At 41.8% G+C, this 72,089-nt stretch overlaps 2 protein-coding genes across 4 annotated transcripts in view; both read right to left on the bottom strand.

The window, feature by feature from the left end:
* Positions 1–7,262: 7,262 nt before the first annotated feature.
* Positions 7,263–45,496, bottom strand: ALDH18A1 (aldehyde dehydrogenase 18 family member A1). 2 transcript variants are annotated; one of them, XM_021699458.1, is made up of 18 exons: positions 45,315–45,496; positions 42,117–42,232; positions 34,816–35,030; positions 32,030–32,179; positions 31,837–31,941; positions 28,087–28,245; positions 27,583–27,673; positions 23,844–23,968; positions 22,856–23,000; positions 22,153–22,226; positions 20,986–21,079; positions 18,293–18,513; positions 16,093–16,230; positions 14,153–14,348; positions 13,926–14,047; positions 11,852–12,038; positions 10,740–10,835; positions 7,263–8,275 (listed from the first exon to the last, which is right to left on the bottom strand). In XM_021699458.1, the coding sequence occupies exons 2-18, from the start codon at positions 42,202–42,204 to the stop codon at positions 8,094–8,096; spliced, it is 2,388 nt and encodes a 795-aa protein (XP_021555133.1). In that variant the 5' UTR covers positions 42,205–42,232; positions 45,315–45,496; the 3' UTR covers positions 7,263–8,093. The 2 variants fall into 2 exon arrangements, with proteins under 2 accessions (XP_021555133.1, XP_044772496.1); XM_044916561.1 differs by having other exon boundaries at positions 28,093–28,245; positions 45,315–45,425.
* A 6,050-nt stretch (positions 45,497–51,546) lies between these two features.
* TCTN3 (tectonic family member 3) overlaps positions 51,547–72,089 on the bottom strand; it is a 25,937-nt gene continuing 5,394 nt past the window's right edge. The window contains exons 9-14 of one of the 2 annotated variants that reach the window (XM_044916562.1): positions 71,751–71,876; positions 70,588–70,695; positions 70,053–70,147; positions 69,636–69,789; positions 66,613–66,750; positions 51,547–52,439 (exon numbers count right to left, since the gene is read on the bottom strand). In XM_044916562.1, coding sequence (XP_044772497.1) covers positions 52,203–52,439; positions 66,613–66,750; positions 69,636–69,789; positions 70,053–70,147; positions 70,588–70,695; positions 71,751–71,876 — 858 coding nt within the window. In that variant the 3' untranslated portion in view covers positions 51,547–52,202. The remainder of the gene's footprint in view (positions 52,440–66,612; positions 66,751–69,635; positions 69,790–70,052; positions 70,148–70,587; positions 70,696–71,750; positions 71,877–72,089) is intronic. The other variant, XM_044916563.1, reaches the window with a different exon arrangement.

Below are 72,089 nucleotides of genomic sequence, written 5' to 3' on the forward strand. Positions count from 1 at the left end.
GATCTCAGGGTTGTGAGTTCAAGCCCCACATTGGGCTCAATGCTGGGTGTGTAGCCTACTTTAAAACAACAACAAGATTTTTTAATGGCTAACTGCTTTCAAATAGTTTGCTGTAAAGAGATCCATGATTAAAATATTATTAACTAGGATTCAATGGATTCAGTTTGATTTCACACTGAATACTGCAGAGGATGTTGATAATAATATGGAGTCACAGACTGGACAGAGAGGATCAGGAGCAGATGTGGAAATGATTCTTCCCCAGCAGGACAACTGAGGCTGCACAGCGGCCCATGAACAGGAAGTGAGAGAGAAGCCATGGTGGATGTGAGCACCCAGGTGAGGGTGTGTGAGTGGGGAGCAGATCCTAGAAACCCATGACCCTAATCATTGGAGTTATTAATAATTTGCTATTATGCTATTCCCTATGCTGTTATGGCCTAAAATCTATAGTCTAAGTGCCACCTTTATATTCATATTTCCTTCCAGTCTATTTTCTAAGCATGATTTGCTTTGTTTTGTTTTTTTACATTGGTGAAATCTATAGTATGAACATTTTTTGTTACCTGCTGGTTTTTTTCACTTCTACAAACAGTCCCCAAGACTGATTCATAAAAATTTAGGATAGAGGAAAAGGAACTGTGTATCAATAGGAAAAGACAATTTATCCATTTACTAGTTAGGGTCTTAGTTACACCAATTTCCACTCAAATCAACATGATTTGGAAATCTGCAAGGAAAATGGTCCACTTACAAATAATTTTCAGGAGGAGATAGACATCTACACATTATGGAGACGGCTGATGCCTCCTTTTCCTCACAGGCAACTAGGGGGAGGGAAAAGGGGTAAGTAAAGGCATGTCAGGGAAAGTCAGAGAAGCATCCACACCTGCTCGTTATATCAAGTGTCTAGAGACTCTCTAAATAATTCAGGTGCAGCCGGCTCCCTCCAGGGGCAAGTGCTGAGGAGAGTTTCCAGACAAGCATCTCCTCTTGCAAAACTGGAGCAGACCTAGGATCTGATTACTTGAAAAGGGGTCCAGTTAGTAGCTATGGCAAGCTCCTTCTTCAGTCTTACAACTTACCTTGGGTTAAGGTACAAGAAGCTTCTAGGGAAATGCTACTGCTACAGCCCACTGTGGTGGGGAAGAGCTCCGAAGCCCAGGTGTCTAGGTTCTAATCTAGGTTCTACTACTTCCTGTGTGACCTTGGGCAATTTACTCAACCTTTCTTAACCTCAGTTTCTGTACCTGTAAACTGGGGATAACAAGTGCCTCTTTAGATTGCTGTGACATCACATGCAAGGCTCCTACTATAGTGCCCGATATATAGGAGCTATCTCCTCAGTGTCCCCAACCACATTTCCTAGGAAGAGATGTTTGTACTTGAAATAAAAGAGCAATGTCCAGAAATAAGAGAAAGATATTCCTTAGAACAAAATAAATATAACAGCTAACAGTTGTTGAAGGTTTCCACAGGCTGGACATTGTGCTTTACATATAATCTCACAAAACCCATTATCAAAGTTCTGAGAAGTTAAGACACTTACCCCAGGGCAAACAGCTAGAAGATGGCGGAATCAAGGTCCAAACCCTGTCCTGTCTCTCGTCTAAAAAAAGCCTGCGTTCTTACCCTCTAGGTAAGTTGGTTTCTGAAAGTCATTTTACTGTTCCAGCCCTTGTCTCCAGGTCAAAAGCCTGAGGGTGGCCGGGAGGTATAGGGCAGACCTCCTTAGGTCCGTGGGGCCAGACTGCCCTCTAGTGTTATAGGAATCTTAGGGCCAGATGGAATAAAGAGAGAGTTGCTTTTCTTTGGAGGTGGGAGTGAACCCGCCTCCCTTCCATCCTGGAGTGCGGCTGTCTAGTTTAGTGCCTTCCTATTGGCCAAAGGGTTCTCCTAGGAATGGGGGTCAAAAAGGTGGTAAAGATTGGGAGTTAAGGAGAACTATCTTGGGACAGAGCGGCAATTCTCCAGGTTAAGCTTCAAACCACTGGGTAGAGGGAATGTCTCTTATTCTCAGCATATGGCACATAATAGGTTCTCAGTGAGCACTGAACCAAGTTTTAAATCTCACTCTCACTAAAGAGGGAGTTCAGTCAGTAAGAGCGGTTATAAAGTTATTCATTGATTTTTGCCAGAAGCACCAGCAGAAAAGAGACTGTAACATGTAACCCACCATCCATTCCAACAGACTCCAAGAGCATGTTCATGTTCAAGACTACGTGAGAATGACGACACTCCTCGGTTGTTTAGAAATATGTTGAGGTCAGCAAAGATGTGTGATCGTTTTAGGCTGCCACCCTCACGCCAAGTCCCTAATGGCCCAAGGGTCTCAGAGAAGCACTCCTCTCCCCTGCCCCCTGCCACATCCATAACTCTGCCAAAGTGGTCTGTTTCACCAGGTGGTCAGCGAGTACCTGTAGGCATTGCTCCTAGCTGGGCCACTGGGGAATATAAAGATGGACATACCAGGAGGGGCCCTATTGCTAATTGTGGCTAATGCTGATGGAGCTCCTTCCCTGAGCTGGGTGTTCACTCCCTTACCTGAATCTCTCCCGACAGGTAGGTGTTAGTCGTCTACTTTTTCCAAATACGGACATTGAGGCCCATTTTGGTAAAAGTAAGTCTGTTAAGTTCACACAATTTATAGACAGCGATGCAGGCCAGTATGACTCTCAGATGCAAGCTCTTTCCAATACGGCACTGGCTAATCCTTTGGAATAACTGTTACTGTGACAGTTGCCTTTTTCTAAAATTCAAGAACCTCCAAGAGAATTAGCCCCATGGAGCCATCAGTTTACAAACAGATGGCTTTTTTTACACTTTGGTGGACTAGCTTTCTCCAGCCTAATTTCCTGCAGATCCTCAGTCTGTCCCCTCTGCCTAGGGCAACTCTAACTTCCCACCTCCTCTCCAGAGGTGCCCGGGAGGTTTGCCTTTTCTCCATCTCCTACAGAGCAATTCGGCTTTCCCACAGCCTACCCCCAAACCCAACTTACAAAACCTATCAATGAGCTCAAGAGAACAAGGGGGTTTCTAGAAAAAGCTAGTCTTTAGAGGGGGTTTAGGGTAATCGTGGCAAACAGTGCTAGCAGCTTACCCAATGTTTATCATTTTTCCTTCCTTGTGAAAAGGATCCTGATTTTTGTTCAGGGAGGAGTGTGCCCAGCGGTGAAGGTGTATTTCTCAACGTCCCTTATAGCTGGAGTTGTCCACGTGGCTGCACGAAACGGCTCCTCCATAGAAGCCATGTTGTGCAGGTGAATGGATCCCCCTCCCATCTCCGTGAATCAGAATAATTTTCTTCCCCTACCCAATTTCTCTTCTCCCTTACCAATAGACTCCTTCTTAGAGCTACAATATGCCCAGATAAAAAAGTCACATGCCCCAGATTCCTTGTAGAAGTGAGGAGGGGCGTCACGAGCCAGTTCTGGACGAGCAGTTGGATGGGCCTTCCCAAAAGTCGCGTGGACAAGGCAGCTGACACGTACTCCTTTGCCTGTGGTTCTGGAACCTGGTCCTGACGGTAGGGAGATCACTATCACAGGGATGAGGGCCTTACCCTAGGATGGGAGAGCAGAAACCAAAAGGAGCCCAACTGCCTGATGACATCATGGAGCCTTGGCCTCAGCCCTGGGAAGCCTACCTCCAGACCTCTTCTTACCAGACACAAAAATGAACTTCTATCATGTTCAAGCCCTAGCTGTTTGCATTTCCTGGGACAATGCAACTCAATTTCTACATTTACTACAGTGATTGATTCAGGCCAGTTTAATAAGAGTGGAGCATAGAAGTTCTGTCTGATGGTAGTTTTATCTGACACCCTCCCATCATCCAACCCACAACGTGGACAGCTTTGCTGCCAGTGGACCTCTAGAACCATCATGCTCAAAGTGTGGTTTTTGGATTGGCGGCGGCAGCTGGAAATTTATTAGAAATGCAAATTCTCAGCCCCTATCCCCGACCTACTGAATCAGCAATCTATTCTAATAACCCTGCCGGTGATTCTAAGATTCTCAAGTTTGGAAACCACTGATTTATAGAGATCTGCAGAGAAAGGGAGCCAAGCCCCCATCAAATCATGTCTGAACTACGCATCTGGATTTCCTCAGTTATGTAACCCGATAAATACCCTTTCTTTTGTTAGACTATTTTGAGCTGAGTGTTCTGTGACTTGTACCTGATAACACTCCCCAGTTGCAGCCTCATGGTCACTATCCTTACAGGGCACAAAATGCTACCCAGAAATACTCTGTTCCGCGTACATTTGAGAGGCAGAAGTGAGGAGTAATCACGTCAACAACTGCTTCAAGTCAAAAAAGAGACTTGATTAGACGTAAAGCCTTAGCCAGATGAGATTGCCAGAGGATTCATCTAAATATGCCAACTCTTTGCATTCGCTGGGAGGTTGAGAAATGAATTTCTAGTTCAGAAGTGCACAGACACCGCACGTATTCTGTGCTGTTCTGCAGAGCTCATGTTAGTTAAGTATCTGGAGACCCAAAGTCTTGCTTTGCTCCCACCCTCTACGTAGAGCAGGCCTGCTCCCCTCAGCCAAACTAGGACCACCTCTTCTTTCAGGCAGAGCGTGATGCTCACCTGGGTCCACCTTCTCTTTCCCAGACCTCAAATAAGGTCTCTACTGCTCACTCCCTTTTCAGTAGCAGCTGCCCACACGCTCTAAGTGCTGAAATGTTTGATCTCAGGCTCAGTGCTCTGCAGAGGGCAAAGCTGGGCTTCTGGTGACCAGATGAAGCTGGGATGGGAAAATCTGGCTTCTGAAAACTGCCTCATGAATAACAGGAGAAAACTGTTTTCTTGTGGAGTACGGAAACAAGCACACAGCTGGGCACCTGAAAAATCACAGCAAATGACCCTCCCGCCCCTACAGAGTCCTTGCCATGTGCCCATGCCGTGCCAAGCATTTATGTTACCACTTAGGACGGAGATATTAATGTTCCCAGGAGGAAACTGAGGCTCCCAGAACCTAAGTAACTTGCCCAAAGTCACTTGTTTAGTAAGTGGCAGAGCAGACAATTGAACACAGGTATGTTATCCAGAGTCTTCTATGATGGAGGGGATAGAACTCAACCAAATTCAAACTAGCTTAAGCAAAAAAGGAAAACAATGGAGTCCAGCCTACCAGTCCAGTTCAGGCACTGATGGAGCCAGGCGGGCAAAGTCTCTATATATCCCCTGGCTCCCTTTCCTCTGTGCTGGATACTTCTATGTGGAAAGAGGAGGACAGTTTGTCTCTCCTAATAACTGCAGTAAAAATTTAGTTCTACTAGTGTGCCATTTGGCCAAGTTTAAATCATCGTATGCCCAGCCTTGAAGCAGTCACAGTAAGCAGGGAAACAGAGCACTCTGACTTATCAGAGCCGAGTCATGTGACTACCACTAAAAATAGTGCGGTAGGGGGGTGATCAGCATAACCTACCCTGAATCACAGAGACTGGGATTACTTGCAAAACACAGGAGAGATGGTTCCACAACATTAGGGATATAGAGCAAATAACACCTATTATAATCTAGTCCTTGGCTGCCCACCTTTCTTTCCATACAAATACTTTTTTTTGGAATTTATTTATTTGAGAACAAGAGAGAGAGAGAGCAAGGGAGCGCAGCGCACAAGCAGAGAGAGAGGCAGAGGGAGACGGAGAAGCAGGCTCCCCACTGAGCAGGAAGCCAGGATGTGGGGCTCGAGATCCCACGACCTGAGCTCAAGGCAGACACTTAACCAACTGAGCCACCCAGGGGCCCCCATATGAATACTTTTCTAAATGGCCCCAGAACGTATGTATATACTGTATCACTGACATACTTTTGGCTGTAACAGAAAACCTAAACTCAAGTAAACTTGGCTTGAAGAACGTTTGTTGTCTTACATATCCCAGAGAGCTTTTTTTCCCCCTTGGTGGGGGAGGTGGGAGCTTCTGGATTGGCTGGTTCAACAGTCTGTTGTCCAGAGTTGGTAGCTAGGAAAAGGGCAGGACCACAGGAGGGATTTCAGAATAAAAAGCCCCCTTCCTACGGGACAAACCAGTAAGTACTGAAGACTGCCTGGGTGGGGATACTTACAAGGCAATGGCTGCCTTCTGACCCTCCTTTGGGGATCTCTTCACTTGTGGTGGAAAAATAAAGAATGCCAATGGCCCTACAGTCCTCTGTAGAAAAGGACTAAACCTGAGGTTGCTACAGGGGAATGGCCTTGTGGGATGAGTGAGCTTTAGCTGTGTTTTCCAGCCCAAACCCCACTCCCATCCCCTGCCCCAAGAAGGGTGGCTCCCGTGGGATTCTACCACAATCAGCTGTCTGGGATGTAACACCTTCCTGTTTACCCACATGAACTTCTGCCCTGCACTGGTGTGTTCGCTGCTCCACAGACTTGTTTCATCCCCACCTCTGGACTTCTGCCTGGGCCAGTCCCCTGCCCGAATGCTCGGCCCACTCCTTACTCCTGTGACTCATCGTGCTCAGGGCCCGGATCCAGGCCTGCCTCCTCAGCCGAGTCTTCCCCAAGGGCCCCGGCCTTCTTGGGTCACTTTCTATTTTCGACTCCAGGGGGTATTTGTTGTCTGCTTGGGAGCTGATTGTGGTATTTGCCATACAGCTTCCGGCAGGACTTTGTTTATTGCCTTTTCAGGCAAGCTATGCCAGAATTCCCCATTCTGAGGGCAGGGCGGGCAGGGTGGCTTGCCGGACCATGTAAGGCTCTGGATGAGAGGGAGAGTTGGGAGCCGGCCTGAGAACATGTTCCACACGACACCATGATTCTTGTGCTCATAAAACATCCTCAGAGGATAAGCAGCAGCATGTCAGTGAGCGCTTCTCTCTTTGCAAGGGCCCCCACGAGACAAGAAAGCTTTCAACTGCAGACTGTTGGGCACCAGGGACCCTAAAACAGGAGTTGGAGGGAGGGTCTTCCGAAGTGAACTAAGGATATCGGGACTGGGGCCACGGCCGTCCGAGTGGCGGCTCACTCATGCTGTCCATACCCGCCGACCTCACTCCGTCACCATGCTCTCAGTCGTTACGTTCCTGGGGCCCAATCTCCTGTTTTCCTCTCCTCTCGGTCTGGGTCCGTCCCGTGGCATCTGCCTGTGCTGCCTCCACGGACACACACGGCAGACAGATGCTCTCCCCAACCAGCTTTCCGGGAAGAGCCAGTGTGTCAAAGCGGGTGTGCGGGCCACAGGGAGGGCGGAGGAAGAAGAGGGCCAGGGCAAGCGAGGGTGCGGACTTTAACCATGCACACAGGCTTTTCATAAGAACTTTATTTCTCAAAAAGGGGGAAGAATCCAAAGTATTAAAATAACCCTCTAATTTTTGTTTTGGAAGAAAAGGGTAGGATGACAAAATAATTTATATAAAAATTTCAAGCATAATTGCTGTAGACACTTCATCCTGGGACTCGCAGCTCCAGGTTCCAACTGCATCCCGGGTCATGCTGAATCTTCTGGGTCTGGAGAGGCACGAGCATCTGAAATGCTGCTTTATCTTTACTCCACAATAAATATAAAAGGTCAATCTTCCCAGTGGGAATGATTCAGTCCATTTTTGTGACTGTTTCTGATGAGAAGGCTAAAAAGAAGAGCTGCCCCTCTTCTAAATTCCAAACCTTTCCTTTTTGAAGATGAGTGTGAGCAAAAAGAGATGAAATGTGGAAAGACAGATTAGGTGTGATGGGCCCTAGTGCCAACCAAACGTCAGGGGAGACGTTACCTCACTGAGGTGATAAAAAGGTAAAAGCGTCCATGATTTTCCCATTGGCTTTTTTGTGGGGAAGCTGCACCTTTCTGTTTCTATCATGAGGGGAACTGGACTGTGTGAAGCGAAGTCCCTAACTGCAGCAATTAAGCAAAGTCCCCGTTCATAGCGATTATTTTCTAACTATGAAAGAGAAGCATGAACTGGAATATGCACATTAGCCAAGACTGGTGTAGCCCAATGGAGCCCAGAAGCATCTCGGTGCACTTCCCAACAGGCAGGCCCTTCCAGAAGTGGGAGATGAGACCTGGCTCCTCCCCTGAGATTCTTAAATTTAACTGTGAAGCCCTCTTGAATCTTTCCCTGCTCTTCCTGGAATGCTTTCAGTTGGTATTTCTCTGAGGCACCGGGAGGTTCTCGTGAAGATATTTTAAACTTCCATGCTCTGAGAAATCTGAGACCACGTGGTCCTGCCCTCGCAGCAGCCACTTCGTAGTGAGCAGTCCCTCAAGTCCTACCGGGCCCCGTGCGTGGATCCTCGATGTGCTGATGCCCACTTCGGCTCCTGAGGAAAAGCATGGATGAGGATGCGGGTTTTCCCAGCCCTGCTTCCTGTCCACCCACCAGACCCACAGCTCTTCCTTCTCCCCACGTGGCACCCTCTCGTCCTGCCCACTCCTGCTCCATCCTCCCCAGATCAGCTTGGGTTCCACGGTCCCCGTCAATATGTCCTCCGGTCGCTATGAATCATGACAAGCTCCCTTCTTCTAATGAAACACAATGTGTGGGCTCTCCTCTGCACCCTTATCCCAAATGCATTTTGATAATGCTAGGAGTGCTGGCTGATATCTGCTTAGTGTCTAGACTGTGTATCCTAACTTGACATTCAGGCATTTTTTTGAGGTATACAACAATGTCTAGTATTGAGGTTCATCTCCTCAAACATTCTCTAAGTCCCAGAATGGAAGGGCTGGGACATGTTCTCAGTATCCTCCAGAATTCTTAGCACAGAGGCACTCACTAGACAGTTACTGAATACATGAAAAGGGGTCAGTTCATTTTCCTTCCCTCTTGCTCTAAGCCTAGACTTGGGGCATTAGGGGTTTTCCTGGGTCTGTCTGGATGTTCTGCATGGTATATAGTGGAGGCAGGGTTCCCCCTGTCTGTCACAACTTTACTGAGCGTGTACTATGTAAGAGGCACCACGCTGGGCCCTGGGGAGGCAGTGGTGTATAACCTATGCAAGGCCGTGTTTTCTTGGACCGCATACTTCTGTGGGCAAGGCAGTCAAAGAACAGTCCGGCAAATAATTTCATGTGGTGATGGGAGTGCAGGGAAGGGTGCTGGGACAGACTGCGTGCGTCGGGGGGACACCCCACTGGTAGAGTGGTTAGGGAGAGCCTCCCTGAGGAAGGGCCTTTCCTCTGAACCCCGAGCAATGACAAGGATCCGGCCAGCGGAGGGGCAGGTGGAGGGACGCTGCAGGCAGAGACCAGCAGGGCAGAGGCCCAAGTGGGGCCATGCTGGGTAGTAGTGGTTGGCAAGGGGAGTGTGACCACCAGATTCTAATTCTGGTTCGATAGCATAGGGACCACATGACTTTGGGCACATGGCCAAACCATCTCCCAGGCTTCAGTTCATGTGGAAAATGAGAAAAGAACAGAACCCATCATGTAGAACTAAGTGAGACAATGCATGTGATACACTTAGCACAGTGCTGGGAATATGTAAGTGCTCAATAAACACCATCTGTCACTGTTATTAATGCACTTGATAGGAATTTAACTCAGCCAGAGTTTGAGCATTTGCCCTGAGCACATGATGCAAAGACAATGGAGTGGTCTTTTGCTCTTCCCCCATCCTGGACTTTTGCTTGAAAGCTAGGTAACTCAGCCCTTAAAAGTACGCTATTTCTTCTTCAACAACATGAAAGACAAAAATCAATGCAAGGGATGTGACAATTAAATCAAAACCCCAACATAACAAACAGGTAACCAACAGTAAAGAGTCTAATGACTAAGAATAACTGAGTAAAATTCTCTTTAACAACCTTTACTAATTCAGTGAGAACTATTCTCTAGGCAGATCTATTCAAAAGTTCAGAGTTTTAAAATGTCTTAAGTGGTTGAAAGAATTCTCAGATGTGTCATAAATACCTATTGGTGCTCTTTATAATGGTACCCCTGAAAACGAGGGACTGTCTGAAAAATCTCCACACTGGGGAATAGAGATTTTCTTTCTTTCTTTCCTTTTTTTTTTTTTTAAGATTTTACTTTTAAGTAAGCTCTACACCCAACATGGGGCTCAAACTGACAACCCTGAGATCAAGAGTTGTATGCTCCACCTGAGCTAGCCAGGTGCCCCTGGAGATTGTATTTCTAATGATGGAAGGGGAGAAGGGAGGTCTTTCTTTTTTTTTAAGGGTGCTTTTCTGAAGCTTTTTATTTCAAAGGTGTGCTTTAGATATAAACCTTGCACCTCTGGGCTTACCTGTTTGTTTTTGATGCTGCCTATTTAAGCCCAGCATACATATTAAAACCTTCTTTTGTCCTGTCCTCATGGGGAATCCCTCCTCTCAGGCAACCTGGCTTTCTCTTTGAAGAAGTGAGTCTGCAACAGCTCCCGAGGGACCTCAGCACGCACGCCTGTCACGACCTGTGCAGTAGACATGCTGTGCTCTGCCCGTCCTGTAGTGGGAGCAACCCAGGCTCTGGCCCTGTGTAAGTGTGGGTCTGAGAGACAGCTGGGGGGCTTTGGGCAAATTACTTCACTTCTCTGAATCTCAAAGATCTATGGAAAAACAACAACAAGCACCTACCTTAATACACAAAATGCTTAGAGCGCAGGACTTCTCCCGGCCCAAGGTTGCTCTGAGGATTCTCTCTCATCAACTACCCTCCCACAACTCTTCTCTTTTATCTTAATCAAGCATGTAACTTCATGTGTCTCCTCCACCCTCACCATGCTCCTTGGACCACACAGTGATTCACAAAGGGACCTCCTTTTCTCCTGACCAGAATCTTTCTTACCCAGTCCGAAGCGGTAGCCATCAGAGAAGCGGGTGCTAGCGTTCCAGAACACACAGGCACTATCTACGTGCTGGAGAAAGAACTCTGCTGTTTTCTCTGCAGCATAAAGAGAAGACACTGAGTTAGGGCGACCCAGGGAAAATATCCCTCCTTCTAGTCACACACTGGTGGCTGACCAGGGCTGAGCCCAGGCCCCTGAAGAGCTTCCCTACACATTAAACATGCAGACTTGTGAAAAATCTGAAGAGGAAGAAGGCTAACCAGCTTCCTCAGTCCCTGTTATGGAAAGAGTAGTTGCCTGGGAAAGACTGGGTTGGAATCCAAATCTCCCCCTGTAGACATACCCTTGATGCTGCAATGGCCTGACTATATTCTCTCTTTATAAGGCTCTAGAACCAGAATGCCGAAGTCTGAATTCCAATTCCATACCCACTAGCTAGGTGACCTTGGGCAGGTTTATGAACCTCTCTGTGCCTGAGCAAAATGGGGACTGACATTACCTAGCTCACAGGGTTGTGTGGAGGATAAAAAGACTTGACATCCATAGAGCACTCACCCCAGAGCCTAGCACACGTAAGTGCTCAGTAAACGTTAGCTATTATTATTGGTGGTGTTGTGATTCCCCAATAAACCGTCTGCAGGTCCCTGGAGGGGCCATGCTGGCTGCCTGTCCTGCTGGGCCTCCAGTGCCTGACAGCTCGGTGGTTTCTCGGTACGTGTCTGTGCGGTGAATAAATGTGTGTGGAGAGCTGCTTCTGCCCTCAACCTCCTGAGCCTGGGTTTCCTCAGCTGTAAATGGGTTTATTCCAATAGCCTGGAGGGACTGTTGTCCGGATTAAATGGTAATCCCTGTGGCACAGAGTGAGTCATCTCCAGAGTGTAGCTAACCATCTCTTCCCTGCCTCCTCCCCCAGGGCCGCAGTGACAGTACAATGAGGCAGCAGATGGGAGAGCACTCAGTGAACCCACAAACACAACTGATGCCAGGCATTACCATTAGCCCATTCGGACAATGTTTTCCTGCAGCCAGAGGGGCTGAGAGGAGCAGGACCCCATGGAGACCAGGGTGGAAAAGGGCAGGTGCCGTAGGCCTGAGGCACGTGCGCACTGACCATTTTCCGTGACGATGACATCTGTGTGCGAGCTGCCATACTTATGGATGTGGTCGATGGCCTCCTGGACGCTGTCCACCACTTCAATGCACAATTCCAGGTCCCCATACTCAGTTCGTAGGGACTTCACTTCAGAGGGGCTGAAGGTCAGGTAGGAGGCGAACTTGGGGCCTGCGTGAATTTTCACCTGGAACAGAGGAAGTCGAGCGGTGACAATATAAACCTGGCAGCAGGAAGCCAGCTCGCACTTCTTCCTCTAGGACCAAACAGCCGGATGAGCCTGAAGGTGAGGAGCCTGTGGCTGCTGCGGCACGGACGATTAAACCAGCCCTGCCTTCCTTTCAGAAGCAGCCCACGACCCTCCAGGATGCTCCGCTTTTGAAAACACCGACTGGCCACTTGCCGGCCAGGGGCCCTCAGTAAAACTTGAGCAGGGATTTAAGCAGGAAGCCTCTGAATGTTAAGAATGTGCAAGGCATTTAACAGGCTATCGACATAAGCCCTTGACTGCTGGCATCTTGCTGAAATGAACACTTGACTACATAAATCCCATCCCCTGCAGAGGGGACCCAGACATGGACTCACATGGAAAGGGGGAGATGGCTCATATATATTTCTACTCCCTTCCCTCCAGAGAAGTCCTAGGTGTGCTTCAGAGGAAAAGAGTATTTAGCTGGTAGCCACCTCAACCTGCGGTTACCTGTCAGACTTCCAACTTTTGTCAGTCAGGCCCCACCTCGAGGCTCAGCTCAGCAACAGACTCTGGGGCTAATCGTGTTCCTGGCTGGAGGAATTGAAGTTATAACAAGCAGTGTTTGTCCTGTTCTTGTTGTTCCCGAGGCCCTTTTACCTGGGACCCCGCTTCCTCCAGGCCTGGGGTCCAACCATGCTCCTCAGGGACAGGAAACCCATCCCTGAGCCCTGCTCTGGGCAAGTCACCCTGCTGATTTACTTCCTGCAACACAAAAGTGTTACATGAAGTGCACATATTGACTGATTTTGATTTAAAGAATTTCAAGGCAATCTTGATAATAACTAAGGATATCATGGGTTTGTCTGAATCAGGACTGGGAGGTTTATTCCTGGCTGCTAAAGGAAAATTTTCCTCCTGTCTAGTCCAGTCCAGTGTGGTGTTTGGCATACATAGGTGGCCCATCAAATAGGCCAACAGTGCCAAGGAAGGCCCTAAACATGAGTGATCATGTGAGCGAACTCCATTTTAATTTGTGGGGTGCATTTTCATTTTCAAAACAATCCTTTCAGGTTCTCATTGGGACCGTGCCCACCCATCTGTAAGCTGAACGGAGCCTTCCTTTCCAGCTAAAGGATGAAAGCAAAAAGATACACACAGGATCAAAGCAACCAAGGCCAGCAGTCACTTTCTCTAAATGCTGTGCTTGTTTATGTAATTATGAAAGGGTGCCATGACATCAGATGTTAAAGTTTACAATGTGTTCTGCCAGAAAACTTAAGATTGTCCATTTTTGCCTGGAGAGCCTCTATTCTTTTGCAATTAGTAATTTAAGATGGAACATACATTTGTCTGAAACTTACCGGCACTGGTTTTTACAACCTCAACAAAATGGTAATAAAATAATCCAGAGAAAACATTATACAAATTGTTGACTCCCAAATATCATTGTATGAAGTACATTAATACTGGTAATTGAAGACACTGGTGGAGGGGTGGACACATATAAATCTCTGTTTGAAAACATTTCTGCACAATTTTTTCAAATCAAATCCAAACAGGAATGTGTGTTCAGAAACAAACTTTAAACTATGCTGCCTGAATAAGAGGTTCCCAGAAACAGGACTGCCACGTCTTATCTTTGACCTCTCTTAGCACTTACCACATTCTACTTTGTAATACAGCTGAGTATGTGACAAGGCAGGGATGTGACTTACTCTCCGTGTACTTAGCACAGAACTCTGTACACAGTAAATGCTCAAAAATACTGCTTCTTAAATTGCCTTAAATGGTATGGCACTTGCTCCTGGTCTAATCCCACAGGCTTCTAAATCTCAAAATGGAAGACAGGAAGTGACATAGGAGTCCTGGAACTTGTCATACCTGTTCCACTCTCAGCATGTCAATGATCTGGTCAAATAATGGAGTTCTCAGCAGATCTCGGTGGATTAACAGAGTCTCCAAAGCATTACAGGCAGCTGGATATTCACATTTAGAGTCTCGGACTGAAAGAAGGAAGACAAAGAACTGTTTCTAGTAACATGCTCCTGAGCCACACGGGATCTGATAAATATCTTGCCTGCACACAGCAGGGGCCCCATCTGGCTCACCCAGTCTGGTGACTTTATCGACGCTGGCCTCTGAATCCACATACATGTGGCAGATCCCCTCACTGTGCCCCATCACTGGGATTCCCTTAGCAGCTTTCTGGATGTCTCTGACCAGCTGGGAAGAGCCACGTGGAATGATCAGATCTATCATTTTGTCTAGGCGACAAAGATCTTCCACTTCTTCTCTGGTATTCACCTGAAGAGGTACAGAATAAAAACAAAAATAACATCTGACCTCACAAAATACAAAGTAGCAGCACCTGCAAGTGCTACTGACCACTTCTACCCTGGGATGAAACACTTGTGTCAGGACACTAGGGTGATGGCCTTTTTCCCTCCTCTTGATTTTTAATTTCACCCATATGGTCACGTTACTTAAAAAAGAAATACAAATACATATGTACGAGAATTTTCATAGCAACTTTATTCTGTGTAGCCCCGAACCAGAAACAACCCAAAAGTTGGCCAACAGAAGAAAGGATGAAGTGTAGCATATACATATAAATGGAATATCACATGGTTATAAAAAAGAGAAAACAACGGCTGGAGGTAAGTAACATCAACGGATGACCTTCACAGACATAAAGATGAACAAAAAACATACAACACAAAAGAGTGGGGGTACCTGGTGGCTCAGTCGGTTAAGCACCTACCTTCAGCTCAAGTCATGATCTCAGGGATCGAGGCCCTGCATCGGGCTCCCTGCTCAGCAGGGAACCTGCTTCTCCCTCTTCCTCTGCCCCTCCCCCCCCTGCTGTCTATTTCTCTAATAAATAAATAATTAAAAAAACCCTAACAACACAAACGAGTGTATTTTGTATGATTCCATTTATAATGAAGTTCAAGAATAAGCCAAACAGATTGAATGTGAAAGAAGTAAAGAAGTGGCTATGAGGAAGCATACTGATTAGGAAGGGCACAGGGACCTTCTGGGGTGCTGCAAACGTTCTACAGCTGGATATGGCTGGTGGTTACGTATGTGTGCACGTGGATCCATGGAAAAAGTCATAGAGTTGTTCACAAAAGATCTGCATACTTTACTGTACGGATGTGATACAGCAGTAGGAAGAGGGCTGGAAGGAGACCTATCTAATTAAGCTAGGATGTGGTAGAGCTGGGATTTGAATCCCTAAAATTTGTGCCCTTTCCACCCCTAACGTTGCCATAAGAAAAAACCCAATTCTTGTCAGTGAGCATATAATGCAGTGGGTTTATACACACTGTCCCAGCAGCCAGCAGAATCCTGCCATGTTGGAGTAAGTGGGCCTCAATGCAAAAAGAGAAGGCTCTGGAGTTAGCTGAGGTTCAAATCTATACTCTACCACAGAGTGTGGGATTTTAGGTGAGTGACTTTTAGCACTGAGCCTGTTTTTCCCCTAATACTAATGGTATCTTCCCGCTATGGTTGTTTTGAGGACTGAATGAGGCAATAGATGGAAGCTGCCTTGCCTACAGCAGGTGCTCAGTAACCTCTGGCTATTACGGTCTAGTTTAATGACTCCACTTGCTGGTTGAGGAGAGTGAGACGATTGAGCACAATAACAATAGTGATAATAGCATGACCTCATACTCACATGCTGCATAATGGCTTCATGTGTTTCATCTGCCTTGCCCTAAATCACTCTGCCAGTGAGCAGAGCCCTGACCTCATACTCTAGGTGGGTATGCCCCAAGAATGAAGAGCTAACAGGCATTCTTGTAAATCACAGTGCCAGGACACAGCTGTATGCGAGCGGCCTTCCCAAGCCAGTGAAGGCCCACCTGGGCAAAGGAAGCCTCTGGCATCATCCAATGTCAGCAGGTGCACAGGACCTGCCGCTCTTCCAGTCAAGCTTGCTTGTACAAGTGCCTTGGACTTAGGTGACCTAAGCTTTGCTTCAAACACCTGAACACCTGACCTGGCGTTCTGGGCCTGATGTGGCTCATTCCCAAGGACCTACCAGCTGTATGGCCTCTTTGACTCCATGGATTGATAGGGCCTCTTGGGCCAAAAGGTGAAGAATCCGATTGCTGTGTGTGGCCTCCTTCCCTCCTTTGAGTAGCAAGCCGTTACCACTTGCAATAGCCAAGGCTGCCACCTGCAGATCAAAGAGGGGAGCAGTTAGCCAAAGGGAAAAAGCAATCACTGGAACAGTTAGCACTCACTGAGCACGCCTCCTGTGCCAAGCACTGTGCTCATCACTTATAAGGCCTAATCCGTTTAATCCTCCAACACTCCAGTGAATTAAATACTTGTTTCATCCCCTGCTTTGCAGATAAGGACACTGAAGCCCAGAGAAGTTGGTGACTCCCCAAAGACACATAGCTTATAATTGGCAGGGCTAGAAGCCTTGACTCCAGAGCCAAAGCACCCGATCTCAGGAACTAAACTGTATGGCTTGCTCAGCACCATTAGCAAAGTAACCTAAGTGGCCGGCGTCACATGGCCCTGTCCCCACTCTGGCCATGGTGGAGGACAGGCAGATCGGCTGCCTCTGGCTGAAGCTGGGTGGCATCTCCAACTGTAAAATGTACACCTACTCTGGCCCTGTAACTGTTCTGAGAGTTCTAAATGCCTGGTGCTGAGAACCTGGAGAAGACCAGAGCTCCTGCCAGCCCCCAGACAAGCTGTGGCAGAGACTGCTGGGAAAGGAGCACAAACAGGGCGCATAAGATGAGCATGGGAGTCTGACACGCCCTAAAACCAGCTTGTTCATCAAGGACTCCCATACCACCGAGATACTCCAGTGAAAAGCAGGCCACCCAGGAGGAGGGTTAGCTATCCTCTTAGAGCAAAGAGCTAATGACTTGATCATCCAAGGCCTGAAGCTTAACTTTCTGAATGTTTTTGGGATGAATAAAAATCTTCCCATTTTTATAATGTAATAAAAGAAACTACTAAAAACCTTGCCTGAACATGTTAATCTCGATTAGTTCTTAATCCTTTTTTGTTCTTGTTGCTCATGGACCCCTTATAAAATTAATGTAAACCTTCTCTATTTAAATGCACTAGCACACCAGGCTGCATACAACTTTTAGAATACATGGATTCTGTGATGCTAGCCAGAGATAAGATCCCAGGGGAGGAACCTCAGCTGTAGTTGGCTAAAGAAGAATCTTTCTCCATGTGAAGTATCAGCTAGTATGGATGAAAAGGAGCAGAGAAATGTCATGGACCCATTCCTACTAGCACATTAGGGTTCTACAGTTTCCACTGGAGTATCTCTGCAAACAGGAGTGTGGGCAATGGGGACAGTGTGCCAGCACCAGGCAGGGCCTGAGGACAGACCCCGATGGTATGGGAGTCCTTGATGAACAAGCTGGTTTTCGGTTACGTCAGGGAGTATTCACCAGAAAGCATGTCAGACTCCCATGCTCACCCTGTGCCCTACAGTAAAGAGGTGCTGGTTTTTTGTCTGTTGTTTTTAAGTAGAACTTCGGAGACTTTGAGGCTAGTGCAAAGAAAGAGCTGGTATCATCCTGCTGGTCAGTATGGTGGGAAAATGGTCCCAGATTTCTGCAAGAGTGGGTAACCAATGGGGCAACCCTCTAATGCCACCTTGTAAATCAAGGCATGGCTGCTTCAAAAAATCTTTTAACACATGGTTTCTCAGTATCAGACAGTGATATGTCAAATTCCTTAAAGAGGGTTGCATTCTAGTTTCCATGAACTACTGAAAGTTCTTTTTCCTGATTTACCTACAGGAGACCATCTGTGACACTAACAATAAAGGGTCTTTTTCATATAGGCAAAACCGGCTACTAGATGAATTACCTTGCAGGAAGTTAGAAGTGGTCAGAGAACAAAGTGCCCCAGTGAGCTAAGACATGGAAAAGTGCTCCTGCATTGTGCTATGTAAGTTTCATCTAGGCTCCAGTCCCAGCTCCACTCTTTACAAGTGATAGGAATAGTAACTTCTATAAGCTTCAGTTTCTTCAACTGTAAAATGTACATATGAATACCTACTTTGGAATCACTGGAAGAATCAGTAACATAAATGACTTTAAGAACAACCTGAAAAGTCTCAAAAATTATCTTTGGGGGAGGAAAAAAGGTAAGACTTTCTCACCAAAAAAAGAGAAAAAAGGAAACTTTCTTTGGGAGACTTATGTCGAATCCTGAAAACATACTCTTCTCCTACCCCAATGGCAGGCACATACCTGGGGCAGACAGTCAGGACGGGACTCAAAGATGACCAGCAGGACTCCAATCGGGACAGTCACTTGTTCTAGTTCCAAGTTTTTGGCAATTCGGGTTCGGCGCAAAACACGCCCCACGCTATCCTGTGAGGAGGCTGCAATCTGTCGCAGACCGATGGCCAGGCTGTTCAATTTGGATGTGGAGAGGTTCAGGCGTTTCAGCAGAGGGCCTGCAAGTCTCCCTGAAGAGGTGTGAAGAACACAAGATAAAGGAGCAGCTCTGGGCAGGCTGCAGCTGCTTTACTAAATATGCGGCACTGTGTTAGGAACAGACATGAACTTAGGGGGTCTCGAGAAGACAACGACATGCCACTTATACAGCTTCTCTAGGGGGCTTTTGGTAGGGTAGCTCATCATGTAAAGGCACGTACAACAATACCCATTGTGCCGGCAATTTCAGTCCCGAAATCTGTCATGTGCACAAGCAAACTTGCACGTAATGAGGATACTTGTCACAGCATTTTTACAATAGAATCAAATTCAACTTAAAAATTTAGACGATGAGCTACAATGCAGTTATTACAAATAATAGATCTATACATACTGATATGGAAAGCTGTCCAGGATATAGTTTGTGAAAAGGGCAAAACTACAAAAAAACATGCATGGTAAGATCCTGTTTATCAAATTTTGCATATATGCATGTGCACACGGAGATATCTGCTGATGATCTCTATCTTTCTGCACTATTTTAATTTTTTGTAATGACTTATTTTTATAATCAGAAGCAATAAAGATGTTTTCTTTTGAAATAAAAACTTAAATAGAATTACTATAATTTCACATATGGCATATTCTTTAAATTTAAATACAACCATTCGCATGGTGTGATTCTCTCTACACACACACACACACACACACACACACACACATATTCCTAATACACATGCATACACACCAGGAAAATCACCTGGAAACACATACCACAAATCATTACTATCGTTAATGTTGAGTTGAGATGATAAAAAATCTCCCCCCCTTTTTTTCCTTCCCTTTCTTTTTTATAGTCACATCCACCAAGGTAAAATAATAAAAAGTTTTCTACTTAGGAGGGAAGGAACCAATATTATATTAAGAAAAAAAGTTGTATCATCATTTTACCAATTACATCAATCCATTTTCTTCACTTTTCCCTATGTGTTAACAAGTTTTAAACACAGTGTATTAAATGTTGCATTCCAATTTTCCATCTCACAATGCATGTATGTTTTCCATGTTGCCAAAATTGTTGTAATTACTGCTAAATACTCCACTGAGCTAACATAGCTTAATGCACTTAACCAAACCTATGTATTAAACACTGAGGTTTGCAGTCTTCAGGGTGATAAATAACCCTACTCCAAGAATCTTTGCATACAGAGCAGTTTTCTCTTCTTGAAATAGTTTCTTAGGATACATTTCCTGAAATGGACTTACCTAGTCAAAGGGGACCACCATGCTCATGTATACCCAGGACTTTTTTCTTAAGCCACTGTGTGTCCTTATGAATTTCCAGAGAGACATAACTGGGATCAAAAGTCAGAGGTCTGCCAACAACTAGCTGTCTGACCTTTAGCAAAAGCTTTAACCTTAGTGGATCTTAATTCTTTTACTTTTAAACAACTGGGTAAGATTATCATCAAAGATTTCTTCCATTTCTGAAAATCTATTTTATGACTTTCCAATATGGCAAAAATTCAAAAGACCAGATGTATACTCTAAAGGAAGTTCCAAAGCAATAGCTACAAAATATTTTAAGAAATCAAAGTAATGTTGATGAACCTTCAAGGTTTCTTTGAAGGGAACACCACTAATCTGGATGTTTAATTTAAGGCACATTTATTCAAGAGAAAAGGAAATTCAAAACCCCATAAAATCATCCCCCAATTTTAGGGTGGAGATACAGAGAATTAGGAAGGAGAGAAAGACTGAGGGCTGACTTGACTCTCTACATATTTAGCTATCTGCAATGTGAGTTCGGCCGTATCACTCACTCTACCATCTGCACCTTAGGGCATTTATGGATGGCATCTGTTGCTAACTCTGGGCAGCCTATGCACTGATTAATTAACTACGAGATATGCTATCTTTCATCACAGGCCCCACAAACTACTTCCACAACAATTTTATATGCACAGTCCATATGGGTTTGAATCCTGGATCTGTCACTGGCCATATGGTTTTAGGCATATGACAACTTGTTTGTGCTTCAGTTTCCTCCTCTATAAAATAGGGATAATAAATAGTAACTAACTCAAAGGTCCCATGCTATAAAGATAAAATGATATCCTGTCTGTAAAGCCTTTAGCACAATGCCTGGCAACATGGAAAGGCCTCAGTAAGTGTTAGCTGCTATTAGTGGAATGTCTAAAGTGAAGCGGTCCTCAGTCTTTCTTTTTTGTCCTGAAACTGCCATAGAATACATGGCTCATGACCTTGGGTACAGAAAAAGCCCTTTGGAGGGTATCTGGGAAAGGAGCTGGAGATGGTATGTATAAACTGAAAAAGCCCAATGAATGCTAGCAAGCAACTCTTAATAAAAATGATGTATGATGTATAATTTCTTCTATAACAATCTTGTCTTTCAGCAGACTATAAGAACTATTAGTAAAACAAAGAACAAAAACCAAAACGAAATCCTCCATAACATTGACTCCGAATCACTTGGTCTTTACCCTCTGCCTCCTCCAAGTCTTTTTTGTTGGCTAACAGGATCTCATCACGTTGGTCCGTCAACAGATCAGCCAGATGATGGATAATCTCTGCTCTCTAGGAAGAAAGGTAAAACATTAAACAAACAAGCAAACACATTAATCCAAGAAGAACGCACAGCATATTTTTAAACCTACTCCTCTGAATGAGCCAGGCCTTGCTCCTAAATTCAAGGTCACCATTGACTGAAATCTCCTTACCTCCTATCATTCATTCTCCACCTCGGCTCTCCTCATTTTTCCCTTCCTCTCTCACTACTAATCTTCCTGATGAATGACAGACACAATCTGTTCCCAAGAAAGGGGCCAGCATTTTGAATCAGCATGATATATCCATCTCCGCATACTCAAATCACTGGCTGTATAGTTTATTTCCCAGGTAAGTTTTCTTTTACACAATTGTTTATTTAACGAATTCCGCCAAAGAGAGAAAACCCAGTCCTGGATGCCTGAAGAGACCCCAATCCTTACCCACCTAGATTAAGAAGTGTGGCAAATGAGTGTGATTACTGAAGGAGCAGAAGGAAGTGGTTTAAGAGACCAGCTAAGCTCTTCCTTTGCTTCCCTTTCTCTACTTGTAGTTATTTTAAATTCTCTTCTCAGGCCAAAGTGCTCCCTTGAAGAACCTAAATACACTCACAAATCCATCCTTAACAACACAAGCCTTGAGAAGCCAATCCCCAGCTTCCACCTGACTGCCTTGCATTTCCAGACTCATCGTGTCTGCCAATTCACTGTGGGCAGGACCCTGACTAGAGGGCAGGCTCCTGAGCTTGCATCTAATAGGTAAGTTAGGTGATTCAGATGGGTTAGGACAAGCAGTTTTTCTCCATTTCCATGCCCGGGATGTGGCAGGATTAGGGAGCCTCCTTGGTCTCATCATTTCCATGATGTTTTTGATCAAAACATCATAGTGATGAAAAGCAACCTTAGGCCTCAGGCTACAAAAGACAAAAGGGAAAATAAAATTTGGAAAAAGAACAAAGGCAGAACAAATCTGAATCACACCTGTAACTAGAATAACTCTGTGGGGCCATGAGGAACGAAAGGGGAGACAGGCTTGACTGTGCACTAAACCTTACAGAACGACTCACTCTGAAAACCAACAAAACTATTAGCTAGGGTTATTACCTGCTCAGGTTCCAAAGTGGCCAACATCCTTCCTCCTGATCGAGCCATTTCTCCCTGCTGCTCAACGGTAGGACCTGTAAGAATATTTACAAACATCAGATCATGGACAGCTACCCCAGCATGTGCACAGAACAAATGCTCAGTATCTTGGTATGCTTGTTTCCCAGAGAATCACTTGGACCAATAAAATGGCAAAAGAATATACTACATTAACTCAGGCATAAATATAAGAAACGTCTATATTTCTAAAGAGGACAACATAATTTACATCTTGTAGAGTTCTTTCAATTCCACTTTGGTTTATATTCTCTAATGTGTTTGCGTTTCTGAATGTAAATTATATGGCAATTCTCTTTTTGTGAACAATTGAGAGTACATATCATATCTTATGCACCTTTGCATCTCTAGGCATCCAGCATGGGCCTAGCAAATGTTTCTGAAGAAAATGGATGCTTATATTCTTTAAATTAGTGGTTTTAGAGAAAACAGGAAGCCTAGTTGGGCAGGTTAGCTAAATTTTACAGAAGCAAAGCAAAATCCAATTTTACAAAGAGTGTTTGAAACAATACCAGAATTCAGGATATCAACACATTGATTTTGTGATCTCTATTCCTAGAGATGAGCTCAGTCTTCAGTCTCATCTAGGCCATGGGGTGGCCACCTATCATCCACAGACCATGGGACTCTATGAAGAACTACTTACCTGCAGGCTTTACTTCGGAAAAGAAGGTGCCAACTTTCTTTCCCTCCACAATGTCTGTGATGACATGCCCAGACACCTTTGGGTGGGTTCCGTTGGCAATAACCACAGAAGTCCCACCTTGCAAAGCCCAGAGGGCCGCTTTCACCTAATAGGAGAGGTTAGATTCAGACCTTTGCAGGGTCTAGTCATCCACACTTTGAAGTTGCAAAAACAGAGAATACAATGTAATATTGAGCAATCAAATGTTTCCAACAGCTCAGAAGCTCTGAAAACACACTCAGCCCGTGCCCTCTTTCCAGCCCAACTTCAGCGTGTGCTGCCTAACAATGAGCCAATCTGCCCTTTGTGCTCAGTATTCTAAGACTCTCTAGTACTGGGACTCATAACTTCTACATTTGACTTACTGTACCTCAACTTAGTGTCCAGTCTGGTGTTTGGTCTGACCAGAGTCTGATCCTGAGTTCTTTTAGCCTTTGCTTGCATATCTCTTTTGTATGTCTCTGCCATTGCCACATGATGCTGTATCTTAAGGGTATCACTTCTTAGAATAATGAGAGGGAAGAATTTCTCAAAGATTTCATAAGAAATACTGGAGCTGGGGCACCTGGCTGCCTCAGTCAGTGGAGTGTGCAACTCTTGATCTCAGGGTTGTGAGTTTAAGCCCCATGTTAGGTGTAGAGATTACTTAAAAAAAACTTTTGAGCTGATAACATTAGAGGATTTATGAATTATTAAAAATATATAGACCCTGCCCTTCACAAGTTTACAGCATGAATGCACCATGTAATCTTAGTAAAGAGAATACATACACAGACACGACTAAACATAGGTAAACAATATGCATTAAACCCATATTTAGACGTGCACATTTAAGTACGTATGTGCTTAGTATCATAACCATTAGTCCCCAAACACTCACAAAGTAAAAAGGGTAAAATACTGTTTGGTTTTATATCTGTTATAGGCAGTAAGAGCATCAAACCCTTACCTTGGCTTCCATGCCACCCATTCCTACTCTTGACTTGGTTCCAAAGGTCACAGACTGCTGATCTCCAGGATAAAATATATCAATGAGCTTTGCATCATCTGACCCTGGAGGACTGTCAAAAAGACCTAAAAAGCAGACAGGAGTCAGTAATGTTGGTGTAATGGAAGTGAGTGTCCCCTAATACAGATGCCCTGGGCACCTGCCAACCACTCTGTACGTGACTGATGAAATGAATTCTGTGTTCTACCAGCTCTAACCAGAAAAGGGAAGAAGGGATCTGTACAGTCTACCCATGCTGAAAATCAGCAACAGGAGGACTCTCCTTACATACTTTTATAACCTGGCTTAATGAATGAATGCTTGCCAGCATCATGGCATGACCATATCCTTGGCACAAAACTTACCAGCCCTGCCCATTGTCTACTGGGAAGCTGTCCTCACTTCTGCCACTGCTACTTATGATGCTGAATTAAGGGAGTAACCGAAAAGGACGAGTAGCCACTGCAGAAAACACACAGCAGCTGTATACTATAATGTGATTATCTCCAAGTGGGATGAAATGGGAGACAGGTTTTCATTAACTCTCACAGCATCCTCTGAAACAGCCACTGACTACACTCTCCATATTATGGGTAAGCCAATGTGAAGGTTAGGTTGAGTCAGCAGAAGAGCACACGACTCTCAGTATTCAGTCTGGATTTATCACCACAAAGCATATGTCCCTTTTATAACTGAATAGAATAACATAAAATATGAATTACATGAAATGTTATATGCATACAATCCATGATTAAAAATCTTCACAATTTCACTTGTAAAAAGAGCAAGTTGGAGGCTTGGAAAGAAAAGTCATGGGTCTGTGAAAATGGAATCACTTTAAGGCCTTAGTGGGACACAGAGAGGAACTGCCCAGGGTTGGGGACTGGCTCAAGGACATCTAGGCAGTGATGTTTTTAAGTTACTGCTTTTCCTGTGTGAAAATACAGCCTTCTCTGCTTCATTATTCCAAATCTCTAACACAACCCTGCTATAAACGTCCTCTCTAGGAGAAAGGAATCAGAGGAGTGAGGAAAACGGTGTCCGGTATAGAATGAAGCAGGGCTAACCATGGCAGCAGTTACAGGGAGAGAAAAACCACCTCTCACAACCTCTGTCCACCATAGCCCAGCACTCCACAGCTCCTGGATTCAGGGCTGGAGTCTTCTCAGAAGGCACTATGCTATGAGATCACAAACTTGGATTGTGAGGCTGTTTTGGTTTCATACAAAAACAGCATGGGCAAGGTTGTACAATTCTAAGCCAGACCTCCAGAGACACTGAGGAGCGCCTAGCATTCTGATATTCTGCCTACTCCTCTTTTTCCCTTATGGCAGCTTCTCAAACCCATCAAGAGCATATTTAAAATTCTAAAATTGTGCTAAAAATCAACATTCAGTGGATAACTAATCAGGGTTAATAGCCCAAGCCTATTTTATGTACATGAATGTTCATAGCAGGGTTAGTTATAATAGCTCAAATGTCTACCAAATGATGAATGGGCAACTAAAATGCGGTATATCTACAGAGTGGAATATTATTTGGCAATAACAAGAAAAGTACTGATATATGCTATCACATTGATGACCAATTTTGGTGTCTGAGGCTGCATTAAAAATGTTTACTAGAGTCTAGTTCAAATTGGGCTTTATATATTGATCTTTCAAACTCATGTCCTTTACCTTGCCAGGCAGCCTAGAAGAGAGGGAAGAGTATAGATTTTTAAACTGAACAGTTTTAGTTTTAAAATCGGCTTCTGCTAAGTACTATGTGACTTTGGACATACCATTTAACTGGTATGAACTTAATTTTTAATTTCTTCATCTGAATAGCAGAGCTAACCTATCTACTTTGCAAGATTGCTATAAGGATTCAAAAAATTGACATTTATAAAGCACCTAGCACAGTATTTGTGCATAGTAGAAATTTAATAAATATCTGCTGATTAACTGAAAAGCCTTCTTCTCTGGGGTGCCTGGGTGGCTCAGTTGGTTAAGCGACTGCCTTCGGCTCAGGTCATGATCCTGGAGTCCCGGGATCGAGTCCCGCATCGGGCTCCCTGCTCGGCGGGAAGCCTGCTTCTCCCTCTCCCACTCCCCCTTCTTGTGTTCCCTCTCTCGCTGTGTCTTTCTCTGTCAAATAAATAAAATCTTTAAAAAAAAAAAAAAAGAAAAGCCTTCTTCTCTAGAGTAGCTCACTCTTATCCCAACCTAGCTGTTCCTGTGCTGAGATTTCAAATTTACAGTGGATAAACATGGTACCAAGACTTCTTGCAGGTAAAGAAACTGATACATATGTATGATATATCAGACTTCCCATATGGGCAGAAGACAGCTCAATCAATCTATATCTGCCCCTGCCTCCACTAGGTAGCTCCCTGCTCTTAATCTTACACCACGGGTGTGTAAATGGAAAACAAGTCCTGCCAAAGGAGCCTGCCTTGGGTGTGGGCTGGGAACAAAATAGGTTTTTCTGATCTCCTGGGAATGTAATGGGGGCCTTTTGGGATCCTGTTAGGTTTGGCCTATTTTAGACACAGTTACCATATCCCTTATGGGTCAAAATGTAAAATGGGAACAGCTTAAGAGAGTGAGAAGAGTGAACGAAGAGGGACCCCTCTGAGGAAGGCAAAAGCAGGGAAGAATAGATTAACATATAGGACCATGGTGGCCACATAGCCTGGACTTCTGCAATGTGGCTCCAATTTAGTATCATCGGTCTCATGATTTACATTAAAAACTGAATGATCAAAACCACAATGAAATAGCACTTCACTCGAATGGCTATCAGCGAAAAGGCAGATTATAAGAGGTAAGTGTCGGCAAGGATGTGGAGAAACTAGAACCCTCATACAGAGTTGACAGGGATGTAAAATGATGCAGCTGCTTTGGAAACCAGTCTGGCACTTCTTCAAAAGGCTAAACATACATAGAATTACCAAATGATCCAGCAATTCTACACCTAGGTAAAACAAAAACATGTTTGCACAAAAATGTGGACATGAATGTTAGAGCAGCATAAGTCTATCCCCTGATGAACGGGTAAACACAATGTGGTACGTGTGCACAATGGAGTAGTAGTTGGCAATAAAAAGAAAAGGAGTACTGACAGATGCTGTAACGTCCATCAATGAACCTTAAAAACATGATGCTAAATGAAAGAAAGAGGTTTCTTTCATTTAGCACACATATTGTGTGATTCCACTTTGAAAGAACGTCCAGAACAGGCAACTCCATAGAGACCGAAAGAAGACGAGAGGTTGCCTGGGGCTGGAGAGTGGAAGTGAGGAGTGATCGCTAATGGGTATGGGGTTTCCTACTGGGGTGATAAAAATGTTCTAAAATTGTTGTCAGGGTTGAGCAACTGTATGAATATACTAAAAATCAATGAACTGAATTATAAATCTTAAATAGGTGAGCTGTATGGTACTTGAATTATATCTGTATGAGGCTGTTCTAAGAAAACAAACCTGAAATGCCTGGAAATGACAACATTTTAGCATTCAAACTGCATCTCCCAGATTCCCTCACCTTCTTTTGAGCCATAAAATCCCTTTGTTAGACCATATGGATCAGAAAATAATGGTCCATAGTAAAAAAAAAAAAAAAATCAAAAGGACTCAAACAAAGAGGGGAATTCATGTGCTCACCCATTTAGTATTTAAAGCAAAGGTTAGATAAAAGGAAAGGGCATTACTTTGTACCTTCTACATCTGAAAGAACAATCAGGAGGTCAGTTTTCATTTCCACAGCCAGACGCGCAGCCAGACTATCATTATCTTTAACACTAATAACCTAGAATGCAGGTAAAAAGTCAAAAGTGAGTGAACTAGGCAGTTAAAGGTGTTCACAGCATTCTGCTAGGTTCTGGCAGGCAAAATTAATGACTGAGTGCATGGATGACAGCTTTTATAGGCCCCTTCTGTCTGCAAAACACTGTGCCTACTGGCTACCCCATTTCCAAACACGCACCCTTCACTCCACTGCCACGCCCAAGCCATGCTCACAGCACCACCTGAAATCACTGTAGCACCTCACCCTGTTCAATGAGACCCCCCTGACTTCAGAGGAGCTTATGCAGCCACTGCTCCGTGAGGCCAGCTTCTGTCCCAATTTCTCCATCTTGTTTATGCCAAACTTCCGGTGTTAGTACATGCAGCATAGTATTAGTCTCCAGCATGCTCAACCCTTAGGAATACTTTACCCACATTTACCCCCTGGAGATCACTATTGGGCTCAGCTGGGGGCACGACAGCATCATTTGTGTTGACAATGGGGACGATGTTCATTCGGAGGAGCTCATGAAGTGTCCCATTAAGGTTCCGGCGCTTCTGCTCGTCGTGGAAATCCAAGTTGGTCACCAAAATCTATAAGTTATTAAATGGATTGAAAATGCAGAAGGGAGGGAAATTATGAACATCACAGCAACAACATACAAAAGATGCTAAGAAGAGAGGAGTTAAACTCTAGGTTTCTGGATCCCATACAGATCGGAATGGAACACACATCTCTGGATACTTACCTAATTCATTTAGAGATGGGAAAAAAATGCATCACTTGGAATATTTAAGGATGCTCAAGGCTTCTTGTAAAAGTACTTTAATTCTCAAAGAGCTACTAAATCTCTTCTATTTACAGAATTAAGAAAATGAATGTATGAACTTTAGAGAGATACACTTTGGAGGAAGTGATGGCCATCCATTAATTTCTAAAATATCTCTGTATCCTAGCATTGGATTCAGGGGCTAGCCACAGTAGGCACTGAAACATGAGGTGCGTGAGCGAAAGAAGTTTGTCCTGCCCAGAGAAGTGTAGGAGACAAAACGGAAGAGGGCTGTGCTGTCCCCATGGCTCTGGTCAGCAAAGACTGTCTGAGCGTGTGGGATTGGTCTGAGAGGTTTATGAAGGCGAGTCTTCAGTCAGAAACTCAAAGAAGGGCTAGACATAACTTAGTTCAGGGGAGGCGATGAGCATAAGCTACTCAAAGGTCCAGGGGAGAGCTGGATGTGGGGGTGGGCAGACAGCTCCACTTCCTTGTTTAAATCAGAGTATTAGGCAATGGTTAGCAGAAGGTAACTGAGGATAGCAAGAAACTAATGGTAATAAGCCCTGAAGCTCATGAATAAATGTTTCAATGAAATCTCTCTGATGTTTAAGGAAAAAGGTTCTTGCAATGTGGCTGAAGTAGGAAAGGCGGCAGGCAGACGGTCAAGAAAGAAGGTACCCAGACAGTGAAAGTAGGCATAGTAAAGCACTGAGGGTCTGGTTATGGTAACTGAGAAGATAACAGCAGCCTTAATGATACACAAAATGGAGGTAAGGAAGACAACATGATAACACAACTAAGGGAAATAATCTACTCATAAATTGGGAAAAAATTTATTCAGTACTTCAGAAATGTCAGGCCCATATGAGCTGCTGAGATAGAGAATAAAACTGTTGATGGTTTGGGGAAGGTGGAATGGGGCACATTTTTTGTAAGGCTAGATCACAAACTCTTTTTCAGGAAAGTCAGTCCTGTAGGAAACAGGACCAGGTCAAAGGCAAACATATAGATTCTAGCCATGGGGGGTGAAAGGTCAAATGATAAAATAAACATGTGTGTAGGATAGGCAAGCAGGAGGTATTAAGGTCCAGTGAAAATACCTGTTGCTCAAACAGTTTAACAAAGAAGTAGAAGACAAGAGCCCTAAGAGAGAAGTGGAGAAGGGCAGTCTGTTAGGATGCAAATCAATTTCATTTTTATGAAGAAAAAATAAGCTGCATTACTCGTTTAAGTCTTTAACCTGACAAACAACTTGGTGGAGATTTCCAAAAGCCACTGATAACTGTCTTTATTTTTTTTAAGATTTTATTAATTTGGGGCACCTGGGTGGCTGAGTCGTTAAGCATCTCCCTTCAGCTCAGGTCATGATCCCAGGATCCTGGGATCGAGCCCCGCATTGGGCTCCCTGCTCAGCGGGAAGCCTGCTTCTCCCTCTCCCACTCGCCCTGCTTGTGTTCCCTCTTTTGCTGTGTCTCTGTCAAATAAATAAATAAAATCTTTAAAAAAAAAGATTTTATTAATTTATTTTTAGAGGAGAGAGAGAGCATGCGCGTGCACACAAGCGGGGGGGGGGGGCGGGGAGGGAGAGACTCCCAAGCAGACTCTGCTAAGTGTGGAGCCCGATGCAGGGCTCAATCCCATGACCCCAAGATCATGACCTGAGCTGAAATGAAGAGTCGGATGCTCAACCGGCTGAGCATCCAGGTGCCCCTGATAATAATCTTTAAAACAGGATTACTAAAGACAAAAAGGAACCACAGGAAAAGGTACAAAGGGCAAAGATCAAAGATTTCTTGCAGATAAGATCCTAGGGAAGGCAAACGTGTGAGATGGACCCATGGATGGATGCCTGTTGCAAACTGGAGGGGATAGAGCTCTTTCACGTCAATATTAATGGAAGCCATGGCTGATGTGCAGCGACTTTCAATGCTACTTTCATTAAAACCAACCAACCAAAAAAAAAAAAAAAAACCCTCAAAAAACATCATACCCAGGAAAAAACAAAAGTATAGTTACTAGACCTAAGTTTCCTCATCTGGTTCCAGATACTTTTAAAAAAATTAAAGGCTGAAATTGGAATTGGATTGTGGAGGAGAGCTGATAATAGTGGCTGACAGAAATTGAGATTTCTATTATATTTATGCTAACAGAAAAAAAATCTGAGTGGGGTCCCCAGCTACAGACAACAGGTGGACAAGTCCATGCCTTTCTGCTGCAGTTCACCTACTCAAGGACACTTTGGAACAATACCACAACGTCACTGTGGATAACACTGTGAGAATTATGAAGAAACAGAAAAAGCAGTAGGAAATGAAAGACCAAAATCTGAAAGGATGTATACATAACAACATCAAATATGTAAAATAACATCTGTGTAAATGGTAGGATCAGGAACAGCAAACGAGTTGGAAGACAATAACTTGGGGAATTCAATTTTTTTCAACTATTTTGTGAAATGACTTAGTTGTCTTGTGATATTTACGTGTTTCTAGTGTGTAGTTGTATTGATGATCAAAGATACAATTGAAAAAATAATTCTGGAAATTTAGGTAAAAAACAATGTGGAAAGAAAGTTCTAGAACATTCAGGGGCAACCACTAAAAATGTACAAGTTTCATAAGGCCTGGAACCATGGTTGATTTGTTTATCACAGCATCTCCAATGACTAACATACTTCTTGGTATACCATAAGTGCTCAATAAATATTTGCTGAATGAATGAAAACCAATGATAAGCACTCCTCTCTTTTCAATGCTTGGTAGAAATTTATTATATAAGGCAACCAGGTACAAAGAGAAGCAAGCTGCCTGAGGTCAAAGAAGACAATGAAATAAAGATATCTAACTTTCCTGGGGTGCCTGGGTGGCTCAGTTGTTAAGCGTCTGCCTTCGGCTCAGGTCATGATCCTGGGGTCCTGCGATCGAGCCCCGCATCGGGTTCCCCACTCCGCGGGAAGCCTGCTTCTCCCTCTCCCACTCCCCCTGCTTGTGTTCCCTCTCTCACTGTGTCTTTCTCTGTCAAATAAATAAATAATATCTTAAAAAAAAAAAGATATCTAACTTCCCTGTCTTCAGGAGAAGGATAAACACTTAAAGTAGTAGCCATAACAGTTACTAGCACAATACCAAGTGCTAATAATTACTGGAAATAACGCTACATTAAATGCTTTTCCTATATTTTCTCACTGACTTCTTCCGAAAACCCTCTCAAGTAGGCACTGATATTATCTTCTTTTTTCAGATGAGGAGACTGAGGCACAAAAAGGTTAGACCTAAAGACTTTCTCCAAATTTCCCAGCTAGCAAGTGGCGAAGTTAAGGCAGTCTAGCTCTAGAGCCTTGCTCATCACACGTCTGCTCCACGGGAACCACCTTCACAGGTCCCACACCTCTCTGCAATGGCGAGCCTCTCACCTGGGCAGCACAGATACTGTACTGGGTAAACATGGCCTCATACAAGGCCATCAGTCCACTCTGTCCGGCGGCTGCGCAGGCTCGTGCTTCTAAGACTGGAATTGCCTATAACACACAAATAGATATGGTGTGGTTGGGAGTGAGGGAAAGAGGCCTGCTGACCAGTTACAGGGGCTGGGGAAGCAGCACTCACCATCTCTTTCAGCTGGTTCTGCCCCGAGTGCAGGGCCTGCCGGACGCTCTGAGACAGAAGGATCTCATGGCGCAAGCGCTGCTTGCCAAAGGCTACGGCTCCACTGGTCACCAGCATCATCTCTCGGCCTTGATTCTGGAGCACTGACACCTGACATTGAGGAGGGAAAAGGCATGAGTCACTGTATCATCTCTTTCCTCTCTTCACAAGAGACTCAGGTAGGGTAGATAACTGAGTGGATCCCAAATGCCGGTTTATGGATCAGCACTAGGCTGGCTCTGGAAGAATCACCCAGGTTGTCTGGTAAAAATACAGATTCCTACATGCTACTCAAATCTGATAAACAGAGAATAGACAGAGATCAGAATTTTGAATAAGGGGATTCTGGTGTGCAGCTTTGACATCCACGGCACTTGATGGTATCCATGGGAGTCTATAATGCAGAAGGTCTAGCAGTTCCAGAAAAAGAAGTCTGGAGCTAAGAACTGCAATGTAAATTTAGCAGATGGCTTCTCAGGTTCTAAGGTATGATGTGGAAGATTGAGGCTCTTTCTGAGTTATACTGATCCCTATGGGTCACTTTAGCTAGACCAAGGACAAATGCTGACCCTGTTCTGCTCTGTCTGCCCAGATACAGCTGTGGTCACTTTGTTCCCTACTTTGGACAGATCTACATTGGAAGAATCAAAGATTCAAGCTGCAAATAGAGTCCATATTCCTAATATGTCCATTCCTCCTGATGTTTGAGCCCCAGAAGCTGGCTCATTCAGAGGAGCATGCGACTCCTGATCTCGGGTTGTGAGTTCGAGCCCTATGCTGGGTATAGAGATTATTTAAAATGAATGAATGAATGAATGAATGAATGAATAAATAAATAACTTACTTTAAAAAATAGAAACAAATGTACCACGGAAAAAAAAAGAAAATTTCATACTTAACCACAGTGCTAAGAATAGTATTATAAATCGCCATGTACCCAACACCCAGCTTCAACGACTATCTCTCATGCCAATTTCCCAGTCTCTAGTACTGCCTATACAGTAGCCCTGCCATTATTTTAATACAAATCCCAGTCCCCGGACATATTATTTCATCTATAAATAGTTCAGCAGTAATTGCTAAAAGACAGAATATATATGCATACATCCAAAAACCTAAAACATTTCAATAACTCCTTAACATAAAAGATCTAATCAGTTATAACACTGCTCCAATTTTTTCAGCTTGCCAAATGACAGTGACCGAGGGGTCCAAAGATGGGAAAGTCAAATCAGAGTGTAGTTATTCTTGAGGCCTCCTCAGAGAGAGCTGGGACTCAGCCTGGGCTTCCAGGACTGAGAGGATTTGCAACTGCTGCTAAGTACACGGTGTGAATGGTGCCCCTGGAGTTGTGCAACCAAGGGGTTCTGAGGAAGAGGAGGCTCTAAGAGTGAATTCCAGGTGGGGGACAAGGAAAGGAATGAGTATGACATGCTGGTGGGCCAGGGAGGAAGTAAGCTTGAAAGCAGTAGTGGTGGTCTCACCAGGGAGAATGAGAAATAAAGTAGGTCATTCCCTGAGGCAGTTACATGTCAGTGAAGTCTCTGTCTTTTATAAATATCAGCAGAGTCAAATCTCACCTGCACCTGGTTTTGTAAATAAAGTTTTACTTGAACACAGCTATGCCCATTCATTTACATATTGTCTATGGTTACTTTTGTGCTACAATGGTAGAGACAAGTAGCTGAGACAGAGACCATCTGGCCTACAAAGCCTAAAGTATTTACTATTTGGCCTTTCATAAAAAAAAAAAGTTTACTGATACCTGCTCTTGGCAAAGATAGGTAGTGGGATCTGTAATATGATGTTTAAAGTCTAAAACTCCCATGTCACCCCTTAAGGTCAGTTTCTTTACTGATAGTCTACAGTCAACCTTGCTTGCTCGCATAGCCAGTGGGGCATAAAATTCCCACTGGAAACTTCTGCTTTGAGCCCTTCCAAAGGTAAGATTCCCTGCACAGATCTCTTAGTAATTCAGTCTCGAGACAGACTGTGGTCCCTGTGCAAATAAAAACATTGGAGTGCTTGTGCATACATGTCTCTCAGATGCCCAATGCCTGCTTGCACTCTCTCTCTTGCTGCCTGGTATCCTCTGCCTTTAAATGGAAGTCTTATATGGGTATTCTCTGTGGAGTCTGCTGAATCCTTCCAAATATCTGAACTTGGAAAATCTTTGCAATGATAGCTCATATTTATTTCAATATTACTGGCCTAATTAAAAAAGGAAAAGCCTAGCAAAACAGGAACAAAAAAAGCTCAATATTCACAAACATCCATCTGGGTACTCAACCTTGGGTGCTCAACTCAACATACCAGTCACCTGGGGAACTTTAAAAATCCAGGTGCTTGAGCCCCATCCCAGAGACTGAGTGTGAAGCCTAGGAATCTCTACGCCCCTCCAGACAATTTTAATGTGTAGCCAGGATTAAGAATCACTGACATATACAGCGCCTTATCACTAAGAAGCCTGAGGGATGAACTGCATGAAATCAACTTTACTCCTTGACATCCCCTTTGCTTGCCCTGGGATGCTGGGTCCACTTGTACCTTTACTGGAAAGGTAATTTTCAGATTGGGTTACATCTACTGTACTCAAATTATTTTTACGAGCTGATAAACCTGAACTGATGGTTAGGATGGGTTAGGGATAAAATGAGGGTTGGAAAAAAAACCAAACAAACCTGAACTGATGGCTTAAAAACTCCATATTATTTTTGTTCACCAGAATCTTCCATCTTGGCAATTACCTGCTCAACAATAGATGCGAGGCGCCCCAGGGCAAGGCCACACTCATCCCCCCGGGTTACTACAGCACTTCCGAGTTTCACCACGATTCTCTTGGCATGCTTCAGCTCACTGCGGTGGGCAAAAGACTTGCCATGTGTACGATTGAGGGGTACAGTGATAAAGGGGATGTTGCTCCAAGAACGAACATGTCTGATGGCTGAAGGCTGGACACGATCTGTAGCTCCCAAAGTCAAATGCAAGAAAAAAGAGAAATATTTAATATAAATTTCTCATTAAAAAGATACACATACAATATTAACCAGTTTAGCCAAAAAATAGTTTTATCATTCTTAACTGACTAAAACCAGTAAATCAAAAGCCAGTATATCCAGCATGTTCTTATTCTAATATTACACCCAGTACACAGGTCCCAGATACACTCAAACACTGTGAAGAGTTTAAACACAACAATCTTTCCTCAAGACAAGTTGGCAAAATATATCAAAAGTCTTAAAAATGTTCACATCTTTTGATCCAGTAATTCTTTGTTCGGAAATTTATTCTAAAAAACTAATTAGAGATGGAAACAAAAAGATTTATCAGAAGGCTGTTCATCAGTGTTATTTGTAACAGGAAAAATCACAAGCAGAGTAAACATCCAAAAAAGGCAGGATTAATTAACTTTTTCATAATTTTTAATAACAGGAAAATGCTCATGAAGTTTCCTATGTGTCTAAATGCACAGAAAAAAGATGAAAATAAATCAAAATGTTAATGTTTTATTTTGATGGAATCACAAGTGATTTCAATTTTCTTCCTTATTCTTGTCTATGTCTTCCAAATTTAAGCAATAGAAATACACTGCTTTTATCATCAAAAAAAATGTGTGCTTTTAAAGAAACCACACCACTATAAAAAGAGAGTGAGCCTGACTAGCAAAGACAATAAACAGCGAAGTAATTGGTATGAGTAATAAAAAATCATGACTAATCTACCTACAAATTTTCTCTCTGCCATGGTAGCATGATTCCAGATGTCTGTTAACAATGGTTAAAAAAAATGGGATAGCTTTCTGAAGGACAAGGAATGTTGGAGTCAGATATTTTCAATCCTTCTGGATATCTGCCTCTAAGCAATCCTTTCCTGATTCTTTTTTCTTGCAATGCTATACAGGATTTCTAAGGAAGCAAATATTATCTATGTATATATACCCACACATACACACACACTCATATATAGGTATACACAGTCTTGTTTAAAAAGCTAAAGATTTATCTACATAAAGCCAAAAGTAAAACAGTAGAAGCTGAATGTCAGCCACTTCTCAAGGGTCCAACTCCTCCTGCTGGCTGCTTACTAATTATGCATTAGCCCTTTCTCTCACAAATGAAGAGACTTTTCTACTTTGAGCAGGGCACACCGCCACCAGTCAAAAGACTACATTTCCCAGACTTTTTGCGCAGCTAGACATGGCCATGGGACTTAAGTTCTGGTTAGTGATATACATGTGAAAATGTTATGTGGGACTTCTAGGAATTTCATTCAAAAGAGAAGTGCTTCCTTCTTCCCTTCATCCATCCTGCTGCTTAGAACATGGGTATGAGGCAGCAGCTCAAACATATTTTTAGACTACAAGGAAAACATCAAGAACTTTGGAGTAACAAGAAAGGAGTGTGGATGCCTAATGATTTCACAGAGCTATTCTGAAAGCCCTGGGCTGCCTCCCTTCTTAGAGAACCCCAGGTTCCTTTTAAAAGAGAGAGAGGGGTGCTTGGCTGGCTCCATGGGTAGAGCATGCAACTCCTGATCTCGGGGTTGTGGGTTCGAGCCCCACATTCGGTGTAGAGATTACTTAAAAATAAAAATCTTCTTGGGGCGCCTGGGTGGCTCAGTTGGTTAAGCGACTGCCTTCGGCTCAGGTCATGATCCTGGAGTCCCGGGATCGAGTCCCGCGTCAGGCTCCCTGCTCGGCGGGGAGTCTGCTTCTCCCTCTGACCCTCCTCCCTCTCATGCTCTCTGTCTTTCATTCTCTCTCAAATAAATAAATAAAATCTTTAAAAAAAATAAAATAAAATAAAATAAAAAAAAATAAAAATCTTCTTAAAAAAGAGAGAAATAGACTTCTATCCTGTTTGAGCCATTATTATTTTGGAGTTTATTACACACACCTGACCTAACTGTAACTGATTCAGCAGAAAGAGTGCCCAGGCAGAGGGGCAGGTGAGGCCTTGCTAATGGACGGTCTCACTCACAACAAATGGACCTTCTCTTGGAGGGATTCCCTGATTGCAAGAAGCAAGTCAAGATGAGTAGTACAGGTCCTCAGCAGGACTAAACTTTAGGTACTTCCTCCTCAAAGAGTTCTCTATGTGTCATTACAGGCAATTAATAAATACTTGAATGAATTACTATAGTAATCATTCCAAGCCACTACTCTACACTGGTACTATTGCAGAGTAACTTCCTCCACTCGGATCAACCATTATCACCTTCCTTTATATTTACGGACAGATTTCCCAGATTTCTCTAGAGCCACTACCTCTAACTCCTGACCACTAACTCCTCTAACTTTAATGTAGCTTCTATTGTTTTCTCTATGCTGTAACAATGGAGGGTAAAGTGAGCAGAATCTTATTCTCATGGACCAGAAGATCATTGTGTGTTCTCCTCCCTGCCTCCTTCACACACAAATCTTAGAATATTTTTAATGAAGCAGTAGAGAGTCCTTTCTTCCTTCTCTTAAATGACCACTTTAAAAAGTGATTATGGGGGCACCTGGGTGGCTCAGTCGTTAAGCGTCTGCCTTCAGCTCAGGTCATGATCCCAGGGTCCTGGGATCGAGCCCCACATCGGGCTCCCTGCTCTGCGGGAAGCCTGCTTCTCCCTCTCCCGCTTCCCCTGTTTGTGTTCCCTCTCTCGCTGTGTCTCTGTCAAATAAATAAATAAAATCTTTAAAAAAAATAAAAATAAAAAGTGATTATGTTTCAGGTTTGTGGAGACACAAGAAAGATGATATGGTCTTTTTTTCACAACAGGCTTGCAGTCCAGTTCCTCGCACAAAGTAAGTCCATCTTCTGGGATGGAACTGGGACCTGGCACCCTTGCTGGACCCACAGATGGGTTGTCTCTTCCTGCTGGGGGAGTCCCAGGGACTACCAGGCTGGTTTGTTGTTGGGGCTAAGTTCTGTGGAGAGTTCCCTTTCTTCAATAAGTTCATCAGTCTTCAGTGATATTATTATAAGCAATATATACACCTCAGTCTAAGCTTAAAAGTTGTATACATAGTAATTTTGGCCTCATTGACCTGATAGAAAGAGGGGTGGCAGAGGGAGAGACTTACTTCCCTAAGGTTTGGATCTGGGATCTTGATGGCTATTTGCAAAGCTCAGAGCTACACCCAAGTACCAAGTATCCCTTTGACAGCTGTCAGGACTAGGCCTGATAGCCATTTTTCTTTCCTGTCCCTGCAGGCCTTATCCTGTCCTGGAGAGTGCTAAGCATGGGTGGAGCACGGTAAGACACAGATAGTGGCAAGCATGTCAGTCCAGGTGATCAAATGGCAGAAACCAATCAGAATCTAGCAGGCCAGGTTAGCATGAAATAGGCTCCTGATCCAGTTTTTATCAGCAAAGATACCAGCACACCTGGGCGCCAGGCAGTCAAGGGTCATTCTGGCTATAGGCAAATGGATATCAGCAGATCAGGGCTGACAAGGTTCAAGAGGAAACAACTATGAATAAGGTTTCAAGCAAGTAAAGGATCAGTTACATCCAGTGGATTCTAGCACCGGGGAGAGTTCTATGGGATCCAGGGCTTTTTGGGCTTCCTGTTCAACAACGCAGAGGACCTGTATTACTCCCAGATTGATCCTACCTTTCTTGGGGGCATTTTTTTTTTTTTAATGTTTTACAGTGTTTCATACTTTTTAGAGTCCATATTGAGGACTGAGAAGGCCTTGATTAGTTAGGAAAAATCCAAGGCTTCTGGAGGGGCAATCTCTTCCCATCTTCTAGCGAACCTTTAGGCTCTAAGTCCCACAGAAAAGCCATCTCCTCCTGGTTAGTATGAGAGGTATGTGTGTGCACCGTATTGGGGGTGGGGGTGAGAAGAGGGTTGTCCATATTCCTCAAAAATGCCATGCACCATACTCCAAGGGAGAAGTCTGTTACCTTTTCAGCATCAGAGTCCTTGTGCTCAGCAATCAATGAGCCTGTTTTCCAGGCCTGAACAAGAGAGGACCCTGACAGGATTTCTATCTCCCTTCCTGGCCTTCCATTTTCTTCTGTGTTTATATGTATATGCTTTCTCACTTGGCCTTCCTAGGGCTCCGGAATCTAGAGAAATCTGGATACAAAAATTGAAAAAATCTAGAGAAAAGATCAGAAAGTACCTCTTTCTGTGAATTAGACTAATAAGAATAAACAATAATCACAATAAAAATACTGAATACTTACTATATACTAAGAGCTATGTTAGGTATTCACACATCTTTTACAGACGCAGAGGATATACAAAAGGACAGGAGGTTCTGTCCTGGAGGTTCTGGAGCTAGACTATCTGGGTTGGAATCTCAATCCTCCTGCTTATTTGCTGTTACCTTACCTATCTCATAAGGTTGCTGTAGGGGATAAAATGAATTGATGAACAAAAATTGGCACAAAATAAACACTCAATAAGTATTAGCTGATATTATAAAAAAAAAAAGTGTCCACTATTGCTGTCATCATACTGAATTCTCATGACTTAAGTCTCATGAGTTAGGTATGAGTTAGTTGGTGTTATTATTAGACTCATTTTATAAATAAGGAAACTGAGGCCAGAGAAGCTAAGTAACTTGCTAACGTAATTACCAGACTGCAAAAATGGCCACAATACTTTGAAACTTCTTCCACCAACAGGTAGAATCTGTTCTCCCACCCCTTGAATCTGGGCCAGCCCTATGACTTCTTTTAACTAATAAAATATAGCAGAAGTAACACTGCATAAATTCTGAGCTTAGGCCTCAAGAGGCCTTGTGGCTTCCATGCATGCTCTGTTTGGGAACCCCGAAAGCATCCTATGAAGAAGGCATGTTTAGTCTGCTGGAGGATGAGAGACCACATGGAACAGAGGTGATCCATCATCCCAGCAGAGGTCGCCCAGCCCTCAAGAATCAGCCCTGAGCCAAAGAGTTCTGACACAGACATAGAACCACTGTGCAGCTGAGCCGGGTCCAACATAGAATTGTTACCTAAATCTATAGTTGTTTTAAGTCACTAAAGTTACTTAGTAAGTAAGTAGCACAGCTAATTTTAAAACCCAGGGCCCCTGGCTCCAGACCTTGATCTTTTCTCATATTCTTTATGTGAATGGGAAATAGAAATTTTTTTCTATTATGATGATGATGATAAGCTTCATTAGTTGATAAGCAAGTTCTCTTACAATAAGGTCTGGAGACAGACTATTGGTAAGATTTAATTGCTATCAAGGAGACAGCCACTCAAAACATGATACATAGCCCTTCAACAAATGCTGCTGAATAACTAGATGTCCACAGGCAAAACCATGAACTTTGACCTAAACCCTACACCTTATACAAAAACTAACTCAAAATGGATCACACACTTAAATGTAAAATGTAAAGCTATAAAACTTTTAGAAAAAACATAGGAGGAAATCTTCAGGATGTAGGACTACACAAAGCTCTTAGACTTGACCCCAAATGTACAATCAATGAAAGAAAATATTGATAAATGGGACGTCATCAAAAAAAAAAAACTTTCCTCTGTGAAAAATCCTGTTAAAGGAATGAAATGATAAGCTATAAATTGGGAGAAAATACTTTCAAACCACATATCTGTAAAGGACTAGTATTTAGAAGAGAAAACTCTAAAAATCCAAGGGTAAAAAAACAAACAATCTAATTAAAAATGAGAAAGAGACATTTCACTAAAGAGGATATGAAGATGGCCAACTAGCACAGGAAAAGATGTTCAACATTATTAGCCATTAGGGAAAAGCAAGTTAAAACCACACCGAGGTATCATTACACACTTATCACAATGGCTAAAATGAAAAAGTGACAACATCAAATGTTGATGAGGATGAAGTGAAAGCGGACTGCTCATACACCGCTGGGGTGAATGTAAAATGGTACAGCCATTCTGCAAAAACAGTTTGGTAGTTTCTTATATAACTAAACATGCAACTGCCATACGATCCAGCAACTGAACTTCTTTGGCATTTATCCCAGAGAAATGCAAACTTTGTCCACACAAAATCCTACACACAAATGCTCATAGCAGCCTTATTCATACCAGTAAAAAATAAACAACCAGATGCCCTTCAATGGGTGAATAGTTACACTAACTGTGGTATACCCAGTAATAAAAAGGAACCAACCGAGGGCAACTGGGTGGCTCAGTTGGTTAAGCGACTGCCTTCGGCTCAGGTCATGATCCTGGAGTCCCGGGATCGAGTCCCGCATCGGGCTCCCTGCTTAGCGGGGAGTCTGCTTCTCCCTCTGACCCTCCCCCCTTTCATGGTCTATCTCATTCTCTCTCTCAAATAAATAAATGAAATCTTTAAAAAAAAAAAAAGGAACCAACCGATATACACAACAACTTGGATGAATCTCCAGGGAATTATGCTGAGTAAAAACACCCAACCCCAAAGATCACATACTGTATAACTTCATTTATATAACATTTTTTGAAATGACAAAATTATAGAAATGGAGAACAGATTAGTGGTTGCCAGGGCTAGGGATGGGGAAGAGGGGGACAGCCATAAAAGAGAAAAGTGAGGGATCTTGTAGTAGTAGAAACGTTCTTATCTTGACTATATCAATGTCAATATCTGGATTGAGAAACTGGAAAAACATGTAAAGGGCATAAGGAATCTCTCTGTATTAGTTCCTACTATAGCACATGAATCTACAATAGTCTCAAAATTAAAACTAACTACAAAAAAAAAGGTAATGAACAAAAATAGCCTGTAAAAAACCTTGGAAAACAAATATACGTAACATCTTACTTGAAAAATTTTTAAATTTTAAATTAATTAGGCTTACAAAAAGCTGTACAAAATTAATGTGTACAACTTGATGATTCTGTAAGTATACACCTGTGAAACCATCACCACAGTTGATGCCATAAAGCTATCACCTCCAAAAGTTTCACTTTATTGATAAATACAAACACTCAGAACATTTCACCACTGGCTGCTTCCTTGCTTACTGTCTTTGTCCGATTCTGCCAAATTATGTTTTTTTCTCCTTTAAAACCTTGCTTGAAACACTTCCAAACTTCCCACATCCTTCTAAGTTTCCTACGGTACATACGAGATCTGGAGAGGGCTGTGGATTGGACCCAGGGCAGGAGACGCTGGCGGAAGGGCTGGGACCCGGAGCAGTAGACTTGACTCAACATGCTGCGATGTGGTCAATGATCAAAGTATCTGTAGAACGCATTTTTAAAAGATGAAAATGAAAATAATAGGCAATTAACTTTATTTTCTTCCACTTCCTCATACTCTCAGAGTAAAAGCTTGACTCTTCTGCTCCAAACTCCTTTGTATTAGGGACACTCCCACCTGCTCTGTATATAGAAAAGAGAGAGACAAGAAATGGCTCCTTCTCAGGTCCCACCTCATCCTTCCTTTCCTAGGATCTCCTTAGTTTTTATGCAAGCAAATGACAATTAAGGATTATACATATTCTAAGTGACAAAAAAAGTTAAAGTACGATGTTTATGTATGGATACTAAATGTTCACTACAATTCCTACACCATTAGGGAGTCTCAAACAAATCAAAAACAGATCTAAAATCCGATAAGCGGCCATCTCCACCTTCCTGCTATCACCTCCCCAAAAAGCTCTGAAAACCACATATTTGAAATGTCTGTTTGACCCCTGCTGACACAAGAAGAGGATGGAAAGGCCAGAGGCTACTGTCATCTTTCTTCTTGCTGCCCACAGGAATCTAAAGCATACTCTTGCATGCCTGGAAGGAGTGCAATGCCTGCAAATGGTTGGCATCTTAAATGACTATAGGCATATCCCGTAGAGGATGAGTACATGGCTAGAGACCTGAGCTGGGAATATGGTGGTTATGGGCATTTTCCGGCCCTGGGTCAAACTTGAGGCTTTAGATAAAGAATAGTTTATTTCACAAAAAGGTAGGGGGCTCCCTCCTATATATGCACGGAGAATAAGCCATTCATTATTGAAGCTCTCATGCTACAGGGACATTGCTGTTTTCACAAGATAAGAAAAACACTGCACCCTCTTTGCTTGCAAGCTTCTTTTTAACTTTTGCTCTATGGATTGGTGAATATATTCCAACCCTCTTAAATGTGTCTCAAAAGACTAGCAATTAGCCCCATAGTGAAGAGAAACAAGGAGTGGCATGTATGGCTCTTCAATTTATATTGCACAAAGGCACAGAAAGGGGAGAGAAGAGATTGGCAGGATACATCTGCTGTAAAAGATATGTCATCCAACAGGCAACAGAAAGTGTTAAGTGCTGTCTTTGTTGACTTCAGTTTGTGACAGTCTGGAAGATCCCAAGAGAAAATTATCTGCATAACATTTAAGGAGGACAAAAGCCCATGGTCTTTGTGTGCTGCTTATGTAAATTCCTTTGGTAATTGTTTTTGTTTTTTAAGGATTTTATTTATTTGTCAGAGAGAAGGAGAGAGAGAGAGAGCACGCATGCACAAGCAGGGGGAGCAGCAGAGGGAGAGGGAGAAGCAAGCTCCCCGCCGAGCAAGAAGCCGGATGCGGGACTCGATCCCAGGATCCCGGGATCATGACCTGAGCCGAAGGCAGATGCTTGATGCTTAACCGACAGAGGCACCCAGGCATCCCTCCTTCAGTAATTGTTGCTAAACAATTATTTACACATGAATTCTCTAACAGGAATGCCAAGAAGGTAAAAGAATCAAATTGAGACACTAAAATTCTAGTTCTGTCTCCTTCATGAAAACTTTCTCAGCAGTTCTAGCATTCAAAATTAGATATAATCCTACAGGTTAGCTTTTAACTGGTTTATGTGTTACTGTTGCTTTTCCCACCTGGATTATAAACTTCCCACTGACAGCATGGTAAACTGGAGAGGGAACATGGACTGTGGAGTTGGACAGATTGGGGTTTCAGCTCTGCACTTGCTATGCTAGCTGTGTGCCTTTTGGAAGGTTACTGAATCTTTCAAAGCCTCAGTTTCCTCTTTTGTAAATCAGGGACGGTAACAGGAAGAACCTCTCGGGATTATTGTGAGCATTAAATTAGACAATGCATGGAATCTTGGGTACAACAGATGCTCAACAAATGTCAGGTGTGCTTCTTCTAGGCACTAATGATGTCCTACAACTTTCTCTTTATTTCCTTCAGGATGTGCCACAGGCATAAGAATTCAATAAATATTATTTGATGGATATAATCACGAAATATACTTATTGATTGCTTACCTCTCTCTTATCTAAGAATAAGTGAAAGCTCTTAATGTTCAAGGTCACTAACTTGTTAGATTCAAGACTGACCTAGAAACCAAGCCTTCCTGGCCTCTCCCCTATACCACACCTCTGATTGACTGCAATGAATGGTTCTCCCGTCAGAGTTTATTACGCTCTCAAAAAGCAGACAGCTGATTCCAGGGAGCAAAGGGTATGTGTGTCTAGACTCAAGCGCCGTCGGTTAAAAAAAAGTTTCTATGTTTTGACTCAGGCCATTTCTCAAGTACCTCTTTTACTCGTCTTAAACAGAATGCCTTTATCTTACTGATTTGGTCAAAGAACTGAACTTTAGTCCCAACAAACTTCACCCAGAAACACAGGCTTGGTAGATGGTTCACTACCCAAAGGCAAAGACGGTGCGATAAATCTCGCCGCCTCAGAGAGCAGGGGATAATGATGGGGGGCGGGGGAGTCCAGGTGCTCCCTGCTGTGCCACGGAGGTACTACTCACAGACCATGTGCCACAATGCAAAGGGCGGTCGTGAGCGAACTCCCCCGCTGCTGGGGGCCTGGTTTTGAAAAAAAGGGTCACGAAAGCCCGGGGGGGGGGGGAGCGCAGGGGACCACTCACACAGGCCGCTGAGCGTCGGCGTGTGGCCGGTTATAAACCAGGGTACATCGCCAGCAGCGAGGCAGATGCACTGGAAGCTGACTCCGGACTCCCGGAGAGGGGTCCGCTGAGCCCTCAGGCCTCCACCTGGACCAGTTCCTCCACGTGGGAGTAACCAAGGGCGGCCGCGGAGGTCAGGTGCCCCAAGCCCCTCGAACCGTGGAGCCTCCCCGCCCAGGCGTATGGGACCACAAGGGCGGCCAGGGCGACCTGGGCCGCCCAGCCAGCCGCCATAGGTCGCCGCGAGCCCACCCCCCAGTCGCGGGCCCGGCTTCCCGCCCGGCCGGCGCTCCCGCAGCCCCCTGGGTAGCCCGCGGGCCGGCGTGCACCCCTTCCTCCGCCGCGGCCCGCGCGCCCCATCAGCCCCCACGGAGGCGCCGGCGCCGCGCCATCCCCGCCGCCATCCCCGCCGCGTACCTGCTTCACGCCGCCGCCAGACCTCACTGCCCGGCCCCGCCGACTGGTCCACACTCTACGCCGGGCAGACTCTGGCGCCGGCTTACTCTCCTTTTTCTTCCGTCCACGTCCCGCAAGATGACGTTACGTCAGCGGCGTTGGAGTAAACGCAGGCCGCGGAGCCTCCGCTGCTGACGTGGGGCAAAGGGCCGAGCCGGAGCTACGTCGCGGCAACAGCGTAGGCGCCTTGGAGAATCTGGTCTGCGCTCCACGTGGCGGGCCCCGCCCGCCCAGGCCCGGGCAGACGCCGGGAGGCGGGGCTCGACATCTGGGGGTGCACATCCACGTCCCGCTAGGGGACAGGGGCCCCACCAGTCTTCACAGGGAGGCGGGAAATATGCCTCGCTCCCGTAGCTGCTGGTAGATTCCATAAGGTGTGTTTGTCAGTGTTGAGCATTATATCCCAGGCGCGCCTCAGAAATAGGTTGGTGCAACTTGCCCGTACTTGTGTTTACAGAATCCACACTTTCGGCAAATTTCTGCTGTTTAAATGCGAAAATTTTGTCACTGCGATAAAATGATTTACCCCCTAGTCGTCTGGAGGTTTCCCCAAAGGTCCCAGCCCAACTCTTGTTCGGCAAGCGCATTCGTGAGAGTATTGCATTTAAAAATAGTTGTATTAAAAAAAAAAAAAGTTGTATTTAATCCCTGACAATTGGAACTATTCCAAAGGTGAATGCAGATCCACCCTTAAAATTAGAACTCAGAGGGGCGCCTGGTGGCTCAGTCGTTAAGCGTCTGCCTTCGGCTCAGGTCATGGTCCCAGGGTCCTGGGATCCAGGCCCGCATCGGGCTCCCTGCTCCGCGGGAAGCCTGCTTCTCCCTCTCCCACTCCCCCTGCTTGTGTTTCCTCTTCCGCTGCGTCTCTCTCTGTCAAATAAATAAATAAAATTAAAAAAAAAAATAAAAAAAATTGTAACTCATTGTCTCCTCCCTCTTTCCTACTTGTATTTTCCTCAGAGGGCATGTTTTGTATAGGCACAGGCAGGGCTGAGCAGGTGTGGGGGTGGGGAGCTGCACAGCACTTGACTGGAGGTCAGTGACAAAGTGTCTTCCTCTTCTTGAGAACACTGCTGGGCCTACTTATTCATTTCCTCGTTCATTAACATTGCCTACTTTACGTGCCAGGCATTCCCTAAATGTGGAGGAAGACATTGTTCCTTCCCTAAATGAATTCACAGCCTTATGGGAGAGACAGATATGTGAGCAAATGATTACAATGCAATATGATTAATGCTAGAGGAGGGGGTGCCCAGGGATTCAGGCAAGGCTTTAAAAAGAGAGTAGACATTTGAATTGTGCTTCGAAGGACAAAAAATAAGTCGTTCACCTAGAAATGGGAAGAAGGATCATATGAAGAAGAGAAGATGCAATAAGCAAAGCCATGAGATGTCCTATGAGAAGAGGCTGCATGCAGGACATGACAGGAGAGGTGTTTGGTGCGGGGCCACCTTGCAAGAGGATTTCTGTGCCACACCAAAGAGCTTGAACTTTATCATCCTCAAAGATAGAGAACCATGACTTTTAAAGTACTAGAATGGCACAATGATGAGATTTGTGTGTCTGAAATCAGTTAAGAAGGGTAGAAGCTGGGAGGCTGTTTAGCCTAGTGCAAAGGCCCAAGTAAGAAATGATGACTGGAAAGGAGGCTCCAGCAGTGGGCATGGGGAGCATAAAGTGGGGAGAGCTGACATCACTTACTACTTCAAAGTTGGTGGGGATGGTGGTAAAAGAAGAAGAGGGATACTTGCAAATCTGGTGATGTTGTACTATAGTAAGTTAGGAAACAGATGAAGGGACTTCTTTGAGGTGAACGATGGGAACACTGAACATGGGTTGAGTTGTCAGCTCTTTGGGTTTGAAGTAGGCTGGAGGATACAAAAGTAATAAAAGTGCTTTCCAGTAACTTTCATCTGGTACTTCAGCTTTTAAGATTCTTACCATGAACTGTGGTAACTGTTGGAGATAGCCAAAGCCATTAGAGACAGGCCTTCTCCACTTGGGAAATCCTTTCCTAGTTCTTCTCTTACACCACACATTGCCTTAGGTAATTGCTTGTCTGCCTTCCCTGCTAGAATATGAGCTCTTGAGTGTAGAGAAGTATGTTCCTGGCACATAATAGACAATAAATATTTGATAAATGAATGAATTTAATTCATTTGGGTTTAGTTTTCTCAAATAAGAAATGGACTAATAACACTGCCATTGTCTATTCCATAGGGGTTAAGAGGAACAAATATAGAAATCTTTTAACACTGTACATTTTCTATTTTATTTATTACTGTTATTTTTTATTACTATTTTACTATTAATATTCTACCCCACCAGTGAGGAGAAAGGAGTGGGATATGTGACTATGGATTGGGAGATACCAAATCCAGAAATATAAGCTAGTTTGTGCCTCTGCAAAAATAGAGGAAATAGCCATGGTATTCTTCCTCCATATGATTTTAAAAATGATTTTTTTTTATTGGAGAGACCTAAATTTTGTTTCAGCAAATGGAAATAGAGCTGGCCATGACTAGAAAGTCACATAGAAAGTGGATTATTTAGAATTGGGCTATAGGAATACAGGATTGAAGACTACTTCTTTACATGCTATGGAGTATTGGTTTGTTATCTTAGTTTCGGGTTCTTTGATTGATGATAAACATTCAAATAAGGCAATTTACTAGAAGGAGTAACTTACAGTCTCCAAGAGCAAGAGGTAAAACCGGATCTCATGAGAGATGGGTACAAGGCACTGGAAGTTGAGAACCAAAACTACCCTTCCTCTCTGGGTGTCTTATTTATACTTCTCTCTGCACATCTGTTTCTTTCTTTCCCCCTTTTAAGGTAGGCTCTTCATCAGTGAACACTTGGTGGAAAATGGCTTCCTCAGCCCTCAAATATCCTTAGTTAGTGCTGGCTCCTGATTGACTTCCCTTCTTAGTCCCAGTTCCAAAGTCCTAGGAGAGAAAAATCTTACTGGCCTAACTTGGTCCAGGACTCCACTTTTGGACTGGTCAGCTGTGGCAAGGAGAGGCAGGATCATGCATGTAACGTGAGCCTGGAGGCTGGGCCCACCCTTGGCAGAACTCTGAGTGATGGAATTCTTAGAGAAAAGGCAGTAGGCTTAGAGAAAAGGCTGATGGACATATCACATGAGTTGGCAATGATAGGACAGATGCTTTCAATGAAATCCATTTCAGTCCCACTATGCAACATCACTTTGTAGTTTTGCAACCCGGGCTGCACATCAGAAGTACCAGGAAAGCCTTTTAAACATACAGATTCTTAGAATCTCCTTTTCCCACCAGTGAACCAGAATCTCTAGGGGTAGGGCCCAGAAATCAGTATTTTTATAAAGTACCACAGAAGATTATGATGTGACTGGCATTTCAGAACCCCTGATTCCAAAGACAGGCCGAGAATCCCAAATAAATATATCAATAGAAAAGGGAAGTTACTCATAAATATAGAACATTCTTACATACACTAAACAGGGAGGTTCCTTTTGGAGAGCATATATTTTCTTCAAAATATAGTTTTATTTTCTCTGATTATAAAAATCAGGAATGCATTTATTTTTTTAAAAATCTGCATTTTGACATGCTAGCTTTCTAGACTTTTTTGTTTGCCTAAGTATACATGTATAACTTTCGTTTAAAAAAAATGAGATTACAGAATATATGCCCTACTTTGTAGTCTGTTGTGTTCACTTAAAACTAGATCATATTGTAATTAAGGTAAGTCTACTCAATTTTCAGTGGTTGTACAACATTGCAATTTATGGATATATTATATTTACTTCTCCACTGTTGGATATTTTTCCCTCCTTGAAAATGTCCAATAAGTGGAATTGTTGGAACAAAGTTTATGAACATTTTTAAGGCTTTTGATACATATTATCAAATAGTTATCTGCCCTTCTCTCCAAGTTTCTACCAGTTTGTAATTCCCCAAAAAGCTTTTGAGAGTACTTGTTTCTCCACACCTGCAATGTCTGCCTAGGATTTCAATTTCATTCTATCCAAATTGTACATACCCCTTTACAATAAAACTTGTTCCTTAAATTGAATACATGGTTACAATACAGACCTTTTGTGCAGTAAGTCAAAGAGCTGATAACCTGTATAGATAAAAGGGAGGGAACTAAGAAGACTGCATTGTTCTATAGATGTTTTAAAAAATGTATTGGAGGTCTATTACAAGGAGAGTGACTAGAGATAACCATAAAATCTTATTTAAGGTATATTAAGTAGTCTTGTAATGGAAACTTGGTTTACAAGCTAATTAAATTAGCAGAGAGGTAGAGAGGAAGAGAACACTTGAGGTATTCCTATCTTGGAAGAACAGATATGCTGATTTCTGGGGTTTAAAAGGGCATGGTAGAGCACATGAGATGCCACTGCACACCCCCTAGGATGGCTAAAATAAGAAAGACAATAACAGGTGTTGGCAAAGATGTGGAGAATTGGAATATTCACACACTACTGGTGGGATTTCCACTTTGGAAAGTACTTCAGCAGTTTTTCAACAAGTTAAATACAGAGTTACCATATTACCCAGAAATTCCACTCCTAGGTATATACTCAAAATAATAAAAATCCTAAGTCCACACAAAAGCTTGTACATGAATGTTCAAAGCAGCATTAATCATAACTTCCAAAAAGCAGGAACAACCCAAATGTCCATCAACTGATGAATAAATAAAATGTGGTGTAATTATACACTGGAATATTATTCATCTATGCTACAACAGGAACCTTGAAAATATTATGCTAAGTAAAAGAAGTACAGACACAAAAGGTCACATATTGTAGGATTCCATTTATATGAGACATCCAGAACAGGCAAATTTATATGGAGACAAAATAGATTAGTAACTGCTAGGAACTCAGGGGAAAGGGGAAATGGGAAGTGACCGCCAATCAGTACGGGCTTTCTTCTCAGGGTGATGAAAATGTTCTGGAATTAGTGGTGATGGTTACATAAATCTGAATATATTAAAAACCACTGAATTGGGGCGCCTGGGTGGCTCAGTTGGTTAGGCGACTGCCTTCGGCTCAGGTCATGATCCTGGAGTCCCAGGATCGAGTCCCGCATCGGGCTCCCTGCTCAGCAAGGGGTCTGCTTCTCCCTCTGCCCTCTTCCCTCTTGTGCTCTCTGTCTCTCATTCTCTCTCAAATAAATAAATAAAATCTTAAAAAAAAAAACCCCACTGAATTGTATACTTTAAAAGGGTGACTTATGGTGTATGAGTTATATTTAAATTTTTTTGGTAGAGGCATAGAATAGTTTCATAGCACCCGGGCATGGGAATAAGCATGTAAATGAAGAAATAGAGGGACCAGATTCTAAGAAGGACTTGTAGGCTGTTGGGAGTAAATTAGATGTCTCCTACGCCGTAATATAGGGTTAATTGTCACATAAGTTTATTCCACTTTAAGAAGCTCAAACTGGAGACCCTATATACTCTAGTAGCTTTGTGGTCTGTTTTGGTACAGGCCTCTTTGGAGGCAGGGTTGCTGAATTCACATTAAAATCTACACAATGGACTCTAGTGGGAACCATGCCATCAGCTTCCCAGGTCCCGACTTCCCCTGTGCAGAATCTCCCCTGTACAGAAGCACTTCCTCCTCGTTTGGTAGTAACTGCTACAAGAACCTTGCCACTTTCTTCCAGGGAGGTAGGTTACTTTCAGGGTACTTTGGAGTGGGCAAAATGATAAACCCGTCAGAGATGGCTTTTACAATTAGCATTTTCTGCTCATGAAGGAGGATTTATTACAACTAAGTGTATGTTTTATTAAAAGGCAGTTCTAGATTCAGGTAATTAATACGTTGTGGAAAAAAACAGACGATCTCCCAGTTCTCTCTGCCTGGCTTTCAAGTCCTCATATAATGAGCTCCCATGTTACTCCCCATCTTAGCACCTATTTTGCCCATTCAGTGTTTCTACTACAGTCACTTTAGGCTCCCAACCCTCTGGCTCCTAGTATCACCTCCACCTTTCCACGCTCCCTCCCAATCTTACCTATCCTGCTATATTTAGCTCCAATCCCAGGAAAAGAACCCAAGTACTTAGATTTGAATGCTATTGTGCTATGTATGAAAGGTTTTTTTCCCCCTCTTTTTAAGCCTCATGCACATAGATAATCATGAGGTGATCACATCAGCTTCTGTGTGCTGCTGGAATAGTACAACAAAGCTCTCAATCAGTTTTATTTCTCTCACCACAATGGAAGGGAGGAAAAATACAGAAATGACTGGTAGGATCACTTGCTAGTAAAAAGGGGGGGCTGGGATTCCACATTCATTTTCGAAACGGACTAGAAAGAACTGCTCTCCTCACTCATGCTCCAGCAGAGTGTGGCCCAAGGGAGTGGGGAGAAGCCAGATGAAATCCTTAGCCAGCAGTTTTCTGTTCCCAATAGTCAGCTCCTCTTAAGTCCAGAGGGCATCTATTCCCAAGTTCATCCGGAGGACAGCAGGAGCATGTTCCTTTCTATGCTGGGTCTAACTGTGCCTGTAAGCAGATGGATGAAGATCTTGCAAAACTTTAGTGAGGCATAACACAACCTGAAGGGCTGCAGGAAGGGCTCTTTGTGTTCTTCCTAGCTTGAGAAGAACCTAATGTGTACTTGGTGGTCTGCAGAGTCCTAAGCAGACAGCCATGACAAAGAAGATATCTTTATTGCTTTTTGAAAAGTCCCTTCTGTCACACACAAACATTCCTTCAGTTAGGTCCTCTGTTATCTTAAAATACTCTCCTCTGGTCACGAGCAGGTATGGACCTATTTAGCCAAGAATAAGTAGGCTGTCTCAGAACTTCCCACAGGGAAAATTAAAATCTGATTCTTCTTGTTTCACTTGGTTTCTAGCTTGAGAACTCCAAGTACTAAGAGACACAGGATAAGGACGGGAGAAGCCGAGCCTTTCTGAGAGTCTACTCCTCTGCTGAATGCCACTTTGAAGGGAAAAAAGAAGTCGAATGGCAGTTTCCAGTCTATTCTAGGTTGGCCCCTTGGAGGCTCTGGCTTCTGGGTAATGTCCACAAAGGTCACAACAGTTGTCAAAGGTATTTCTGTTACTTGTTGGGAATCCTGCAGGAAGAAAGTCCATGACAGGTCAGTGCTTGGTACCCATTCATATAGCTAACTTGACTGTGATTATTACTTTCCCTGAAAAAAGACCAAAACCAAATTGCTCTAAGCAGAATATGCCTTTTTCTCATATTGGTCCTATGTAGTTCTCATTCTATGATACACAGAAAAAGAATTTCTTAGCAGCAGTCCATGACACTAGAACTGTGAACAGTTACACCTACCTAAAGCTGAAAGACTGACTCTAGCTTCCCCCAAATGGGGAGTTGGCTGCTATCAGAGAGGCCAGATGGGGAAACTGTGCTGTTACGTGCTTAGCAGCTTTACCTTATCAAGTCCCAGAAGGCTCCAGGCTCTGAAGCAGCACACATGTGTAAGTAGTAGTGGCAATTCTATTCCATCTTTAATTGCAGAAAGAAATGTGAAACTTCATGGAAAAACAAAGAACTCCGTAATGTAGATAAAAAGCCCATCAGATTCACAGAATCTCGGGGTTAGAAAGGATCCTCTCAACCACCCAATTCAAGTCAAATGAAACAGATGCTCCAGGAAGAAGGGACCTCGTCAAGCTGACTCAGGTTTCTGATCTAATAATATGCATAGCTTTTGGTAGGTACAGTTGTAGCCTGATGACTGAGACAAGTTTATGTAAAATAAATTCCTTTTGTTCTGACTCTGTGCTTACCAATCAGACTTCTGATTATAATTTGGCAGTAAATAACATCTTGTTGAACCACAAAGGAGTATTTTCTCCACTCAACTTTGTTTACCCTGATGCTATATACTATCTGCTGTGGTCTTTGGCAACAACAAATCCCAGGCTCTGGGAACACAACTTTGCCTGGAATAACCTTTCTAGGTGCTTAAAAAAATGGGTATGGGGCCAGTGCTGTGATAATCTTGCATGTCATATTAACTCTTTGGAATCTTTTTTTTTAAAACAGTGACGTTCCTGAGGGACTTTGCACAGAAGTAATGTAACTTCTGAGGCACTGAAAGAACCACATGTATTCCAGGACAGCCTGCCTAGGCTAAGGCTGAAAAGGCAACCTTGACTCCAGCCAGGCATGGAAGACTGGCTGAGACTAACCAGACAAAGAAAATGGGGAGGATAGGATATAACATGGTGGCAGGCATGAGGTAGGGACAGAAAGTGCTTACTGAATGATACCCCCTCAGTGTGATCAGGCAACTACCCCTTCCCCACCTCAACAAGAGATTGGACAATTTATTTATTTATTTATTTATTTAAAGATTTTATTTATTTATTTGACAGAGAGACACACAGCGAGAGAGGGAACACAAGCAGGGGGAGTGGGAGAGGGAGAAGCAGGCTCCCCGCAGAGCAGGGAGCCCGATGCAGGACTCGATCCCAGGACCCTGGGATCATGACCTGAGCTGAAGGCAGTCGCTTAACCAACTGAGCCACCCAGGCGCCCGAGATTGGACAATTTAAATAAGAGAAATTCTGGATTTAGGGACACTGGGCATAAAGAAGGGCAGAGTGATGTATGGAACTAAAAATGGGAAAATTATTCTGTATAATGAAATCTCTTCCCTCATCTAGCTCCAAAATGCTGACAGATGGCCTTATATCCACACCCGTCAGTCAGGAATCAGGAGGGTCTTTTCTGGAGAAAATGATGAGTTTCAGCAACAAGTTCCATAACCCCAAAAGCAACTGCACCTAACTGCCCTACTACGAAGGCCACCAGTCAGCAAGTCTCATTCATGAGCACAGAGCTTTCAATTAGCTTGACAGCTTACTCTTATGTTGGACAGACAGCTAGGGACTGCCAGATGTATGGGGGAAGCTTCTCACATTAAAGAGAAAAACTGTACCAAGTGAGCAGAATAAATAAGCTCAGAAGAAACAGAGAAGGAAAGATAAAGATGAAAAGTTAAGATCTTTATTTTTTATTTTTTTAAAGTTTTATTTATTTAAGTAATCTCTACACCCAAGGTGGGGCTTGAACTCATGACCCGGAGATCAAGAGTCACAAGCTCTTCTGACTGAGCCAGCCAGGTGCCCCAGATCTTTAAATATATATAAAAAAGGATATTATGAAATGAAATAGAAAGTAAGAGCTCTTAGATTTTAAAAATGGATAGTCAAAAAAAATCAGTAAAAAGGTTAAAAAAGAAAGGTGAGAAACTCTTCTAGAAAGAACAAAAAGGTAAAGAAAGAGATAGACAAAATGAGAGAAAAGGAAAAAAATTAGAGAACCAATCTAGTGACCCTGTAACAGATTAACAAGAGTTACAAAAAGAACAGAGAAAATTGTGTGTGTGTGTGATTATTAAACAAATAATAAGAACTGAAAATTCTCAGAGGTTTCAGAGTAAAAAAAATCCCCAAAATTGTTTGATATAATGAAAAAAAGAATGCAGAAAAAAACCTACCCAAGGCATAATATTGCAGAAGCTTCAGACTACTAGGAGCAAAAGATCTTAAAATAGCTTCTGAACAGGGTGCCTGGGTGGCTCAGATGGTTAAGCGTCTGCTTTCGGCTCAGCTCATGATCCCGGGGTCCTGGGATCGAGCCCCGCATCGGGCTCCCGCTCAGCGGGGAGCCTGCTTCTCCCTCTGCCTCTGCCTCTCTCTCTCGCTCCCTGTCTCTCATGAATAAATAAATAAATAAAATCTTTAAAAAAAAAAAATCTGTACAATATTGAAAACTAGAAGACAATGGAAGAATGCCTTCAAATTGTGAGTGAAAATTATTTCCAATTTAGAATTCAATCTAGAATGCCCGGTCAAATGACCAATCATAATTGATATGATAATGACAATGATGATGGTTGAATAAAGCTATCCTTAGACATGTGAACTAAAGTAAAAATGTACTTTACATGTGCCTTCTTTTCAAAGAGGTTATTAGATTTTGAGCTCCATCAAAACAAGAGAATCAACCAAGAAGGAAAAAGTAGTGTCTAGTAAACAGTGAATCTAACAGAAGAAGCAAGAGGAATTCCTAGGATGACAGGAAAGTTCCATAACAACTGGTGGGCAATACATAGTTTATACTACACCAGGTAATAGAGGTCACTATGAGGAAAATACATAGGAAAAAGTAGAATTGATAATATCGCATAGCAAGTTCAACTGTTCAGAAAACTGCATTAAGAGAAATTTTAGAGATGTTGGAGAGTGTGAGACGTCTTAGCCCTTAGCTCAAAGAAAACTAAAGAAATGAAATATGAGGTAATTATTAATTTCAGAAATGAAAAATTTTGCAAAAATCTAACGACCTGGCTTAGCATATTTATATAATCATAATAATGAAACACTGAGGGGCGCCTGGGTGGCTCAGTTGGTTAGGCGACTGCCTTCGGCTCAGGTCATGATCCTGGAGTCCCTGGATCGAGTCCCGCATCGGGCTCCCTGCTCAGCGGGGGGTCTGCTTCTCCCTCTGCCCTCTTCCCTCTCATGCTCTCTGTCTCTCATTCTCTCTGTCTCAAATAAATAAATAAAAATCTTAAAAAAAAAAAATAATGAAACACTGAATATTGATTTAATAAAGTATTTTGATGTAACTATATTGGGAGAGTGGTGGGAGGAGAGAAACAGGCTAAACTCATCTACAAAAATAGGAAGTCAGTAAATAACCTATAAACTCATGATTCAAGAGATAACTGTTCAATATTGCTTAGAATTAAGGTGATAGGGGATATCGCATTTTATTTTTTGTTAAGAGATCCTCTTTTCTGGTATTTTTTACTTTAAAAAACATATATATGTATTATTTTGATAAATTATGCAATTATTAATTAATTTGATAAATTATACCATTATCTAGCATTAGTCAAATCTGTAGGGGAACTCTGAAATATAAGGTAGGTTTCACAGTCCCAACAAGTTGTGTTGTCCTAACCCAAAGCAAGGGGGTTGGGCTTTTCTTTTTTTTTTTTTTAAAGATTTTATTTATTTATTTGACAGAGAAAGACACAGCGAGAGAGGGAACACAAACGGGGAGTGGGAGAGGGAGAAGCAGGCTTCCGCTGAGCAGGGAGCCCGATGCGGGACTCGATCCCGGGACTCCAGGATCATGACCTGAGCCGAAGGCAGTCGCTTAACCAACTGAGCCACCCAGGCGCCCGGGGGTTGGGCTTTTCTATTCCTGCATCCTTCAGGCATTGGTTAAGGGCCATTTGGGAAGAGGTGTATTTCCAGGCACTTCACAGGCGAAGTGGGTTCTAGTAGGGTGAAGGCAGTCTTCCACAAAAGACATAACAAAACAAAACAGAAAGGGGAAGAAAACCTCAGGCATACCCACCAAATTAAAAAAAGGAGAGGGTGAAAAACAGAAAGGTAACTGCAAAAAGCAAAATTACAGTTGGTAGTCAACAGGGTATTTATCACGTGTAGGATATAAAATAAATGAATGAAATGCCCAAACTGAAAACCTATTTATTATCCTTGACTCATTCTCTCTCAACACCACAGCCTAGCAGTCAGGTTCTATCTGTGACACTTCTAAATCTCCTGAACTCTGTCTACTTCCTGCAGCCCTCACAGCCCCCACCTGGGCCCAGGCTATCAGTATCTCCTGATGATTTCTGTAACAGTGTTCTAAATTTTACCTCAGTATTGCCCTATACCTTCCATAAGGGCAGGGATGATGTCTATCTTGTTTACCATGCATCATACCTAGAACATCCACCATAGTACTTGGCACAAAATAGGCACTCAATAAAGATTTTTTTTTTTTTTTGACAAATGAGTAGAGGTATTTTTGGAGATAGGGCACTAATACAAAATAGCAAGAGATAATACAACACAAGGAAGAAAGTATGCCACAGCTATTTATTTATTTTTTAAAAATATTTTACTTATTTGAGAGAGAGAGCGCAAGCAGGATGAGGATGGGCAGAGAGGAGGGGCAGAGGGAGAAGCAGACTCCCCGCAGAGTGGGGAGCCCAATGTGGGACTTGTTCGTAGGAGCCTGGTATCATGAGCTGAGCCGAAGGCAGATGCTTAACCAACTGAGTCACCCAGGTGCCCTGCCATAGCTATTTAATAGTCAGCAATTACAGATCACTTTGACCAGTTATTCTCCCCACAACACTGTAATTAAGTTGTTCTTCCTTCCTTCCTTATTTATAAATTAATATTTCAAATGAAATACTTTTTCTTCATATATTAAGAATATTGCCTCCATAGTTGTGTGGAGGTTTAGAACAAATACAATCTAGTAGACAGTCCATAATTAAAAGGAACCTGAGGGGCGCCTGGGTGGCTCAGTCGTTAAGCGACTGCCTTCGGCTCAGGTCATGATCCCAGGGTCCTGGGATTGGGCCTGCATTGGGCTCCCTGCTCAGCGGGGAGCCTGCTTCTCCCTCTCCCTCTGCCTGCAGCTCCCCCTGTTTGTGTTCCCTCTTTCACTGTGTCTCTCTCTCTCAAAAAAATAAATAGAATCTTTAAAAAAAAAAAAAAAAAAGGGAACTTGAATGCACTTGCCAGGTCGCTGGATAATACTGAATGTTATTGACCCATTTTAGAATTTGTGTTTTAGTACCACATGAAGAACAAGGTTTTTAAGTTCAGTGTGTTACACATAAAATCTGAAGACTCAAGTTTTTCTATTTGCATTTTAAAAGTTATGTATAAGCAAAATTAGAGAATTCACTCTTTAATGAATGTGTAGGAAGAACACTGGGAAAAAAAACCCCACCCTCAAAGTCTGGTCATCTCATTTCTTTTATCAAAACAAACAAAAGATAGACAGCCAAGTCAGCACATTTCTTTTACTGTGGATCCGGTTCTGTTATGTATGGTTGATTTAATTTATTTCTACCTTAAACTATAATATTTTATGATGTTTATTTCCGAAATCACTACCAATAATTCTGTTTTAACACTTTGTGAGGTTTAGGGGCTTTATTTGTTTCAATCCAGCTTACAGGCAGCAAAATCCTTTGTCCCCAAATATGATTTACTTTGTAACAACATGAAAAGTCTGGATTAGGTTTCATTTGGCTTTGGTAATAATAAATACACCTAATATATTACTATACTACAACTTTATAATCACAAATTTTAAAACATTGTATGTTAATTCTCTATGTCAAATCATTACAAATGAAAAGAAAAAAACTATCATTATTAGAGGAAGAGCCATGGATACCACCTCTTAGATTTACGTTTTTGTAGCTGCACATTTCATGAACTAGAACAATCCATCTTTGCTCAAGTATATAACTCATAACTGAGCTCTGAAAGCTCCCTATTTTACATACAAGAACTTTGTTAGATACAGGTATTGCAAGTATTTCCCCTTAATCAGTGCCTTTCATTTTCATTTTCCCTGTGTATTTTTGTTTTAGCTTTTTATTGAGGTCTAATTCATATACAATACCATGTATACATCTTCAGTGTTCAGTTCAATCAGTTTTGACAATTGTATATCCTATACAGACAACACCCAAAACAAGATCTGGAATATATCCATCATTTCAGAGGGTCCTTTGTGCCTCTTTCCAGTCTATTCCCTCTCTCCCAGAAGCAACCACTTTCTGATTTTTATGACTAAAGATTTATTTTTGCCTGTTATTAAACTTTGTATAAGTGGAATCTTAAAGTGTTATTTGTGTATGTTTAGATTCTTTCATTCAAGACAAATGTTTCTGAGATTCATCCATACTGTTTTGTGTATCAGTAATTCAGTGTTTTGTTGTGAGAATTCCAATATGTGAATATACCACAGTTTACCCATTCTCCTGATGATGGATGTTTGGGTTGTTTCCAGTTTTGTGCTATTATGAATAAGGCTGCTATGAACATTCTTTACAGGTCTTGTTTTGGATAGGTTTCAATTTCCTTTGGATAAATACTCAGGAGTAGAAGTGCTGGGTCACAAGGAAGATGATTATGTAAAAGACTAAATGGTTGTAACATTTTTCATTCCCATTAGCAATGTATGAAAACTGAGATTTCATGTTATCAGTCTTTTTGATTTTAGTTATTCTAGTAAATATTCTATTGAATTCCTAGTGGGTGGTATCTCATGGTTCTGATTGGCATATCGTTGATGACTAAAGACTTTGAGCACCTTTTCACATTTATTGGCCATTTGTTTATCTCCTTTTGTATAGTTATCTGCTCAAATCTTTCCATTTTCAGTTTATTTATTTATTTTTGGGTCCTTGCATTATTTATTTGTAGGCATTCTTTTTATATTTTGGATATTAATATTTTGTCAGATAATGCATTGAAAAGTATTTTCTCACAAACTATAGCCTGCATTTTCACTTTCAAAGAGGTGTCTTTTGATTAGCAGATATTTTAAATTTCGATAAAGACCAATTTATCAAATTTTAAGTTTTATGGTTTATGATTTTTGTTTATCTAAAAAATATTTACCGGGTGCCTGGGTGGCTCAGTTGGTTAAGCGACTGCCTTCGGCTCAGGTCATGATCCTGGAGTCCCGGGATCGAGTCCCACATCGGGCTCCCTGCTCGGCAGGGAGTCTGCTTCTCCCTCTGACCCTCCCCCCCTCTCATGTGCTCTCTCTCATTCTCTCTCTCTCAAATAAATAAATAAAATCTTAAAAAATAAAAAAATAAAAAAATAAAAAATATTTACCTACTTCAAATTTGCAAAGATATTCTATTTCTTTTAAAAGTTTTGTGACTCTGGGTTTCATATATAGGTTTATGATGCCAGCGTAAGTACTTTTTGTGTATGGAGTCAATTCATTCTTTTCCCCAATATTTATCTAGTAGTTCTAGTTTTATCCAGTTATTTTAGCACCAACTGTTTTTTAAAAAGTCCTTTTCTCGTTGAATTGATTTGTGGATCTATCTTTGGACTGTATTTCTCCTCATTGGTCTATTTGTCTACCTTTATACCAGTACCACACTGTCTGAGATTCAGAGTAGATCCTGAAATCAACAGAGTAAGCCCTCCAACTTTGTTCTTCTTTTTCAAAGTTGTTTTGGTTAGTCTAAGTCCTTTGCATTTTCATGTAAATCTTAGAATCAGGCTGTCAATTCCCACAAAAATGCCTGCTAGGATTTTCTGGGGTTTGCTATTCATTCCATAAATCCATTTGGGAACAGATATCTTAATGTTGAGTCTTCTCCACGAACATGGTATATTGCTTCATTTCTTTAGGTCTCCTGGAATTTCTCTCTATAATGTTTTATAGTGAACAGGCCTTTTGCTCTTTTGCTAAATTGGTTCCTAAGTATTTTATGTTTTTTCATGCTACTGTAAATGAAACTGAATAAATTCATCTTTAAAGTCACATCTAGTTATTTCTAGTGACCTTAAGAAAGTTTATCACACAAGCAGTAAATCATAATGTAAAAAGTTAAGACTATTGGTAAGTAAAACTGAGAAATAAAAACACCATTATTTCCACCTCTTAAGAATACCTACTAACATTTATATCTTGACCTATACACACAGACATCCATGTGAAATCATATTGTGCAGGCTGTTTACTAACCTACTTAAAAAAAAAAAACCTCTACCTTTTCCTGTTAATAATATTTCTTTCTAAAATATAGTCCATACTCAAGTTTCCCAACTATCCCAAAATGTGATTTACATTTGTCCAAATCAGAATCCTATGCAAAAAAATGAACTGCATCTGACTGTTTTATTCATGAGTCTCTTTAAATCTAACACAATCAGGTATGATGATTTCTATTATGATGATTAGAACTTACTTAACTATAAAGCATATTGTAAAGGCCCATGTAAAGGTAATTTTTCCTCATGTAAGTACATGATCTTTAGGAAGTTAGGTGATATCTGATATTGACACTATAACTTTAGGAGAACTGATGACTTAAATAAAGTGAAATTAAGGAGAACAATAATTTCTGGGGGAAAAAAAGAATTCTTTAGGTACAATATTCTGCTAGATAATGTACACATTATTTCTCCATATTTTCTTAGGGCCAAACACATATTTGAGGGAGAAGCCAATGAAAAATTATAAATTTCCTCAGTATTTTAAAGATGTCAATGAAATTACCAAGATTTTCAAATGAGTCAAAAAGAGCAAATATGTTAAAGAAAAAATGTGGTTAAACATCATGTATCAGGGAGATATCTCAAGTGGTTATGTATTTTAACATATGGAACAAGGAGCATAACTTTCACAATTCTTTTTTTTTTTTAAAGATTTTATTTATTTATTTGACAGAGAGAGACAGAGAGAGAGGGAACACAAGCAGGCAGAGTGGGAGAGGGAGAAGCAGGCTCCCCGCTGAGCAGAGAGCCCGATGCGGGGCTCGATCCCAGGACCTTGGGACCATGACCTGAGCCAAAGGCAGACGCTTAATGAGCCACCCAGGCGCCCCCAACTTTCACAATTCTTAACAACAACAACAACAAAAAGAGGTAAAAAGAAAACAACCCAGTGAACTAAGTAAAGTTCTTCTATAAAGGCTATTAAGAACTATAGAAGGGGGTCAAGTACTTCTATAGTCTTATCATTAAGAAATAGAAGCAAACAGTGGTTGATTGACCCTTGAAAAAGGAAGACTTTAATGACAAACTTTACAGACTGTCACAATGACCCAATGGTGGTGATCCAATCCAGCCACTTCCTAGCCCTTTCCCTTACAGCAATTATTTCTAAAATCAGTAAATTTCATTCTTATTTTATTTAGTCTTCTTTATCTTTCTTAGTATAGTTTTTAGTCTGGCTTTAAGAAATCAATAAATCCCTTGAAACTATATAAAGAATATTATGTGTCTGTGCATTTTTCTAGTAGGTGAATAGCTTCCAACAGATTCTCAGTGGGGTCCATAAGATTAAAAACCACTATGACAGATTGGAAGCTAGACTGGCAATCATTCTAGCATATGCTATGATTAATATATAAAACACTGCCAACCCTCAGTTATAATAAATAAGAGGAATTATTAAATAATATAATTAGCTTTAAAATGTAGTCACAGATGCATTTTCTCCAAGTGTTTTTCAAATTGCAAATTGTGACCCATTAGTGTCTAGCATTAAACAAAGAACAGAATCAATAATAGAATAGACAATATCACACAGTGCACTGCATAAAACACTGTTTCCTAAAACTTTTGTTTCAGCTTTATATATGTGTGTGCTATAATGTGGGTTGTATTGTAAAATATATTTCTTACCATGGGTGATGGCCAACAAAGACTGAAAAATACTGCTCTAATGCCTGCTTATCTCTTTGGTTTTTTTGCTTTAAACCTTCTTGATATGCTACTTCTATGGAAATTTGGAACCAAAAAAGTTATGACGATAAAAATAATGATGATATGATGAGCAATATTTACTGAGTATTCACTATGTGCCAGGAAATATGTTTTACTTTTATGATCTCATTTAATCTGTATAATCCAATGAAATATTATTAATCTCCACTTTATAGATGAGAAAACTTAGATTTAGAGAAATAAAATAACTTGATTTAGACCTATGTCTCACTGACTCAACACCCATGCTCCCTAAACTGCAAAAAATAGGTCTCCTAGATAATCTAAAAAGCTTGATAATCCATTTAAAGATAAAGATGAATTGAATATTATAATTCTATAAAGGTTCAGAGCCTTGATCCTGTGATGCTACATTGTTCTTGTCACTCACTTATTGTTTTGGTTTTGACTGATCTAGAATATTCTGCAAAAGTAGTTGTTTCTTTCTAGAGATAATTTTCTTTTTATTTTTTATTTTTATTTTTTTTTTTTTATTTTTTTTTTAAAGATTTTTATTTATTTATTTGAGACAGAGAGAATGACAGAGACAGAGAGCATGAGAGGGAGGAGGGTCAGAGGGAGAAGCAGACTCCCTGCCGAGCAGGGAGCCCGATGCGGGACTCGATCCTGGGACCCCAGGATCATGACCCGAGCCGAAGGCAGTCGCTTAACCAACTGAGCCACCCAGGCGCCCCGATAATTTTCTTTTTAAATTAAAAAAGTTTCTATTCAGGGGCACCTGGGTGGATCAGTCGTTAAGTGTCTGCCTTCAGCTCAGGTCATGATCCCAGGGTCCTGGGATCGAGCCCCGCATCGGTGGGAAACCTGCTCAGCGGGAAGCCTGCTTCTCCCTCTCCCACTCCCCCTGCTTGTGTTCCCTCTCTCGCTGTGTCTCTGTCAAATAAATAAATAAAATTAAAAACAAAAAGTTTCTATTCAGATAGCAGACATATTATATTTTATTAATTCCCAAACTTAAAGATCCCTTTAAATGCTCAATTAGTACAAAATTATAAGCAGCAAAGTACCATGTAAGTAAATCCTATTTACTTCATGGGTTTGTTGTGAGGATGCAACATTTATTAAAAAAAAATTGTAAAAAAACACTACCAGTAACTATCACAAAGTAAATGACAATAAATGTTTAGCTATTATTATCATACAAGAAGACAGGGAAGTTTACACAGTGTTTTGCTTAAATTCTTCCCTGCTTTGTAGTTTGTCCCTGGGGACTTTTCAAAATTTTGCTATCACTTTCTATAGTGAGAGGAATTTGAAGTGTTTCTAAAGCAACATCTGTACAATGAAGTCATTCAGACAGCTCAGTTCAAAATTTAACTGACCACCTAGCAGCTTCATCCCAAGCGTCATAAACACAAATGCTTACCGCTCTAAGCAGATAACCTCAATGAAAGAGTGGGATGGCTAAAGGTGGGTAGGCGCAGGTTGTGTGAAAGGGGCACTCTATTTAAAAGTGGAAACCACCATTCAGTGACAAGAGATTTTATGCCACGCAGGACTGCAGGATCACTACTGCTAGATTTTCAAGAGAAGTCAGAAATCTGGATGTCAACATGAAATTTCCTCATTTTTAAATGTGGCACAAATTTAAACAAAACAAAACACTGTGGGCAAAATGAAACAAGTGTACAGGATAACTCTAGCCCACAGCCTACAGTTTGCCACCCAGCTTTACTTTTATGCCATCACTCAGATACACCAAGCTGAGACACAGCCTACGTGAGACTGCTATCACCTATGTGGCCAGTGGGCAGGGAGAAAATCATAGAACATTTATCTTCTGAAAGTTTAACTCTTCTTTTTCCTTTAGAAGTTTTGGGAACATGTACACTAGCTTTCTCAGAATAGTCTCTTGCTATTCTAAGAAAAAAATTTCACAGGAAGTCCTGAGAAACAAGCCTGTGTGGATAAGGGTTTAAAGTTAAGGACAAATATGGGGCACCTAGGTGGCTCAGTCATCAAGCGTCTGCCTTCGGCTTGGGTCGTGACCCCAGGGTCCTGGGATTGAGCCCCGCATCGGGCTCCCTGCCTGCTTCTCCCTCTCCCGCTCCCCCTGCTTGTGTTCCCTCTCTTGCTGTCTCTCTGTCAAATAAAAATAAAATCTTAAAAAAAAAATCTTTAAAGTTAAGAATAATCAAAATATAAACACATAAAGAGAAAAGTGAGTATGTTTATAGGACTTCAGGAGAAAATTTCCACTCATGACTGAAGAAGTAAAAAAGTCTTTCAATACAGATGATAAGTCTCTTTATTACAGAAATAAATATTCGTATTTGCTTAACTTTTTCTGATACAACACTATTGTTTCACAACTCCTTTTATGTTTACAGGGGCATGGCAACTTTCATGAGGGCGAGTTTCTCAAGTCAGCCCTTAAAGTGAAAATTTTTGTATAGTCAAAATTACCTTTGTACATCCTTTAAATTGTCATAAGTAAAGGCACATGATTTTGTATATCCCATACCACTTCTCAGTAAGTTCAACACAGTTAATTTTTGCTCCATGATTGGAATAGATACTGTCTTGTTATGCATGAATGAAGCACAGCTGAAATTCTCAATTGTCAACCATTCAGGCCAGTTAGATGTGAATGACTGTAAAGTGTGATTTTGTAGAGGGGGAAAACTAACCCAAAAAGCTAACCTCTACTAAGTATTAGAATAAGATAATGATTAAAATATCTACATAAGAGAGAGGAACTGGGTCGCTTCCATGCCTAAGAGAACCACAAATTCAGAGAAAAAAGAATAGTCCTGTGGGTATCTTCCCAAACTACATAGGTACTTGCAAATAAAGATACAGTTTAGAAAAATAAAACAACATATTCAGTGTAGGATCTGTAACAGATTAAAAGAGTCTTACAGAAATAGTGCTATTTTATTCAGTAAACCAATACAGAGAAAAAATGGAGTGCTCTCACTAACAATTTCTGGTAACCTGAGTTTTAACCCCATTTGTAGGCAAAGAGAGCTAAGGTACTCAACGCTGTTGTAAGAAGGAGCTAAAGATATTTTATTTCTGGCCTACACGTAGTCTCTAGTTTCTTTCTTTTCTGGGATGTAAATGCAATGACATATAGGTAATAATTTCAATTAGTTTTAATTTTCATTAAAAGTTAATAAACTAGCATGCAATTTATATGTGAATCAGTTCACTGGGACTTAATCATTTTTGTTTTCACAATTCTAAAGCTAAGGATTAGATACTAAAATCAAGGCAGATGTGTTAAAGGTGAGCTAACACACATCATAAACAACAGGTATATGTTTACTACATAGTAAAATTATTTATTTTAATGGAGTGCAATCAATCAAGAATTGATGACTACCAACTAGCCCCAGAAATATCTTTAAGCAATCAACGGGCTCAGAGACTCTGATAAGTATGTGACTGTCACACTGAATGCACAGTTATGGAAAATGTTTTCTGTAGTTAAATCAACTGGTATAGTAACACTGGTATGATAACTGAAAAGAAATTAACCTATACTATAGCCTGGGTTCAGGAAATTAAAAGAGAAAACAAACTGGGGAAAAGGATATAGATTGTATTTATCATGACAACATGCTAATTTCTTTTTCTTTTTTTAAAGATTTTATTTATTTATTTGAGAGAGAGAGAATGAGAGAGAGCACATGAGAGAGGGGAGGGTCAGAGGGAGAAGCAGACTCCCTGCAGAGCAGGGAGCTCCGATGTGGGACTCGATCCAGGGACTCCAGGATCATGACCTGAGCCGAAGGCAGTCGCTTAACCAACTGAGCCACTCAGGCGCCCGACAACATGCTAATTTCAATAAGCAGGCAGGTAGGATTGACTTAAAAGCTGTGTCAGCTCACTAAAACCAAATGTTGGCTGGTAGCATAAATTGGCTCTCATTGTCAAAAGCTTATCATACAGCTTATAAGACAATTAAGCATTGCAAGATAAGCCACTACAAGGTAAGCCATGACTTACCTTTATGGACTGGCACTGGTATAGGAACCGGGCTCCTGACACATGAGCTTGTGGGTTGGACTGGAGGCCTATATATGCCCACAATACCTGGACCTCCAGGGAAACTGGTATGACACAGCAGGAAGTACAATGTGTAGCCTGTAGAAGGGTAAAGAAGCACCTGTTGAATTGCTGATGGTTGCCTAGTCAGTTACCATGCATTAAGTAGCCACTGCTTCTTAAACATTACATGTAACAGAGAAGGTAATATGACTTAGAGAAAGAACACAAAAGTTCACAATAGATCATACCATTGTCTTGGATCTTAAAAAATTAATATTCTAAAATGGAAATGGGAAATGACTAACACAGAGATTAATAAAATGTAATAAAATGTACGATGGCTGTAAGAAGTGCTCTATGAGTGATGCATAGTCAGTGTTGTGGAATGCCAGAAGAAACAGCCACTTCTGGTTGAGGATGGCTTCATGGGCCTGGGATGAGTAATATGTGACTGGAAAGAATGGTGATGATAAAGGAAATTCAGGTAGAGAGATGGCATATAAAAAGGTGTGCAAGTAGAACAGCACATGATGCCACGGAGGGACATTCATTGATTAATCTGAAAAACAGTGACTGAGTGTCTTCTATGTGCTAGGTGTGATGGAGGCACTGGCCTTGAGCAGACCACTTGAGTGAAGCAAAGGATTTGGACACGGAAGCAGTGAAAGGTTAAGGAAGACATTTCAGGATTAGATTATGATATCCAACCAAGCAGTCTGACTCCAGGAGGATTAATTCTAAGAGGTAAGAAGGATTGACGCAAGTGAGTTACTATAACTTAGCAAATACAAACTATCCTCAAATATGCCTTGTGCTTTTCCAGCTTCATACCTTTTTACAGTAAAGCTCAGACACTGGCAATAACATATATAAACCAGGAATGGGGGAGACAGAACATATTTAAGTTTACTTTATTCAGGAATTATCAAACTGTTTTCCAAAGTGGCCGCACCATCTGCAGTCCCATCAACAATGTCTGAGGGTTCCAGTTTCTCCACATCCTTGACAACACTTGTTGGTGTCTATCTTTTTAAGTATAGCCATCCTAGTGGGTGTGAAGTGTGAACCACAATTCCTTTGTAGGGCTATACTGGAGGTTTAAGAGAATTCAATTTGACTTCAGTTGCCCAAAGGCTGGACATGTGTTTACTTATCCCTCCCGTCTTCTTAAGAGGAACAAAGTATATAAGGAATAAAGTCATAATAGAGCTGAGGAAGGGAAAAAGGGCACTTCCAAAATAATTGCTAAGGAGAAAGGCCTTTTGAAGTCTGAACCAAAACTCAAAAGTTAAAAAAAAAATAAATTGGTTATCTTTCACAATATAAAAATCAGTGTCTGCATGGCAAAAAACCATAACAAAACAAAACAAAAAACCCAACAGAAATGAAGTCAAAAGACTAATGACAAACTGAGAAAAAATATCTACAAATCATACCACAGAAAAAGGTCCGTTTCTCAAATTTGCAAAGATTTCCTATAAGTCATAAGACCAATAATTCAATAAAAATAGGCAAGGAATATAAATAAATAATAGTGAATAAAATACAAATTGTTCAACCATATATCAAAATATAGTGAGAGAAAAATAAAACTCTCTTACTCATAGTGAGAGAAAAATGAACTATACTGGGATACTATTTTTCACTTATGAAAAAAGATTAAAGTTTCATAACACTGTTGCTGAGGGTAAGGGGAAAAAGCAGTCTCACAGATGAATGATGGGACTGGATACTGTATGTATGGGGAGTAAATTGACATTATTAAAATTTTAAATGCATATACCTTTGATCTAGCAATTCTACTTCTAGAAGTTATCATATAGGTTTATTCTCTCATGTACAAAATGGTGCCTGAGCCAGGTTACAAAATGCCACATTGTATATAATAGCAAAAGACTGAAAACAAACTGAATGTCCACCAAAAACTCTGGCTAAATGAATTCTGGTTCATCCATGTAATGGAATACTATGGAGCTATATTTCCCAAAGAATGAGGAAGCATATTATGTACTGATAAGGAAGAAACTCTAAGATCAAGTGAAAAAAGGAAGGTGCAGAGCAGTGTTTATGATATTATACCATTTGGATTGGATTAAAAAAAAAAAGTACAAGAGTATTTACTTGTGTGAGCATGCAGGATCTGTGGAAGGAAAGAAACTAGTAACTTCAGTTGCCTGTGTGGAAGGGAAGAGCTGTCTGAGAGAGAGATTTTTATTTTGTACTTTTTGAATTTTGAGCCAAGTGTATACATTACTTATACAGAAAAATAAACAATTGAAAATTAGAAAAGAAAATTAAAGGTATGGCTGACTACAGTGAGGAGATAGGGGGTAGGCAAAAGAGGAAGAAGACAGACTAGCACAGCAGATTTACTTATTTCACCTGGGTTGGAGTCAAGAGATACACCCGTTGGCACTGATCTAGGAGGCCACCAGGAAAAGTAAAAACAGAAACAGCTATGTGCGGTTCCTTCCAGGGTAGGGGTTGTTGCGATTTTTACTTTGCATTTAATACCATTATACATAGTTTAAATTTTTAACCTGTTAATGTATTTTTATTAAATGTAAATATGTAAACTTTTATAACAGAAAGAACACAATTTCAACCTGAAAGAATCTATGTTAACCAAACATTCAAGAATATAAGAGAATATTTGAAATATATATGAAATAAATACATTTATTTTTCTCTTACTATGAGTAGGTTGATTTTGAACCACAGAACAATCTCTACCTTCAAATATTTTTCTACCTTCAAATTTTTTTTCCAAGTAAGGAAAATAAGTTAGGTATAAACCTAACCTGAAATAATGACTTTAAATGGGCGTGATTTCTTGTACTCTTCCTTTTATGACTACATTATCTTCCTTCTATGAGAGTCCCATCATCTATAGAAACAGGGATGGTTTTAATTCTGATATCCATAATTTACATACAAAACGGGAAGTGAGTTTTTGTGAGAACATGTATTTCTCTCCTTACTGAAACACTGCAGTTCCTGCTGAGAATCCTTGTCCACTCTCTCTTCTGGGCTGGGACAGCATTACCAAAGATGGCAACATGTTCTGGGCTGGTCTTTCCATGAAGAGTCTCATAAATCTCCTGCTGTAAGTGGCTGCAGTCCACCTTTTTCAGCCTGAAATAAAACACCACGGAGGCTCGAGTCCAATGCTAACATATTAATCCAAAGTTTAAAAATGATACTATAAAATAAATAGAGGAAATAATCCTTATTATTAGATATAGAAGACTGTCAGAAAACTTTCAGCAATATTAACATTATTTAGATTACAAAACAACTCCTAACTAGCATTGTCATTCAAGATATAAAAGTTGTCATATCGACATATTCCCTAGAGAGACAAAATTGTGGGAAATGATGTGGAAGCAAAGAGTTACCTGAGCTTGCATCCAGATACTGCATTCACTCCAAATTGTACTTCATATCTCTTAACAGAGCAAATTCCATCACCCTGGCTCTGTAAGAGGGTCATCTGAGGTAGAAAGCGATGGTCAAGGAGAGTGTAACAGAATAAAAAGAAGGCAGATTGGAAAATTTATGCTCGTTTCCTTAACACTATATTTTACCAATGTCATGACACTGTTCAAGTCACAAATACGTTTTTTTCCTCTAGTAATTAAAAAACACACAGAGGCAGTAACTATTTTCCCAAAAAATGGCTAACCACATAGCAGTATAAAAATGTTTCATTAAAACAAACAGAAATGAGTCATGATCCTTACCTTCATCAGTTTAACACATTTTAAAGCCTTTGGTAGCAACAACTTTGAGAACATAATGTATTAATGGTTCAGTAAAGTCCTGAATACCTAAAAAAATCAGGGGACCTCAGAATTGGGAAACCCAAAACATCAGTAGCCACAGCTTTTCTCATTAGGCTGTAACAGGCTACACAGCTCCAGAAAAGGATACAGAGTGACTTATATCTCCAGTTAGGACCAAAAGTGGCTTCCCAACAATATAGCCAGGATTCCCACTTCTAGGACCAGTAGGAGAAGCAGTTGTGCTCTGTTGAGAAGCCTGCAGAAAGAGTGAAGGAAAGTCACCTACAGAGAAAAGCATGCTCTCACACCTTCCACTGCTTGGCTTCATACCCTTCTTTATGGCAATGCAGTAAGTTAGCTGTACCAAACAATCTGGCTCCCTTCCACAGTGGAGCATTTTGCAGAAGTTTCTTGCAAAACTTCCGTGTTTTACTTTTTATTCACTAAAATAGGTGCTGAGTGATCTAAAAATTGAAATTCACTACATGCTACTTCTACCAAGGATTACAACCAAGGATTGACCAACCCTGTTTCTCAAAAATTACTATCAGTTGATGCTATGTTCAGCCTAGCTGAAATGAGAGGAATTTAAACATAATTTAGAAATATCTTTTAATTAACTACAGATGTTCCAGAGATAAACTGAGAAGCATGAGACTTGGTAGATCACTTGAGAGCAGAGTGGAGAAGAAACATGATTCTGCTGGGTTCAAAAAGAAGAAAGAAGTAGAAGAAAGCCAAAAGATGGTGATCAAGATTGGAAAGTTAGATTAAGTGGGAAATGAGTAAAATGCTGAATGCTGTCACATTATATTTTGACATGTTCATAAATATATACAAGTAAAAATTCATTATAAGTATATAAACTCAAATAATGCAGAAATATAGAGTAAAAGTGAAAAACAAACAAAAATCTGCTGAATGCCCAGAAATATGAGAAAAGCTAGTTAAAGAATTTCTGTGGGACGTAGGCTGAGTTTATGATTCAAAGTGACTATTCAAAAAAAGAGTTTGGATTTGAGACTAAAGTCCTGCTTCACTGGGGAGCCAGATAATCTGAGAAAATGCTACTGAATAAACATTATTGAATCTCTGTCATTTGTAGTTAAATTATGAAATACGAAATGTTGAGGCCTCAACGGACAGATTGAACTAGGCCTTCATGTTCTTTCTTTTTTTTTTTTAGGCTGGTTGTGGAACCCTAGGCCTTCATATTCTTAATCTATTTTGAATGTATCACAGAAGCACGGGCACTATTTCTAATCCAGTATTTCCTCCCCTCTCAGTCCCCTATAGCAGAAGGGCTCTAACCCTGAAGCGAATGAGAAAGTGTTGTTGTAAGGAAGTGCCTGGCTCGACAGTCAGGTTGGTTTGTCCAAAACTGACAGAGACTTTCTGGATTCCAAAAGTCCCATTGGTCTCTATCTCATAGATGACCTGAAATACAAAAGTAGAATTAATAAAAATTATTTAATGGGCCAATTATACAGAAGATTTTCTGTCTTAATAAGAGTTTTACTATAAGTGAATGAGGGTACAGCATAGTGACTAGTTTATTGTATATTTGAAAGTTAAGAGAGTAGATCTTAAAAGTTCTCATTGCAAGGAAAAATGTGTAACTGTGCGGTGATGAATATCAACTAAACTTAC

The sequence above is a fragment of the Neomonachus schauinslandi genome, chromosome 6, assembly GCF_002201575.2.
Source record: "Neomonachus schauinslandi chromosome 6, ASM220157v2, whole genome shotgun sequence".
Taxonomy (NCBI): Eukaryota; Metazoa; Chordata; class Mammalia; order Carnivora; family Phocidae; genus Neomonachus; species Neomonachus schauinslandi.

Coding starts and splice junctions, on each gene's coding strand:
- ALDH18A1 (XM_021699458.1), bottom strand. CDS start 42,204: ATGTTGAGTCAAGTCTACTGCTCCGGGTCCCAGCCCTTCCGCCAGCGT. Junction 31,942..32,029: donor AGAACCAGCTGAAAGAGATG/GTGAGTGCTGCT, acceptor TGTGTGTTATAG/GCAATTCCAGTCTTAGAAGC. Junction 10,836..11,851: donor TGTCATCGTCACGGAAAATG/GTCAGTGCGCAC, acceptor TTTATGCTGCAG/AGAAAACAGCAGAGTTCTTT.